Source organism: Rhinoderma darwinii, chromosome 2 (genome assembly GCF_050947455.1).
Source record: "Rhinoderma darwinii isolate aRhiDar2 chromosome 2, aRhiDar2.hap1, whole genome shotgun sequence".
In the NCBI taxonomy this organism is placed as follows: domain Eukaryota; kingdom Metazoa; phylum Chordata; class Amphibia; order Anura; family Rhinodermatidae; genus Rhinoderma; species Rhinoderma darwinii.
In genome coordinates, this window is record NC_134688.1 from 84,010,191 (window position 1) to 84,082,279 (window position 72,089).

Genomic DNA, 72,089 nt, shown 5'->3' on the forward strand with positions numbered 1-72,089 from the left:
GAATATAATGGGGAAAATACAGGAACAAAAAAGTGCAATGATTCTGCAGCATAAATTGACATGCTGCATATTTAAAAAAAAAATTAAAATGCACCGCTGGTCAATTTATGAACATTTTCTCAGCTGATTTTTTTTCTGGGATTGGTTTGAATCTGATCCACTTTGCTTATACTGTAAATTGTATGCAGTGCTTATGCTATGTGGTTACCCAGCCTTATATTGGGGGGAAAAAAAAATATATATATTGTGATAGGTTGGTATGGGCAGCACATCCATGTCAGCACTTGCATTTTCAGCAACCCCTCCCATATGGCTTTTACATTCATTAAATGTATATAAGGGGGGATTCACACAAACGTGTATTCGGTCCGTGCGGGCCGCGTGGTTTTCACGCGCCACGCACAGACCAATACAAGTCTATGGGGCAGTACAGACAGTCCGTGCTTTTTGAGCAGCGTTTGTCAGCTGCGCAAAAAAACGCGACATGTCCAATATCTCCGCGTATTTCGCGCATCACGCACCCATTGAAGTCAATGGGTGCGTGAAAACCACGCAGGTCGCACGGAAGCACTTCCGTGCGAACCGACTGAAACAGCGCACCAGCTGTCAAAAGGATGAATGTAAACAGAAAAGCACCACGTGCTTTTCTGTTTCCAAACATCCAAACGGAGTGTCTTTTTAGATGAGCGAACCCGGACAACCGAACCAAACTTCACCGGGTTCGGCCGAACTCGGAAAAAAAATTTCCGGTACGCGACGTCAGGAGATAGTCACTGTCCAGGGTGCAGAAAGAGTTAAACTGTTTCTGGACCATGGACAGTGACTACCGATCCCAATATACATGAACCTGTAAAAAAAAAAAAATGAAGTTCTGACTTACCGATAACTCCCGGCTTCTTCCTCCAGTCTGACCTCCCGGGATGACAATTCAGTCCAAGTGACAGCTCCAGCCAATCACAGGCTGCAGCGGTCACATGGACTGCCGCGTCATCCAGGGAGGTGGGGCCCGATGTCAAGAGAGACGCGTCACCAAGGCAACGGCCGGGAGGGAAGTTCTCGGTAAGTACGAACTTTTTCTTTTTTTTTTTAACAGGTTGCTGTATATTGTGTTCGGCATTCACTGTCGAGGGTGCTGAAAGAGTTACTGCCGATCAGTTAGCTCTTTCAGCACCTTGGACAGTGACGGGCGTCGACTAGCCTCATCTCTATGATGGCGGCTGCGCGAAAATAACGCAGCCGCTCATCATACACGGATGACACACGCAGCTGTCAAATGTTTTTTTGCGCGTGCAAAACGCTGCGTTGTTTGCGCGCGCAAAAACGCAACGTTCGTCTGAATCTGCCCTAACTTTACATTAAATAAGGTGTATATCACACTGAGCAATACCAATTGAAAACATAAATTGCCAAAATATTGAGACACAAATTACCACAAAAGAAAAATAATTTTAATTAATTAAAATTCTAGGAAAATATATTTTATTTTTTAACATGGAAACAGAGAGGAGCTGTCTGTATATTAGTTTCCTCCCTGGCCAAGATGTCAGCAGGGATGAGGGCAAAGCAGATCAGTGTTCGTTTTCTGCTTTGTAGAGATGCTCCATAAGAATTATTGATCTCGATATAGGCCCATATTTTGGAACAGCAGCCCCCATCTGGAAATATCAAAGCTGCAAGTTTCTGTATCACTTTGGCTGCTACTAAAGTGCAGTTTCACAGCTTGTATGGGTAAGGCCCCCTTCACATTGCCGTAATAATGGCCGGCCGCGGACAGTCAACCGCATTATAAAGTATGGGCGCGTGGTCCGTAAAATAAAAAAATAGGACATGTACTATTTTTTGTGGAGCCTTTCTACAGCCGGAAACACCTTCCCGTAAATATATGGGAAGGTGTCCATGAGCAATAGAAATGGGTCTGTACTTTGATCCGCAATTACGGTCCATAACTGCGGATCAAAATTACGGCCGTGTGAATGGGGCCTCAGAGCATAAAACAACCAGATATAACAAATCCAATTCCATCATAACAGTATTCTAGAGAAATGACACCTACGATTCTGGATTTCATGTGCAGCAAGTATCTATGTATTAATTCACATAAATGCAAGATCTGGATATTTATTATAGGAGAACCTGAACAGTGTAGTGACGAATGGTTCTAATATAAATAGGATGTAGTTCGCGGAAACAATTCACGCCAAGTTTATGTCTCTGTGAAGAGTGACCGTATGGTGGTAGTGCTGCTGGTGTCTCCAGATACAATGGTGCCAGTCTCCGGTGTGAAGCGTGGAAACCGTGCATTCACGAAGTAGAAAGGAACATGGGAGAGGCGACCAGAACGCCATAGCTACAGAAGAAAAAAAGTCATGATGGTACAAAAAAAAGAAAAAAAAGAAAAAGGGAGGCATGAACAATGTAGTGAGTGGGCAAAATATACAGAGGAGCACGATTCGTTAAAGGGGTCTTACAAAATTAGAAAGGCAGGGCTGCTTTATTCCAGAAACAGCCCCACAGCACTCTATGGGTTGTGTCTAGTATTGCAGCTAAGCTCTATTGAAGTGAATTGGGCGGAGTGGCAATTCCAAAAATAAGTAGGTTTTTTTTTTTTACTGACAGATTTGAATGCACACAGAGGTACAGAATGGGCCCAAGGCACTTTCTATGGGTCGTATTAAAGATCTGTACAACACAAATTCATAATCTAGCTGGGGGCATGAAACCTAAAGGTCACATTTCAAGCAGCATCTTGTTGAATCTATAGGTTATGTAGTGCGGATCAACAAATACCTTCTAGTAAACTTTACTTTACAGTTTGACACCACTCACTGTCTGACCCCCTTATTATCAATAGTTTATGGCATCATTACAGTTCATGTAATGATCAGGTTAGACCGGTAAGATAGACTTGAATAGGACTGTTCGCTTGCTAAACCTCTGGAAGTCACACCAGTCTCATTTGAACAAATAAAATATGGACAATCCATCTGTTAAATCTTTGTGACCTGCAGCAGGGTTATACGTGTATATCCTACTCTAATAAGTCCCAATACATAGTAGGAAAAAAAACTTATACTTTACCACAGAAAGCAATGCCCCCTTCTGGAAACATGGTTGAAACTGAATGAGTTGTGGATCTTCTCCTGCTCTACTAGGAATGAAGCCACTAGAAAAAAAAAGACCGTTCCACATAGCGCCACTTATATTCCGACCTGACACTCTACACAGTCACTACAATATAGCAGAATAAACACAAGACCTAGAAACCTTGTAAATGCAATATAAGACCTACCAAGGTAGGAGCTCAAACTTCGGATTGTTCTTGGTGCGGTACACGGCAATCACTGCTTCACTCGTCTTATCATCCGGGTTCTCTAAAAATGGGGACATTGAACATTACAACAGAAACGTCTCAGCTGTGCGAGGAATAGTTGTGAAGTAGATCCGATCAAGACTTCATTAATACTCTACATTGCATTAAACCCTCTCATCACCCTCGGTTTTCACCTATAAACTCATTGCCCACTAATGGAATGTGGTCTATTTTGGAAGGAAATCCAGGCCTGCCCCCCCCACAAAACTCCCATATAGTTTAACACCCCCACTACCCTATTAATTTTAATTTGGTGCAGAGGGATATTCAGCAACTTGTGGGCTTAAATATTGTCCCGTGAACACTTTTTTCTGGCTCCTCTAGTTTGCCCTGGCTTGTGTCTCTACAGCAATGTATAATCTTCCAGGTCTGGGTTTTATAGGTATCTTCAGCTTAGGCATCCCCTATGGGCACACCGAGTCCCTAAAACCAGAGTAAGGCTGTATTCACATTACCATTCCTTTACGCTGAGGTGTTCCATCGGGTTACCCCCTCAACGGAAACCTAAGCTTCCATTTGCATCACCATTGATATCAATGGTGATGGAAATGTTGCTAAAGGTTTCCGTTTGTCACCGTTGTGACAGGGTTCTGTCGTTTTTGACGGAATCAATGGCGGTTGACTGCGCTATTGCATCTGTCAAAACGGAACCCTGCCAGAACAAGGACAAACGGAAACCTTTAGAAACTGTCCGTCACCATTGATATTAATGGTGTGGGAAACTGAAGCTTAGGTTTCTGTTTGCCTTTCCGTTGAGGGTTTAACCCGACGGAAACTTCCGATCAAACACCTCAGCGGAAGGGCAACGGTTATGTGAACAGGCCCATAACCAGTTCTAAACTGGAGAACCCGATTTGGCTAAACCTCTTACATTCAAGTGGCACTATACAAGGCCCTCTATTTATGGAGGGCAAATATCCCTGAAATTTCTTCAGAGGATTGGGAAGATGTAACAGACTCCTTCCCTTCCTACTGTTATTAGTGTCTGGGATCTGCGGATTCAAAATAAATTCCTACACAGTATATCTAGGTTTTTCTGACAGTGATTTATGTTTTAGACGTTGTCCGATCAGGGTACATCATTGCATGCAGTATGGTCCTGGGTTGTCACGATACCAGAATTTGGACTGTAGTATTGCGATACTCGATACCAAAACGATACTTTGCCAACGATAGTTAAATAATTCTTCCATTTTCTGATGTGAGGCACGTGGTGTGATGAGTTTTGAGCCTTCATGTGAGTCACATGGAGGTATAAAATTCATAATACCTTGTGCCTCACATTAATAAATGAAAGGTTTGTTTTATTTAACAGCGTAAACATCATAAATGACGCTATAAATCTGTTATTACGGTCACAACAATAACGAATGTGTGTATATTTTATGTATTGAGACTTTTATTTTAATGTTTATTGTAAAAAGTGTATTTTTTTTAAAACTTTTTTTTATCTTTTAGCTTTAATGTACTGACATATCTATATGCCAGTACGTTAGCCTGTGTACTTATAGGTATGTCCTAACAACTGCCTGTGAACTAAGTATGCCCTAACAACAGGAAATATGGTCAGACAGCCCTGGGGTCCTTCATTGAACCCGGGGCTGACTGCCCATATATGGTATGTCCCTCGATCGCATCACAGGCATTCCCTGCACAGCTTAGTATAGAAATACATGAATTAACGGTATCAAACCGTTTGAGGGTGCACGGCATCGAAATAGTATAAAAATTTTGATGCATCGTGCTCCATTTTATGAATACATACTTTGGTTCCCCTAGAATACGCTCTGTTCAGGTGTACCACTCGGGCAGCTTGGATAACTTTTATACCAAAAGTCAAGAATTACTGTTAATAGGTGTGTCCCCCTTGGTGCTGCAGCTAATCTGTGCTGCTAGAGGAGGGGCTCTGACCAGAGTCCGTCTCCTTCCCCCCCTGTAGGGAAAGTAAGAAGGGACTATACTGTTAACTGCCAGATAAGTAACATGGGATCCAGAGTAGTAGAGGTATATACGGTGTGACATCCATAGTATACACTTACTTAGAAACCAATGGAAATTTTATTAAATAAAACAAAGGCTGAGATGAAGAGGTCTCCTCAGCTATAGTGCCATGCTACTGCATGGGCTCTGCTCCTTCCCTGACAAGCAGGGCTATTTCTATTGGCTGCTCTGCAGCGAACAGAGAATCACTATACAGAGAACTGGTTGTGGGAGAGTGACTGAGCCTGCCTGTCCACCAGTACTTATATCATTAGGGAGACGTGCTCATTGCTATTCACTTTGAACACCAGGTGGCGCCACACTAAGTAAACGTCATAACTTCACTGGGTCGTGGTTTTTTTTTAACCCTTTCCCGCCGCAGCCCTTTTTCAGACTTTCATTTTCGTTTTTTCCTCCCCGCCTTCCAAAAGCCGTAATTTTTTTATTTTTTCATCAATCTAGTCCTATGAGGGCTTGATTTTTCCGGGACGAGTTGTAGTTTTTCATACCACCATTTATTGTGCCATATAATGTACTAGGAAATGGGAAAAAATGATTTGTGCCGTAGAAAATGAAAGAAACAGCGATACCGCCATAGTTTTTTGCGTGTCGTTTTTACGTAATTCACTGTGCAATTAAAACAACATGTTAACTTTATTCTGTGGGTCAATACGATTACGGCGATACCAAATATATATAGTTTTTTTCTATATTTTACTACTTTTACAAGTAAAAATCTAAGTGTAAAAAATAAAATGTATGTTGTGTCGCCAAATTCCGAGAGCCATAACGGTTTTATTTTTCCGTCAATTAAGTGGTATGAGGGCATATTTTTTTGCGATATAAGCTGTAGTTTTTAATAATACCATTTTGGTGTACATGCGACGGTTTGATCACGTTTTGTTTCATTTTTTGTGGGAGATTAGGTGACCAAAAAAATAGAGATTCTGGCATTTACAATTTTTTTTTATTTTAGAGCGTTCACCGTGTGGGTTAAATAATGATATATTGTAATAGTTCAGACTTTTACGGATGCAACGATACCAATTATGTTTATTATTATGCTCTAGGGGTAAAATGGGAAAAGGGTTTTTTTTTTAACTTTTAATTTAAAATTTTTCTTTTACATAAATAAAACAACTTTATTTTACACATTTTTTCTTTATTAGTCCCCCTAGGGGACTTCAATCAGCGATCGTTAGATTGCTTGCACTATATACTGCAATACTAATGTATTGCAGTATATCGTGATTCGGACAGGCTTAATAGGAGCACAAAGATGGCGGACCTGGGGGCCTTCATTAGGTCCCCAGGCAACCATCGCCACCCCGCGATTGCATTGCGGGGGGCGCGATGAGCTGTTAAAGGGTGTCGCCCTCCGCTCTCTAACGATTTAAATGCTGCGGCCCCTATTGACCGTGGCATTTAACGAGTTAAACGAGCGGCATTGCGCTCGAGCGCGATCCCGAACGTTACTCTGAAGTGTCGGCTGTAACATAGAGCCGACACCGGCATCGTTTGGAGCGGGTTCACTCCGTGAGCCCGTTCCATACTTTCCCTACCAGACTTTCGCGTACGGATAAGTCATATTTCGGAAAGGGCTTAAACGTGTAAATGGCAAACATTGTTCATTTCTCATGATCTATGTAATGAATATTTAATGGTGGAACAACCCCTTTAGGCCTCATTTACACGAGCGTATGCGTTTTGCGCGCGCAAAAAACGCTGCGTTTTGCGCGCGTATGCATGGCGTATGCACTGCGTATACGCAGCCTTGTTGCGTTTTAAACGCGCAAAAGGCATTTGACAGCTCCGTGTGTCATGATGCGCGGCTGCGTGATTTTCACGCAGCCGCCATCATAGAGATGAGGTAGTCGAGGCCCGTCACTGTCCAAGGTGCTGAAAGAGCTAACTTTATCGGCAGTAACTCTTTCAGCACCCTCGACAGTGAATGCCGATCACAATATACACCAACCTGTGAAAATAAAAAGACTTTCATACTTACCAAGAACTTCCTGCTTCCCCCATTCCGGGCTCCCGGCCGTTGCCTTGGTGACGCGTCCCTCTCTTGCCATCCGGCCCCACCTCCCAGGATGACGCCGCAGTCCATGAGACCGCTGCAGCCTGTGATTGGCTGCAGCCTGTGCTTGGCCTGTGATTGGCTGCAGCTGTCATTTGGACTGAACTGTCATCCCGGGAGGTCGGACCGGAGTTATCGGTAAGTCAGAACGTCTTTTTTTTTTTTACAGGTTCATGGATTTTCGGAGCGGAAGTCACTGTCCATGGTGCTGAACCAGTTTAACGCTTTCAGCACCGTGGACAGTGACTGTCTCCTGACGTCGCGTACCCGAACATTTTTTACCGGTTTCGGTCAAAACGAGTTTGGCCGAACCCGGTGAAGTTCGGTGCGCTCATCTCGAATTTGACACTCCGTTTGGATGTTTGTAACCAGAAAAGCACGTGGTGCTTTTCTGTTTACATTCATCCTTTTGACAGCTCTTGCGTGATTTTCGCGCATGCAACGCAGGACCGTCAGTGTGGCATGCGTTGTTTTCACGCACCCATTGAAGTCAATGGGTGCGTGTTGCGTGAAAAACGCAAGAATATAGAACATGTCGTGAGTTTTACGCAACGCACTCACGCAGCGCAAAATTCACGCATCGTCTAAACAGCCCCATAGACTATTATAGGTGCGTACGACACGCGTGAAAAGCACGCGCGTCGCACGCGCGTATAATACGCTCGTGTAAATGAGGCCTTAATCTAGGTAAAACCACTAAAAAAACACCCTCAGGTTTTTACTATTTTGTGCCAGTAAGGCAGTAGTCCACCAACTGTCCATCCACGTCTCAACGGTTGAAACGAGTTAATTCCTATATTGCGTACTACAAAGTTCTAGGAAGTGCCCGGTGAAAATGTTATAAAATATCTGCTTAGCTGAACACCCGGCCACCACATCTGATCAGGTTTAGAAATGCGACTTCTTAATCTTTTGATAAGGTCTCCACCTAGTGAGGAGTTTCTTTTGTCTAAAGGAGGGCAGGGTGTGTGTTGTATAGCGGTGTTGAAGGCGGCTTACCTTGAACAAGAGTTCTCTGTTCTTCCTATGTTATAAGTCTAATCATTTCTTTCATCACCTGGTAAGAGGGCATTACCTGTTTACACTGTGAACATTTCTCCTTTGTAATAAACGGAGAGCATTTCACCCGCTCAAGAACAGGATAGAGATCCGATAAGGTAATATATTCCACCTTTGTGATCTATCTGATCATATGTCCTTGTGGTCTCGTATGTGTTGGGCAAACTATACAGCAAAGCATAAATCAACCATACGATGTAGTATGAACTTAGTACCTGCACCCCATCACGTTCATGCAGTCCAACACAATTGCTTCAGTACAAAGGTGGGAAAGCATTCTGGACTCGTACATCTCAGACCCTTGAACGCCTGGGTCTTAACTGGGAATTAAGATTGAAGCTAAAATTGATCACTGGAAGTTGTGGTCTTTACGGTTGAGTTTTATTAAAGCGTTGATCTTAGGTTCATTTAGTTACAGGACTTTCTCTGATCTGTTCGAAGTGTAGTTTATAAGCATATCCTTATGATGTATACATTATATGCCCGGGTCATTAAGACATATTTTGCCATTCTATGACATTTGAGATATATGTATATTCCATGGAGGTATTAGAATTTCGATTTCTAATCTTCCTTGTAACGCTATTCATGGCTAAGTATTACGCAACGTTTCCTTTTCCTTCTGGATGTGCCAGAGGCACTCCATTACAAATTTACACAAGTATAGGACCTTATACCACTCCACTCTAAATACAATTGCAAGGATAAGTAAGTGAACCCTTTGAAATTACCTGGATTACTAATAAAATATGGTCTGATTGATATGCAAGTCACAATTCTAGATAAACACAATCTAACTAAACTAATAACACACAAACAGATGTACTGTTCATGTCTTTTATGGAGCACATTGTGTACCCATCAGCTATTGATGGCCTACCCTGAGGATCATCTATTTTTACTGGCTGGAAAACCCCACTTACTTTTTCTTCCTGCATGGTCGATGTTTACTTAAAGAGGCTCTGTCACCAGATTTTCAAACCCCTATCTCCTATTGCAGCAGATCGGCGCTGCAATGTAGATAACAGTAACGTTTTTTTTTCTTCAAAAACGAGCATTTTTAGCCAAGTTATGAGCATTTTTATATTTATGCAAATGAGCCTTTCTTAAGTACAACTGGGCGTGTTTAAAGTTATGTACAAGTGGGCGTGTATTATGTGCGTACATCTGGGCGTTTTTACTTGTTTTACTAGCTGGGCGTTATGAATGGAAGTGTATGATGCTGACGAATCAGCATCATCCACTTCTCTTCGTTACCACCCAGCTTCTGGCAGTGCACAGACACACAGCGTGTTCTCGCGAGATCACGCTGTGACGTCACTCACTTCCTGCCCCAGGTCCTGCATCGTGTCGGACGAGCGAGGACACATCGGCACCAGAGGCTACAGTTGATTCTGCAGCAGCATCGGCGTTTGCAGGTAAGTCGATGTAGCCTCTGTCACCTGGTGCCGATGTGTCCTCGCTCGTCCGACACGATGCAGGACCTGGGGCAGGAAGTGAGTGACGTCACAGCGTGATCTCTCGAGAACACGCTGTGTCTGTGCACTGCCAGAAGCTGGGTGGTAACGAAGAGAAGTGGATGATGCTGATTAGTCAGCATCATACACTTCTATACACAACGCCCAGCTAGTAAAAGAAGTAAAAACGCCCAGATGTAACACACATAATACACGCCCACTTGTACATAACTTTAAACACGCCCAGTTGTACTTAAGAAAGGCTCATTTGCATAAATATAAAAATGCTCATAACTTGGCCAAAAATGCTCGTTTTTGAAAAAAAAAAACCGTTACTGTAATCTACATTGCAGCGCCGATCTGCTGCAATACGAGATAGGGGTTTGAAAATCTGGTGACAGAGCCTCTTTAATGTTCTTAATAAAAGTACGACTGTTTGTGTGTTATTAGTTAAGATTGTGTTTGTATAACATTGTGACTTAACTAATAAAATGTGGACTGATTATTTATCAATACAGAAATCTTACTTTTTCTTGCAACTGTTGAGACACTCTGCCGCATTACCAGGTTGCCTGGACAGAGCGTGTGTGACATCTCTCCTACCCCTTGGCATGATGCTCCACGTAGCTTCTGACGAAGCTCAGTCCCGCCGCCTGACTTCCTGTTTGGAGGTTGGTATAACAACGGGCTGGGACGCACGTGTATTATGCTCTTTGGCAAGTAAACATCACTTAATACTAGTGAAAATTGTGTCCCTAAACGTTTATTTTAAAAGTTAGGAGCTTCTGTCTAAATATGCAAATGAGCCTTTATTAGACAAGTGAGAGGTAACAGCATAGATTCTCCTGAGGTGGAGCAACCCCACAGCCTCTGACGCTGTCCTATCAGCATGAAGCTGCTTCACACAGTGTGAGAGACTTAGGCCTCATGCACACGACCGTGTTCGGTCCGTGATATACGGTCCGCATGTCGGCCGCTTGTCCCGGACCGTACAAAGTACAGGGAGCCGGGCTCCTAGCATCATACTTATCTATGACGCTAGGTGTCACTGCCTATCCACGTAACTACTGTCACACACTAAAACATGATTACAGTACGGGACAGTAGTTCCGCGGACAGGCAGTGACCCCTATCGTCATAGATAAGTGTGATGCTAGGAGCCCGACTCCCTGCACTGTGTTCGGTCCGGGACATGCAGCCGACATGCGGACCGTATATCACGGACCGAACACGGTCGTGTGCATGGGGCCTGAGGCTGGAGGGAAGGGGCTCACTTAAAATAGACATATCTCTGGCTGTGGACCACCTAGAACAGCGCTTCTGGTGGCATATGAAAGATGAGATTCTAATCTTTCATATGACACCAGGATCGCAGTTCTAGCTGGAGACACAACCGGAGATATCGCCAGTTGACTACACAGTCGGGAATAGAAGCTGTATACTATATGATCACGCTGTGTTGCTGGGCAGGGAAGGGGGAGAAGCTGTATGCTGATTGGACAGCGTCATACAGAAAACATTACACCACCCAGAGTGAAAAGAAAGAGTCTATTTGGCTATTAGAGCCACATTATCATATTTAGAAAAATGTTCATAACTTTGCAAATAAACGGTTTTTTAAAAAAAACAAATCACACTGTAGTTAGCAGCAGCAAAGCGCCTATTAGATTAGTTAAGAGATTAATAAACTGGTGACAGAGCCTCATTATTATTGTTTTAAAAAAGGAAAAAAAAAAAGGAATTTACGAGCACGAGCGAATTCCATACAAAGCCCATGTTATTCAATACAGTTTTCCATGTACACAGCATATGCATGTAATGAATGGCCAAATATTGAGTGGAAAATAAGTAAAATCAATCCCACCTCTTAGAAGTACGGCCAACCTCTCTCCACTGGGGTCCCAAACCATAGCCTGTATTTCCCCTCCAACTCTGCAATATATAATGAGACAAACATTATAGCCTCTGGGATATGTGCACGTTACAAGGGTCTGTGATCCCATTTAAACTCACCTGACTTCCCCATCCTCTCTCTCAAAAACCATTTCGGACACATCAGCGACTGGTGTTGCACGTTCACTTCCACCAACACAAGCTTGTGCCTCCCCTATTTAATGTGGAACATAAAGAGAGAATTAACAAGTACAACTAATGGCTGTTCTGCAATGAATTGCTCCACTTTTCCTTGGCACTAGTTTAGCGGAATCTCCCCTATTGTCCCATGTGAAGTACAATATCCATCTGATTACTAATGCAGGCCGAGAGGGTATATAGCATGGCATGACTGATACCAAGCTTCTTTTTACCATCTTTGATGTCAGCACAGTGTTGATCCAAGTGTGACAGCGACTGCTAAGGGTACACTACCTAACAACCAGAGTTTATTTACTAGCAACCAGTCTACTTTGGGTCACTTAGATTTTCATCTCTCCAAGTTCCATAGTTTATCCACATGCTGCTTCAATGTTTGTCTCAAAGGGATATATGTATTATGGTCTCCCATATATACTGCCCCAATAACTTAGCTTATGGGCTAGTCAGGACAGTTCAGTGTAACATGGACCCCGGCCGGTTTCATTATATTTTTAATATACTGAGAAATAACACTATGCAGAATGTAAGTCTTGCTAGTTCAGTATATACCAGTATACACATCCCCCTGCATTGAACTTTCATGAAGTAGATAATCTGTTAAGACTACAGTTTGTATTATGTAGTATATTAGGAAGGTGTAAAACACTTACACTCTAAAACAGAGAATGATAAACTGTATATTACAGACTCCCCCTTCACAGCAAAAAGCAGACGGCTGCCATCTGGGCTCCAACATCCAGTCTGGGTGGCAAGACAAAAAAAAAATACACTTAGTCAAGGCATAAACAGAGATAACAGTAGATACAAATGTCAGGACTTCTATTAACAGACCTGACAGCGACCTCTGAGTGTTGGCCAGCGCTCGCAGGTCCACATCTGCGTCTCCCATACCCTGGAAGATACCAACATTGTAATAGTAATAATGAGAGCCACATCACATCACTAAGGTCATTTCAGCTTACCTGAACACAGCAGATGGGGTGGCAGACAGCACCTTGCTGCCATCTGGAGACCAGGACAGGAAAGTTACACCTCCCCCACCTACCCTCTGTAGTGGTATACAGCTCTCCGTAGAAACATCCCACACCTAATAATATACAACAGGGATTAACTGGTAATGTTAGGGAAGATAGATTTGTTCTTTTACTGGAACCATGCTAGAGTTTAGAATATAGAACACTACACGTCCAAAAGTATGTGGAAACTTGACCATCACACCTATATGAGCTTGTTGGACATCCCATTTCAGAACCATGGGTGTTAATATGAAGTTGCCCCCTTTGTGTGGCTATAACAGCTTCCATTCTTCAGGGAAGGCTTTCTACAAGATTTTGAATTGTTGCCCATTCATCCAGAAGAACATCTGTGAGGTCAGACACGGATGTTGGATGAGAGGGCCGGGCTCACATTCACCATTCTAGTTTATCCCAAAGATGTTTAATGGGGTTAAGGTCAGGGCTCTGTGCAGCCATTCGAATTCCTCTACACCAAATTCATCACACCATGTTTTTATGGACCTTGCTTTGTGCACTGGGACAGTCATGCTGGAAAAAAAAAAAAAGCCGCCTTCAAACTTTTCCTACAAAGTTGAAAGCATATGATTGGCTTTAAATGTCTATGTAAATGGCTATACAATGTATTTGTATACTGTAGAATTAACATTACCCTTCACTGGAACTAAGAACAAACAACCCCAGACTATTATCCCTCGCCACCAAATATTTAAGTAGGCACTATGCATTCCGGTAGGTGGTGCTCTCCTGGCATTCGCCAAACCTAGATTTGTCCATCATACTGGCAGATAGTGAAATGTGAATCATCAGTCCAGAGAACACATTTCCACTGCTCCAGAGTACAGCGGCGGCGCGCTTTACACCACTCCATCCATATATTAGTACTAAGATCTTATGCTTGTGTGCAGCAGCCTGACCAATCCATTACATGAAGCTCCGACACTCCGTTCTGTGCAGGTATCACTCTGTAATAGGTGATAAACTAGATGATAGGAGATTTGCACACATCACGCACTTCAGCACTCGGGGACCCCACTCTGAGTTTGCATTGTTTAGCTTCTTGGCCAAGCGGTTAGATGCTTCCAATTCATAATAATAGTATAATAATAGAATAATAGAGCTCTTCAGTACAACCCATACTACTACCAATGTTTTCTGTGGAGATGGTATGGCGGTGTGTTTGTTTTTTTATACCCGTTTGCAATGAATGTAGCCGAAACACCTAAACTCAAGAATTAGCAAGAATGTCCACAAACTTTTGACCATATAGTTTTGGTCTTTACCAAGAGAATAAAAAGCATGTCCAGCACTGACTGTAACAGTAAAACCCAATTACTCACCAACATAGCAGTGTCAACAGGGGATGCAGACAGCAACACCCCACCTTTAGGAGACCAAGCAACGCTAGTGACTGGACTGTGACCCGGATGTGTAAGAATCTGAGCGCAGCCTGAAGAAGGCCTGTCATCAAAAGGACAGACATGAAAATAACCACACTATTAATGGACAATAATGGGAGAAAGACTACATTTGGCATCACAAAACAGAAGTCATTACAAAGTGAGTGAATTCTTCATGTATCAAAGCAAACTTGTCCCCATTCACCACCAGTGGCCTCTGCAGAGAAAATGCGTGGCCAATTCCAATTTCCTCCTGCGGCATCATCTGAACACTGGGGGTGGTTTCCTTTTAAAATGAAGTTACCTTGTGGAGACAATACCTTTAAAAGCGGTATTCTCATTTTGGAAACATATGACATACCCGCAGGATATTCCATAAATGTCCAATAGATGCGGGTCTGACTTCTGTGACCCGCACCTATCCTTGTTCTACCTTGCTCCGCTGTCGCTGCTCTCCGGCACCTGAGTTCCAAGAAGGCCAGGAGTACGGAAATAGCCAAAACCGCTGAGCTACGCGGTCTGCTTAACTCCCATAGAAGTGAATAGGAGTTGCGGAAACAGCGTAGCTCAGCTATTTCAGTCCTCCCGGCACCTCGTAATTCAGTGGCCGGAGAGCAGCGTCAGCGGGACGAGGTAGGACAGGGGTCAGGGGTCTCCGTTCTAGAGATGGGTGCGGCACCTAGAGCTGGGAACCGCATCTATCAGACGTTTATGGCATATCCTGTGGATATTCAATAATTGTCCGGGATGAAAATACCCCTTCAAATGTATTCAGAAGGGCAGCACTTACCATTCGGATTAAGCCCATAAAGAGGTAGTGATGGGGATGAGAGGGCGAATACAAACATTAGCAGTCAGTATGATAAGAACTATATGGATCTATAATGTGCAGTGGAAGAACAGGTGTAATGATGATACGAAGAGAACAGGAAATGAAAGGTCCTCACTGTCCTCTTTACCAAAATATCTTAAACTAAACCTCCTCTAAATACTAAATGACCAACGATTCATACAGATATAAGAATTCTCAGTGTTACCTGGTGGACAGAGAGGTAGGGTCGATGTGCCACACTAGTACACAGCTCTGACATGCCACAGCCAAGATGGATGCACACAATGGCTTCCATGCCATACTTGCCACATCTTTCTGCAGGCGGTGCTTTAACGTGGGTATTGTTGGGCTACGAAATATAAAGTTGCAATAGAAATAATATTATACTGCATAATAGATGCCATACATACATGACATACATCTCTACAAGGGTCACATACTTCTGGGTAGTTTCCATGTTACTTATTTTCTGCAGTTCAGCCCTCAGTCTACGCAATGCTCTGTGACAAATACATCAGCAGTAGCCGTACAAATCTCTGGAGCCCAGGCTGCTTATCTCAGAGCATTGCCTAGACTGGATATAATTGTAGCCACGTCTTGAAGGTAGAACTAGGTATGTAGCGATGAATGTAAAAAAAGAATGTACTCATTCACTGACAGCAAACAAATGACTTGAAAATGGTGAGGAACTAAAACAAAGTCAATTAGAAAGTAGTAGAACTTTTCATTTATAGTCATTTATATAAACTGGAAAATCCCTTTAACTCCTTAATGACCAGCCTATTTTAGACCTTAATGACAAGCCATTTTTTACGTTTTTCCATCGTCTCATTCAAAGAGCTATAACCTTTTTATTTAAGCGTCGACATAGCTGTATAAGGTCTTGTTTTTTGCGGGACAAGTTGTAATTTTTATTAGCACCATTTTGGGGTACATAGATTTTATTGATTAACTTTCTTTTGATGGGGAATAGAAAAAAAAAATGCAATTTCGCCACACTTTTTTGCGTCCTAAATTTACACCATTTACCGTGTGGTATAAATAACATAACTTTATTCAGTGGGTTGTTGCGATTGCAACGATACCAAATGTACATAGATTTTGTATGTTTTACTACTTTTACACAGTGAAAACACTTTTTTTTCAAAATTATTTGTTTTTGCGTCTCAATATTGCAAGAGCCCTAACTTTTTTTATTGTTCCGCCGATGCAGTTGTATGAGGGCTTTTTTCTTGCGGGACTTGTAGTTTTTATCAGTACCATTTTGGAGTAGATGCGACTTTTTGATCGCTTTTTATCACATTTTTTTTTTTATAGGCTGGATTCAAAGAAAACTGCAATTTTTGCATGGCTTTTATTTTATTTTTTACGACGTTCACCGTGCAGGTTAAATGATGTAATATGTTTATAGTTGGGGTCGTTACAGACACGGCGATACCAAATATGTGTAACTTTTTAACTTTATTTATTTTTTTAATAATAAAGCAGTTTGTAAGGGGAAAAAGTGGGTTCTTCTTTTCTTTTTCACTTTTTATTAAAAAAATTTTTTTACTAGTCCCACTAGGGGACTTCAATATGCAATCTTACGATCGCATTTATAATAAAACGTACAGGCATCTGCTAGGTCATGCCAGAGGTCTAGCAGGCAATCACGACAGGCAGACCTGGGGGCCTTTATTAGGCCCCCGGCTGCCATCGTAGACAGACACTCGGCGATCTTATCGCTGAGTGTCAGTGGGATGAGAGGGGGCTCCCTCCCTCTCTCCAAAACCACTCAAATGCGGCGCTCGCTATTGAGCGCCGCATCTGAAGGGTTAAACGGGTGTGATCGATACCAATATCGATCTCACACGTTTGAGCAGGGACGTCCCCAGCCCTCAGCTACATCTGGTAGCTGAGAGCAGGGAGATTTAAAGGCTCCCTGCTCTGTTTATTTATTCCGATGCAGTGATGTAAAAGGCTATTGCATCAGAATTCGTGGCCGCCGTAAAAACACTATGGGGCAGTCATTAACGGGTTAAAGAAGCACTCCCAGAATTTTTTTTATCTCTGCTTCGGTTTGTAAAGTACATCAGGTAAAAGGAAGTGCAGGAAATTCTCTTACCGGAAGTGTAATTACTGAATTATAAGGTGTGTTACGGTCCGCCGTTATATATCGAGACCCGCATCTATCCTAACACTACAGCGTATTTTGTGTGGACCGGAAGTCAGTCTGTCTATTCATTGAGAAATGCAAGATGGGAGACAGTACTCCGTCCCAAAGAATAATGATAAGTAAATAAGTTCTGTATAATCCAACGTGCGACTTTTCTGCTTACATTAAGCCTTTTTCAAGCATGTAAGCTGAAAGGTTGTACATTCGATAAATCAGAACCTTTTCTATCATTCTTCGTCGCCGACTTTGCATTGGAACTTTTTGAATGTATGTGGGTGATTTGGATCAAACCCACCAGGTGACGTGCGCCAGAGAGTGATTCAAATAGGTGGTGCTTATAACGTGCTTCTTATTCTATGCATTGAGCCGCTCAATGCGAGTCTCATAGGAATACATGGAGAGACTGCATTCAGTTCTACACAGAGGTCACGTGATATAACGGCAGACCACAACGGAGCTGATAGTTTATCAATAAGGTGCCCGGTAAGAGAATTACCTGCACTACCTTTTACTTGATGTACTTTACAGAGGCAAAGATAAAAAAAATCCCGGAGTGCTTATATAACTGCATTACCTAATGGGACATCCATCTCACCGGAGGATCAGGATGCTGCGGTGTCCGTCCATCATGCTTTACACTACATGCCTGCTGTTCAGATTGGCTGCTGTGTAGAAGCACAAGCCTCTTAGAAGCAAAGCGGGAGGTAAATAAAAGAGTGGATTTGTCTTAAAGCAAGTTCAGAACGATAACTAAATAAGATCAGGAAACTGCCAAACGCTCCTCAGTTAAAGACTCTCTTTTTAGGTACTCTGCAGTCACATTCCCTTTATAAAAGAAAACCAATAACACTCCCCACACATCTTACCTTCCGGAGGTATATATTCGAATGGAGTCATCTACAAGTGCCAGTGCAAATTTGTTGGTGTGAGGGTGCCAAGCAAAGGCTCGGAGTGAACAGTCAGCCCTGATAGAGTACCACAAGAGAAGAGAGCAGCTTTAGTGACATCAAATTTGGTATTAGTAGACAAAACTTGAACAAACCGCTACTCACCAGTCACAAGCCTGAGAGAACTCCGCTGTGAGATCCTCGCTCTTCATCTGTGTAGAAAAATAGATTACATTTTATTAGATGTAGTGAAGCCAGATTAGAAGGTTTGACTAGTTAAACCATAAAACACCTTGATACCACTATAATATTCCATTCACTATAATGGCCAGTGACCATGCATACATGGCCAACTCTGAGCTGGGAACAGGGACCTTTGTTCTTGGGATCGGTGCGGGTCCCAGTAATCAGACTGACCCACTAATCAGACATTCATTGTATATTTCAATCAATAAGACTCTGCTGACATCTGCGACAGGGGCTCCAATGGACCCCATTATAAGTCAATAAGGTCCATTGGGCCCTGGTGATATCGGTCATTCGACAGATCCAGCACTGCAGTGTTGTTTCAATTGTACACAGAAACCATGAAGCATATGTTAATAGAGGCTAGCTGTTTCTAATGGGAAACCCTTTTAACACAGTGCCAACATATCTGCACTGCTCTATGCTTAGACCCTCAAAAACTCTCGTGGCTCAACTGTTCTCTGACAATAAAGCTGATTGATCACTATCGTTCAGGATAAAATTTGGTATCAGAATTCACTGCTAGTCCAAAAAAACGAGCCACACCTCTCTACAGGTTGTGTGTGGTATTGCAACTCAGCCCCATTCATTTTATACTAGCAGACAGGTGTGGTGCTGTTTCTGGAAGAAAGCAGCCATATTTACTAATCCTGGACAACCCGATTGAGCAAACATTGACACATACACTACAGGCAACTTACTAAAAGGTGTGGAAAAAGGGACCCATGGAAAGAAGAAACCCATCGACATGCAGCAAGAGAACAGCATGACACGCGACACAGTAAGGGGGGCACTGTAAGTAAGAATGGTCACAAATTAAACATTAACAAATAACTATATCTGAGGCCTGGAAAGTAAAACTTAGAGTGACTGCACTTTAATCAAACTTTTGATATTTCATAGTGACATATCCATAGTTTGGATTGGTGGAGGTCCGGGTGCGGAGATCCCCACCATTGCAGAAACAAAAGGTGCAGTAGTGCTCAGCCCTGCACCTTCAGCTGTGATCGGCGCTCCTTGTTAGGCTGAGGACGGCTCACATAGACGTTCTTCAGGTTTACAAAGAGCGCCGATCACAGCGAGAGGTGCAGAGAACTCAGCTGAGCGCGTCTGTACACCAGCAGGCGCATCCAAACTTTTGATATGTCTCTATGCCATATCAAAAGTTTCATAAAGGTGCAGTTATTCCTTAACCCCTTCCCGCTCCTTGACGTACTATTACGTCATGGCAGCTGTATCGTTCGCGCTCCATGCCGTAATAGTACGTCTCGGGAGTAACGGCCGTTTCGGCCGTCCTCCCGACACATACAGGAGCTGTGACGCTGCTGTCTTGTTCAGCAGCTGTCACAGCTCCTACAGCGGGGACCGATCGCTGTGTCCCCGCTGATTAACCCCTTAAAAGCCGCGTTCTATAGAGATCGCGGCTTTTTAGGGGTTAAGCTGCCATCGCCGGCCTGCTACGCGATAGCGGCCGGCGATGGTGACTATGGCAACCGGACACCAAACAATGGCGTCCGGCGATGCCATAGACGGAAGCCTAGTGGGTCCTGACAACGTCAGGACCCACTATGCTTGCTGTCAGTGAGTAGCTGACAGTTCTAATACACTGCACTACGCATGTAGTGCAGTGTATTAGAATAGCGATCAGGGCCTCCTGCCCTCATGTCCTCTAGTGGGACAAAGTAATAAAGTAAAAAAAAAGTTAAAAAAAGTTGTGTAAAAATAAGAAAATAAAAGATTTAAAAGTATTAAAAGTAAAAATCCCCCTTTTTCCCTTATCAGTCCTTTATTATTAATAAAAATATATAAACAAACAAATAAACTATACATAATTGGTATCGCCGCGTCCGTAACGGCCTGAACTACAAAATTATTTCATTATTTATCCCGCACGGTGAACGCCGTAAAAAAAATAAATAATAAACCGAACCACAATCACAATTCTTTGGTCACTTCACCTCCCAAAAAATGGAATAAAAAGAGATCAAAAAGTCGCATGTACCTAAAAATGGTACTGATCGAAACTACAGTTCGTTACGCAAAAAATAAGTCCTCGCACGGCTTTATTGATTGAAAAATAAAAACTTTATGGCTCTTAGAATAAGGTAACACAAAAAGTGAATGATTGTTTACAAAACGTATTTTATTGTGCAAACGCCATAAGACATAAAAAAAACCTATAAACATCTGGTATCGCCGTAATCGTATCGCCCCGCAGAATAAAGTGAATATGTCATTTATAGCGCACGGTGAACGCTGTAAAAAAAAATGAAAAAAAAAACAATCGTACAATTGCTGTTTTTTAGTCACCACGCCACCTAAAAATAGAATAAAAACTGATCAAAAAGCCGCATGCACCCCAAAAAAACTACAATGGATTCCTCAAGGGGTCTAGTTTCCAAATTGGGGTCACTTTTGGGGGGTTCCCAATGTTTTGGCACCACAAGACCTCTTCAAACCGGACATGGTGCCTAATAAAAAAGATGCTTCAAAATCCACTAGGTGCTCCTTTGCTTCGGAGGCCGATGCTTCAGTCCATTACCGCACTAGGGCCACATGTGGGATATTTCTCTAAACTGCAGATTCTGGGCAATACGTATTAAGTTGCGTTTCTCTGATAAATCCTTTTGTGTTATAAAAAAAATGGTATAAAGAGGATTTTCTGACAAAAAAAAAAAATGTAAATTTCACCTCTACTTTGCTCTAAATTCCCGTGAAACACCTAAAGGGTTCATAAACTTTCTAAATGCTGTTGTGGATACTTTGAGGGGTCTAGTTTCTAAAATGGGGTGTTTGATAGGGGTTTCTAATATATGGGCCCCTCAAAGCAACTTCAGAACTGAACTGGAACCTAAAAAAATAAATAAATGAGGCAATACTTCGCTTCTTACATTATACTGATAATGAGCCGTGCCCACCCCGAGATGACCCCAGTTTTGACCGTTTGTATAAACGGAGACCCCTATTAGACCGTTCCAGTGCCCGGTTTTCCCAAGCATACACCCCTGAGAAGTGTATTTCTATTGATGAGTCCCTGGTACATTTTAAAGGGAGGGTTCAATTCCGCGAGCACCTGCCGGGTAAGAGGGCAAGGTATGGCGTGAAGATGTATACGCTATGTTAGAGTGCATCAGGGTATACCTACAGGTTTAGGAAAAATGAAGGAAAGGCCACCCCCAAACCAGACTGCATCCTGGACTACAATAGGTACATGGGAGGGATGGAATTGTAAGATCAAGCCCTGAAGCCCTACAGCGCTATGCGGTGTGGTATAAGAAGCATCATACAGATGGCTTTGTACAATGCGTACGTGCTACGTCGATGTGCAGGCCAGACGGGAACTTTCCTGGAATTTCAAGAGGTGATTATCAAGAACCTAATCTTTAGGGACCAAGAAGGGGGGGGCACCCAGTACTTCTGGAAGCGAGCCCACACGCATCGTACCAGGGCAACACTTTCCAGGAGAAGTTCCCCAAACTGGCAAGAAGGGAAAAAGTCAAAAGAGGTGCAAAGTCTGCTATAAGAGGGGGATAAGGGAGGACACAATATATCAATGTGACACGTGTCCCGAATAACCAGAGCTCTGTATGAAAGTGTTTTAAAATTTATCATACATCCCTTGGTTTATAATTTACCCCAATTTTACTTACCCTGATGAACTCCACACAGCTTATCCCCCCTCGTCTTTCCCCTCTGATCCCTGCTGTGTGTCCAGGCAGCTGATAACAGCCACATGTAGGGTATTGCCATACCCGGGAGAACCCACATTACAGTTTATGGGGTGTAGGTCTCCGGTCAAAATGCTCACTACACATGTAGATGAATGCCTTAAGGGTGTAGTTTTTAAAACGGGGTCACTTCTTGGGGGTTTCAACTGTTCTGGTACCTCAGGGGCTTCTGCATACATGACTTCGCACTAGAAAATCCCCAGTAGGCCAAATGGTGGTCCTTTCCTTCTGAGCCCTCCCATGGGCCCAAACGGCAGTTTATCACCACAAATGGGGTATTGCCGCACTCAGGACAAATTGGGCAACAGAATGGAGTATTTTATTTCTTGTGAAAATAAGAATTTTTGAGCTAAAATGACATATTATTGGAAAAAATATATATTTTTTTAATTCCCAGCCCAATTCAAATTAGTTCTGTGAAGAAACTATGGAGTCTAAATGGTCACATTACCCATAAATGAATTCCTTGAGGGGTGTAGTTTCCAAAATGGGGTCACTTTTGGTGGGTTTCCATTGCTTTGATACCTCTGAGGCTCTGCAAATGCGACATGGCACCCGAAAACCAATCCAACAAAATCTGGACTCCAACAAACATATAGCGCTCCTTTCCTTCTGAGCCCTCCCATGGGCCCAAACGGCAGTTTATCACCACAAATGGGGTATTGCCACACTAAGGACAAATTGGGCAACAAAATGGGGTATTTTGTTCCTTGTGAAAATAAGAAATTTTGATCACAAATGACATTTTATTGGAAAAAATGACATTTTTTTCATTTCAGAGCCCAATTCAAATACGTGCTGTGAAAAAACTGTGCGGTCAAAATGGTAACAACAACCCTAAATGAATTCCTTGAGGGGTGTAGTTTCCAAAATGGGGTCACTATTGGGGGATTCCTACTGTTTTGACACCTCAACACCTCTTCAAACCTGGCATGCTGCCTAAAATATATTCTAATAAAAAAGGGGCCTCAAAATGCACTAGGTGCTTCTTTGCTTCTAGGGCTTGTGTTTTAGTCCACGAGCGCAGTAGGGCCACATGTGGGACATTTCTAAAAACTTCAGAATCTGGAGAATACATATTTAGTAGTGTTTCTCTGGTAAAACCTTCTGTGTTACAGAAAAAAAAATGAATAAAATTGAAATTCAGCAAGAAAAATGAAATTTGCAAATTTCACCTCCACTTTGCTTTAATTCCTGTGAAATGCCTGAAGGGTTAAAAAACTTTCTAACTGCTGTTTTGAATACTTTGAGGGGTCTAGTTTTTAAAATGGGGTGTTTTATCAGGGTTTCTAATACATAGGCCCCACAAAGCCACTTCAGAACTCAAGAGGTACCTTAAAAAAAAGGCTTTTGAAATTTTCTTAAAAATATGAGAAATTGCTGTTTATGTTCTAAGCCTTGTAACGTCCAAGAAAAATAAAAAAATTTTCAAAAAACGATGCCAATCTAAAGTAGACATATGGGAAATGTGAACTAGTAACTATTTTGGGTGGTATAACCGTCTGTTTTACAAGCAGATGCATTTAAATTCAGAAAAATGCAATTTTTTCAAAATTTTCTCTACATTTTGCAATTTTTCACCAATAAACACTGAATATATCGACCAAATTTTACCACGAACATGAAGCCCAATGTGTCACGAGAAAACAATCTCAGAATCGCTTGGGTAGGTTTAAGCATTCCGACGTTATTACCACATAAAGTGAAATATGTCAGATTTGAAAAATGGGCTCTGAGCCTTAAGGCCAAAACTAGGCTGCGTCCTTAAGGGGTTAAGGAAACATCCACTTTTTCATCAATGTCAATTAATGACTAGCTTTAGCACCCCCAACCACTTGGCATTGAGACATTACCTTCTTCCTCTGAGTTGGATATCTCTTCCAGCAGACCAGCAAGTCCCATTAGGTGCCTAAAAAGGAAAACAGTGGTTCTATTCCATCCATGAAGATCACCCTGTGAATATTACCCACATGTAACAAGTACCACCAGAATCATAAGACTGGCACAGGATAAAGAATGAGGGCACACGCACCATGCGTTTAAACACCGTTTCCAGACGGTCTCCTTGTGATGTATAAATGCTGCTTTACTGCTCAGCTCCATCCTCCCTGGAGCCTTCAAGGCATCTAGAGGAATCAGAAGTTCAGGAACGTTGACCATCTGTAGGGGTATAAAGGCTGTTTGGACAAACGTACGGCAAACATTTGACAGAATCAGAGCAAAATGCTGCTTGATTTGGTTCACTTGTTGCAATGCCTATGTCTGTATTATTATAACCTTATAATACCTGCCAACCAAGTTTACAGTGAATATACTCTACCTACACAAAACCATTGACCGTAATGTACTGGTATGTCCGTTTATCTGAAAGCTACACAAGGATTTCCGATCTACTTTGAGTCCTATGTTTCATAAGACCAATTGTGGACTGTTGTCGTAGAGACATTGACCACTCATGTTATAGGCCACATACAGGTAACAAGATTCTGTATTCTACGCCCAGCCATGATATTTAGTAGGAGTTGTCTGGTTCCTCATATGTTCTATTAGGACATGTATCCGACATTGGGATTTGTGGATCTTGGTTATTGAGCATCAGCGGCGTCCACCGAACAACCAATACCAATATCAGCCCTGTGGAGCTCCCAGTATAATCTGCAGAAGAAGAGAGATAACGCCGAACCCATTCCAAGAGCCCAACTTTATTATTTCAAGTAGTTTTCCAATCATCACCCAATTCATTCTAGTAAAGATCTTACCGAAGTGTGGAATGAGGGAGGTGGGCTTTCATTAGCCACCCAGGGAACCATTGTATTGTTGAATTCATACAGCGTGACATCGCCACGGGGCAGGGGTGGAGGGAACAGGTCCAAGGAGCACATCCTGATCTGTGTATGACAGTGGGCGACACATCGTAACGCGTAGGGCTCAGCGTACTGCTGCCTTGAATACGGCACTTAATACATAACACATGGATAATTTAACACCAGATATTCTTAATTCAGTCCAATTAAACAGGCACAGCTAACCAGTCTCGAGCATGGCAGTTGTAGCGTATTACTGTTAACCTATCTCCTGTCTTTATCCACAAGTGCTGGGAAGAAGCAGGTGGGCATACTCACCTATAGATATCATCAGAGCCTGCCCCTATTTCTTTTATAATGTACCCCAAGTCTGGAGGGCAACTTTTAGACTATAATTTTTTTATTTTTAACAGTGGGAACAGTAATCCACGCCAAGAGTATTGCCCTAAATAAATGCCTGTGGGGTATTTTAATGCTGGCAGAACTAATGCTTTGCTATACTTATTGGTTAAAACCCCAGCTAATGGTTCAGTGATTATTGCCATTGACCTCTATGCAGTATGGAGGACATTAGTTAAGGCACCATTATCATGGGAAAGTGGCACTTTATGGGCATAGACTTAAAACAGCATAAGCAAAGCAGAGTCCAGGCTGCGTTACTCGCCACTCCTGCAGTTTTTCAGAGTAGGACTTGCCGGCAGCACTTCATGAGAAAGGGGCTAACCTCCTGCGCATCATTTTCAGAACTGCGGCCCTCCGTATCTCCTGAGTTCACGGTTTGAGCCCTATATGGGCAAATTACAGATGAGTTATTTTAAGGGGTATTCACATCTTCTGTAAAGTGATGGCATATAGCTAGGATATGCCATCACTATATGATAGGTGGGGGTTCTGCAGCGCTGATTTAGATTAGAGCTGCATCCGCCCCTTAGGCTGGATTGACACACGGCTGTTGAAACAAGGCCGTGTGAACAGCCACATTGAAGTATATAGGTCTGTGTGACGGCCGTTTAACACATTAGTCTGAATAAGTACTTAATCTTTTTTCCTGAACAGCGTGGAAAAACGTAGAAGGGTACGCAGCGCTAAAGCAACACTGTGGCTTCTTCGTTCTCAGGATCGGTGGAGGCCCCAGGGGTCAGAGCCCCACCTATCATAAAGTGATGACATATCTGAGCGATAAGATGGGAGTTACCCTTTACAGCACCACTATCTCTCGATCAGTGTTGAAACGTCAGATGGCATACGTATGTTTTTATATCAACTAAAACCAACTTTAATCGCATGTCAATAATTTGTGGTGACCTCGCCCCATGTTTTTGGGATCAGGGGTTCCCACAACTGCACCCCACTGATGACACTTAAGGCATATTTAATTAAACTTGCCATAAAAGTTGTAGGATGGAAATCCCACTTAATAAAACCTGAAATGGCAGCGAACACCGGACCATTAAAGTGCTAAACATACAAAAGACAACAGCAAACCAAATTACAAGACTGTTGCCATGTTGCTGCTCCCAAGGCATTGTGGAACCACAAACTCCAGCATGCCCTGTCAAGCAGCGCTGACAGGATCAGCCACTTCTTGCAGTTCAGCATTATCTGGAGATCGGTTACCTGTCACGCATCGGCTGTAAACACACACCTAGTACATAATAATGATGATATAATATAACAGCAGCGCGTCATTCTGCACCGACCTGAGGAACTATTCTGAAATCCGCGCCGCCGGATTGACGAATCAGACCTGGGAGAGCAGCGTCCGGGAACTGAGACGCGCGTTGATGACGCCAATAACGTGTGAGTGGCGCAAAGATGACGTTACTCTGTCATGTGACAAAAGTTCGGCGAGACTGCCGGCAATATACATATCACGTGTATATCGTCTATATAATAATACACTATAAAGTCGCACATTTATATCTGCGCTGCTGTTCTGTACGTAGTCGTGCGGCATTTATCCAAAACTGCAGACCGATACCGGGCCTTTGTGATCTCAATTCACCATCCGCCTGGTTACCTTATCTTTTTTTTTTAATAGCATAAACCCCGCCCTCAATTACTTTTTCCACTTCATGGCAATATTTCATACGTGAGGCATTGCAACATCACGTGATACGTACGATGCCGAGGTTTAACCCCTTCAGTACTGAGGCTGTTTTGAGCTTGTGGACACAGATGATTTTTTTCTAATCTGACATGTGTCACTTTATGCGGTAATAACTTGGGAATGCTTTTACCTATCCAAGCGATTCTGAGATTGTTTTCTTGTGACGTATTGTACTTTATGTTAGCGAAGATCGATAAATTCAATAGTTATTTGTGAAAAACACCAACACTTTGATAAAACTAGCATTTTTCAAAATTTAAAGGGTAACTAAACGTTTGACAAACTTCTGACATGTCAGAAGTTTGGATTGGTGGGGGTCCGACCACTGAGACCCCACCAATCGCTAAAACAAAGCAGCTGAAGCGCTTGTGTGAGTGCTCAGCCGCTTAGTTTCTGTTCGGCTTTTTTTCCGGAAAAAGCAGAACAGAAACTAAGTGGCTGAGCGCTCACATGAGCACTTCTGCTGCTTTGTTTTAGTGATTGGTGGGGTCTCAGTGGTCGGACCCCCACCAATCCAAACTTCTGACATGTCACTATGACGTCAGAAGTTTGTCGAACGTTTAGTTACCCTTTAAATGTATCTGCTTGTAAAACAGATGGTTATACCACACAAAATATTTACTAGTTTACATCCCCCATATGTCTACTTTATGTTTGCATCGTGTTTTTCACGTCCTTTTATTTTTCTAGGACGTTACAAGGCTTAGAACTTTAGCAGCAATTTCTCACATTTCTGAAGAAAATTTCAAAAGGCTATTTTTTCAGGGACGAGTTCAGTTGTGAAGTGGCTTTGTTTGGCCCATACAATACAATCCCCCATAAGTCACCCCATTTTAAAAACTGCACCCCTCAAAGTATTCAAAACAGCATTTAGAAAGTTTCTTAACCCTTTAGGTGTTTCACAGGAATGAAAGCAAAATAGAGGTGAAATTTACAGATTTCATTTTTTCTTGCCAAAATTCATTTGTAATAAAAAAAATTCTGTAACACGGAAGGTTTTACCAGAGAAATGCAACTCAATATTTATTGCCCAGATTCTGCAGTTTTTAGAAATATCCCACATGTGGCGCTAGTGCGCTTATGGACTGAAGCACCGACCTCCGAAGCAAAGGAGCACCCAGTGGATTTTGGGGTCTCCTTTTTATTAGAATATATTTTAGGCACCATGTCTGGTTTCAAGAGGTCTTGTGGTGCCAAAACAGTGGAAACCCCCCAAAAGTGACCCCATTTGGGAAACTTCACCCCTCAAGGAATTTTTCTAGGCATATAGTTAGAATTTTGACCCCACAGGTTTTTTGCAGAATTGCTTAGAATTAGGCTGGTAAAATGAATATCAACATTTTTTCCACTAAAATGTTGAATTTTTTAATTTTTACAAGAGATAAAGCACAACATTTGTAAAGCAATTTCTCCTGAGTACGGCAATACCCCACATGTGATCATAAATATTTTTTTTGTCATCAGAAATTCATTAACACTTTCAGGACTGATCCATTTTTCGCTTTTTCATGTTAGTTTTTTCACTCGCCGCCTTCCAAGAGCCATAACTTTTTTATTTTTCCATCAATGGAGTGGTGTGGGGGATTATTTTTGCAGGAAGAGTTGTAGTTCCTATTAACACCATGTAAAGTACCATATAATGTACTGGGAAACAGAAAATAAAATTATTTCCGGCTGAAATTGGAAAAAACTGCGATTCCTCCATTGTTTTTTGTGTTTCATGTTTATGTCTTTCACCGTGCAGTAAAAACGACAACTTAACTTTATTCTGCGGCTCAATACGATTACGGTGATATCAAATTTATATTGTTTTTTTTATATTTTACTTTTACAAAGAAAAAAAAAATTTGTTAGAAAAAAATAATTGTTTTGTTTCACCACATTCTGAGAGCCGTAACTTTTTTATATTTTGGTCGATTGAGCGGTGTGTGGACTTATTTTTGTCGGGACAAGCTGTAGTTTTTATTGGTACCGTTTGTTGGTACATACAGCTTTTTGATCACTTTTTATTTAAATATTCTTCTGTTTTCGCTGATCCCTCGATAGACAAGTCTATGGGGATCCGTGAAACCGAGACCCGCACAGGTGCAACTCGGACGTGAAAAACATATTAAATTCATTCGTGTGAATCGGCCTAAGACAGGAAACGGCATATAACAAAACTTCAACCCCCCCCATAATTATATATTGCAGCTTCTAGTTGGAGTGTTTTGAGCTGTGAGCCCGTCTTAATTGTCTGGGGCCTCTAGCAGTGCAGGATTGCCTGAAGGGTTTGTTCACCGCTGATATCACATGGCAGGGATAAAAGTCATGGTGATGTCACAGTGCAGAGATTTTGCACATAGCTATAGTACACTGCAGAAATGAGTACACCTCTTCTGAACATATATATTTCTAAATTATCACTATTAAAATTTATTGAAGGATGACAAAACGGCAATTTATTAAGCCTATACCTAATAACAGCATAGAAAGCTACTCTATATGGCCAAGAGGACACCCATGTATTTTAATCATACCCATTGCAAACAGGTGCAATATTCAAGCACACAGCCATGCCATCTCCATAGACAAACATTGGTAGTAGTATGGGTCGTATTGAAGAGCTCAGGAACTTCAAATGTGGCGCTTGTGAAAACACTGCGGCACTCCATGTATAGATCAAGTAAATGGGAGAAGACGAATACTGTAAACGGCCGCTGTGTTGGTGTTTCACAGTACGGAGCACTGACATAAATGAAGGGGAAGCAGCGTTCGCACGAGCGCCGTGGCACCTTCCAAACAACTGTTTGGCCGAGAGTTGGATCCCTACCGATCAGATATCCTACGGATAGGCTATTATCGCTGGAAGACCCCTGTAAAACTCATAGATGTTAAAACACATGTTCAAGTAAAGTAAAGATTTACATTTGATCTATATAAAAAGTTATACAATTTTCCAATATATTTTCTGCATTAATTCCTCACAATTTTCAAGATCTTCTTGTTTTTATTCAGTAGGAACCTTCATTGTTTACCTTTACATTGGATAAAATTATTTCCATGGTCATGTGATGGACACAGGTTCTGCGATGGTTAGAAGTCACAGCTCTGATATACATAATATAATGAGTCGTGCACCTGTGGGTCCATCACATGACCATGGACAGACGTTTATCCACTGGAAGTAAACAATGAAGGTTCCTAATGAATGACAACAAGCAGAGATCTTGACAACCATGGGAAAATTCTGTACATTTTAATTATACAAAAAATATCATTAATTTGCTGAAACCAGACAACCCCTTTAAGGTCTGATGTTTTCTTATTAGATATTGTCGTGGAAATCCATCGCTCAAAATATATTAGACTGAAATTTATACGAGTCCCAACAGACTCTCAAGGCCAGACTCCATTAGTCAGAATCCTAATTAGGATATTTCACCGATATATATCGAGAGACGAGAAGAAAACACACAGACACGCTGAAATGTTCAAAATTCTCATCTGAAGGATTTATTACCAAACTCAAACTGTTAAACTGAAATTCAGAAGGGGTGTAGGCTTGAGGTAAACCAATCAGAGACAATGTAACAATATTTGTTATTCAGTAAAAAGCATACAATAAAATACATCATTATAATTCTTCACACATTATGTTTACAGGTTTCTTATCTCTCTTTTGGACAGAATGTCCTCGTGGAGATGGGGGGAGACCTTCCCTCACGCATACTTGCCATCCCCCCATCTCACTCCCATCTCACTCCCTGTCCATCTTCGCATGGGAACCAAGGTCAAAGATAAAACATACGAAATCAACATTACTTGTATTAAAGGAACAATGACTTTTCTATTCACTACAATAAAACCAAGATGGAAACTCCAGACAAGATGGCTGCTGCACGAAACTAAATCATTTACACATTATCATCACTTTCACATAATACATATCTTAGTAATTCGGCCTCCTGCTTGATAATTCACAATGTAATTTCATACAGAGAATATAAGCAAATAAATCATCCTTCACAAACCTCCCTTTTTCTCATATTAAATTACAGAAATTATATATTATGATTATGAAACTCAAACAATATATCAATAGGGCCACAACTAATATGATGCCATCACCAATGTCCGGTTAGGGTATGGGGTCCCACCAGTGTATCGACAAGTCATGTACATCATCGTCCTCTTCTCCTGTCTTCTGATTAAAACACTTGATACTGCTGACGGATTCACTCAGGTCTTTGGTCTTTACTTGGAATTTTGCTGATGTCATCACGACTTGATTTGGTCCTTTTCATCTGTCAGACACCGTCTCTTTTAGTTTACGTCACCGGGCTATACACAACACCTCATGCTGTGAGCCTGGTGTGAGATCCCACGTAGGCGGATTAGTGGGGTGTTATTGTGACCCCACAAACCCTCCGCTCATCTGTCTTCTTACTTGTCTGGGCGGCTGCTTGGAATTGTGACACTGCCGTCAGTTCATGACAAACGCGTTGTACTGGCTCCGGCTGCTCCTGCCGCACCTCAGTAATGGAGTTCATCGTATTAAAAATCTTTTAGTTCATGTTTACTGCCACTTGCTCGAGGACCCCAACCCTTGTCAATTGTTACTAATCTGGTGATAACATCTACGTAACAATGTCAGGCCCTTAAACTAAATCAAACAAACACCTTTTATATAAGAAAAACTTCTCTGTTCCAATGGACAGGGCACCTAGAAGATGTGTAATTATTGGGTACATTTCATTTGCACTTAGTGTCACGCTTTCCAGCAGGATTTGTACCTTGATCTGATCTGATTGCCTGGAACATTTCCAGCTCACCAAAATATACACAGATTCCACATGATTCCACATGTTTATCTGACAAATGTCACAAACCAATTTTTCTTACTTTAATTTGTATTGCATGGGGAGGCCTCTCAAGGTCTATTCTCTTTGTGGGAGGCGGGTATGATAAGGTTGGCACCGGTCTGCCAGGACTGTTCTGTAGGCAAATCAAACAGCTCTAACAGAATTTAGCAGCAACAGCTGTAAAGCCTGGGACATACCAATTAGATCTTACCAAATCGATCCTTGCAGTCTTGGGGCATATGTGAGGTCATACACCATCAATACAAATGCTATCAAGAGTGCCTTGGGTCTTACCGGTTCACGTTCCCTTATCCGTCCACATTCTGTTAGAATCTGGTTCTCACGCCTTCCGCTCCCAGTTGGACTCTTCCTGTTTTCATTGTATAAACATTAATTGATCTTAATCAAATAATTAATTTGAAGAAAAACATTAACAAATAACATCTTTACATCAAACGTTCACATTGAGCAATAACTAGAAATGATACATGCAAACTCATTTTTCTTCTTTATATATATATATATATATATATATATATATATATATATATATACACACACACACACACACACACAAACACTGCACAGAATTTTCCTTTCACAATAACAACGACAAAAAACAAATAACTAAAAATATTTTCAAATGGGAATATTCCACTTCTGTACCTTTTATCTGACGCATGACTCTAATAGTCCAATGCTAAGGCTGATCCAGAACTTTACATAAAACTTAACTTCAGTATTTAATATTCCCACAACACTTCTTAAATACAATTATTAAACAAACTAACTTTGGAATAACATCTGGAGAACTGCTGACATCTTATTGTACAAACATCAGGTCAATACTTGGGAGAACACTATTCCCCTGTCACTTACACACAACGTCTGCAGTGGGGAAAATACAGGCCGGGCTTCAGCCCCCCCTGAGAACAGGTCTACACACACGAGCACCGCGTCATACACTTCTACCTCGGGTAGTTGTATGTTCTGCAGTCGCTGGGACTGTTAATCTGGCCGGGCTGCACTTTTCACAGGTACCTTTGCTGTTTTACCTATGTCATGCCATGTGCACATCATGCAGGCTGCTACAAACCTAGTGCTTGCATTATTGTATCCAGGGACAAGCCAATTTACTGACACCTGGCTGCATATACCCTTGTTGTCAGTTCTGTTTTCTCTTGCTCTCTCAATTGGCTTACCCAATGATCCAATAAAGTTCCTACTACCAATGGGCCCATAATTGTGGGCGATGCCAAAAGCGTACCTAGAGTCAGTGTAAATGTCGGCCGTCTTACCTTCTGCCAGGTTACAGCCTCAGCGAGCACCTCCAACTCCGCTCCTTGAGATGAACAAGAAGGTGAGAGTGGTTTCTGGGTAATTTACCTGGTGCCTCGTATCCTGTTCTACACATGCTGTATATGATAAAGTATGTCTTCATTACAAATTTACATTGGAAACCCATGTCACATATAGATAGAACATTTCAAAAGGGTGGAGTTTTATTGTTCCACATTTATCTGATGATCCAGAACACTTGTAAATCCCACCCACCAGGTCCTGTAAATACCTGATTAATACAAAAACAAACAAAATATGTTACTGAAATCTGGCATAAAAGAAACAATATTCAAACAATTTTTTTTTTTGTTTTGCCTTCTCCCCATCTAAATCTGTAAAGACTCATCTGTGAGTGACGTCACCTCACCTCCTGTGTAAATTGGCTGGAGGGGGATCTGGAACCATCTACACAGAAAAACCTCAAAATATAAGTTACTGTCATACACATTTAATCTGGGTTACTCCTTGAAACTCATACACATTTTGTAGATCTCCTAGAACCAAATTCATTAATTCAAAACAAAATAAAACACAAAACAAAACTACCTGATCAGTCCCTTCACCATTCCCTCCTATTTGGACTCTGCGAAAGTAATGTAGCAGGGTTCAAAACTACATATTAACATAATGAGATTAGGCACTCTATCGGGGGAGCACTAGTTTAACCCCCTGTAATACACAACAGCCTGGAACAAAAAAAGATGACTTTCTCCTGACAAAAATACATTTTATCTTTAAAATGACCTGCAACCATTTACCTGTAAAACATCTCACATTTTTAAAAAATAACATTTAGGCAGCACCATAGCACGTGCCTCATGTGTGAAAACAAAAACAAAACAATTGTAATTAGTTATTCAATAACACAGAAAATAATATATCTGGTAATATTAATTACTGCAAACCAATAAGCTGTACATAAGAATAGGGAACAGAGGGGGCACATACATGTTCAAGACCCCGTGTCTCACAATATCTGTAGTTTAATACATTTGAATCAACATCAAAACATTCCAACAATAAATCTTATCACATTATAACACATTAATCTGCAGTGTAGCTTTTATCTTTCTACAAACAGATCCAGCCGGCTGTAATATTTTTCTCGCTTGGTGTAGTTACAGACGACTGCGCTGCGCGAAAATAAAACACGTTCCATAAAAAAATGAAAAAAAAAGTAGAACTGATTTTAACCCCATACACAAAACACTAACATTTTTAGACATTACTGCTGTTAAAAATAGGAAACATACAATATAGTTCTGCTTTTATTGTGGCCATTAGTTTCAAACTTCAGACATGTTACATTACACACATCACACAGATGTCTCATCACATCACACATGTTACATTGCACACATCACACAGATGTCTCAGTACATCACACATGTTACATTGCACACATCACACAGATGTCTCATCACATCACACATTACACTCCCCCCGTTCTGACCCACGTTATTCACTGCAATGTACCTGGCTGCTCCGTTTTCTTCACTCTTCCAATGAAAATTTACACCTGTATTTAAATTGTTCTTTCTCACATGCAAACATCCTTCTTACGGCTGCCAGCCTTTTCAACAATTTTTTTCAGTGTGTTATTTTGCCTTCACATACTTTATAATTAAAGCCCCAGCTCCTTTTGCTCATTCTAATGTTGGCCGGGACCAGTGCCCCAAAGCATCTTTGTCCAACTTCCTCCTGATCCCATGGTCGGAGAGCAGTAGGGTGATTTCCGGTAAATCCCCCACCTCCAGGCAAACAGGCCACGTTTGCCGACAGATATCTCAGACCAGTCTATCTCCTAGACTGTCTTACCAATACGATATCACAAGTCGTTCCTCCAGACATTCTAGCAGTAGGATCCTCTGATCCCTCACTGGATTGAACATCAAGAACAGACAAAATGCTGCCAATCAACAATTACAAGAGCAAATTCTTCAACACAATCGACATTCATGAATCTCCATTGATTCAAGCAGGAGTTGGTCACTTCACTTATGCAGAACACTTGCTGCCGGGGTGTGTCTTTCAGTTCATAGAGCCCATGATGTAACATATATCCCAAACTCTTTCCTCTAGCACTTTGCAATGGTTTCACATGCAAATTATATTTGGTAACATATATATATTATCCTCCCCGCTCAGCCGTTCACTCTGTGGGTTGTAGTTTAGGGGGTTGTCATCTATGTTGGTGATAATTTCTTTACGGGCTATGGGTCTGAGCCAATACCAATGTTCTTCACTGTAATTACTACTACAACACAGGTGGCACCTGGGATAAGTGTCAGGGTCATTCAATGAATACAGGATGTTATATTACAACGGTATTCAATCCAGCGGTCTGATGTTATACTACTACAGACTTAATTACTTGGATGTTATTTTACATCAAAGTGTATATGCCGGATTATCATGTGCTAGAAATCAGTCTGTACTGATTCCCACCTTATGCCAGTCTGGCAATGCATACAACTGGTTTATGGACCCTTACACACAATATCACTGGCTGGCAATGAGCCAGGAAAATATAAATGATTTTCTAATACAGTATTCAAAGTTTTTCCTGTTGCACTGGGTAATGGTATTGAGTGCAAATTCAATATAGACACAATTGCTTCTCCTTGCACTGGATTCTACATTATCAGGACTTAACCATTGAAGCCCCTGTGGTACTACAGGATATTACTCACAACTATCTCACCTACAAACAGTCAGTACCTCCCAACTATAATCCCAGACAAACGGGTAACAGAACAACTATTAATCCTCAACAATTTTACACAACTAAATAACAAATAACGCTACAACAAAGCAGCAAGCAGAAGTTTTGTTTTTTCCTCACAGTCCAAAACAACTATCTTTGCATTTCAAATACTTCACATGTGAGTTACGACTTCTCTCTGCCATGCGCTACGTCACTGCATTCCAAACACTTCTCACAATTGTTAACTATTTATTTGCTGGCAAAAATTCTCTCATGTCTTTCATATCAACAGTTTAAGATCACGTACACACCTGCAATCCTTCATCACACAAAAAGCTTCAACATACCTTTTTGGATCCATCTTGCAACCCACTGACTAAGGAGTCTCGTCCATAGAAGTGACGTTCTGACAGCTGGATTCCAAGGCTTACGCAATACATGTGTGAATGGTGTAAGAATAAGCTCCTTACCTACCGCGGTTTTTGTAATTCACAGATGCAAAGCCAGACCTCTCCAGTGACAGCTTATCAGACGTGCAATCTTCCCGGGTTTCGGCACCATTACTGTCGTGGAAATCCATCGCTCAAAATATATTAGACTGAAATTTATACGAGTCCCAACAGACTCTCAAGGCCAGACTCCATTAGTCAGAATCCTAATTAGGATATTTCACCGATATATATCGAGAGACGAGAAGAAAACACACAGACACGCTGAAATGTTCAAAATTCTCATCTGAAGGATTTATTACCAAACTCAAACTGTTAAACTGAAATTCAGAAGGGGTGTAGGCTTGAGGTAAACCAATCAGAGACAATGTAACAATATTTGTTATTCAGTAAAAAGCATACAATAAAATACATCATTATAATTCTTCACACATTATGTTTACAGGTTTCTTATCTCTCTTTTGGACAGAATGTCCTCGTGGAGATGGGGGGAGACCTTCCCTCACGCATACTTGCCATCCCCCCATCTCACTCCCATCTCACTCCCTGTCCATCTTCGCATGGGAACCAAGGTCAAAGATAAAACATACGAAATCAACATTACTTGTATTAAAGGAACAATGACTTTTCTATTCACTACAATAAAACCAAGATGGAAACTCCAGACAAGATGGCTGCTGCACGAAACTAAATCATTTACACATTATCATCACTTTCACATAATACATATCTTAGTAATTCGGCCTCCTGCTTGATAATTCACAATGTAATTTCATACAGAGAATATAAGCAAATAAATCATCCTTCACAATATGTTAGTGTGATTTAGGGCCAGTTTTTTTTACACTGATTTTGTTGCGGAAACCGTGTTGGCATCAGCCCCAAAAACCATCTGAAATCGCCGCCATTGATTTCAATGGAAGGCGGAGGCTTTTTTCCAGGGCGACTTTCAATCGCTCGTGGGAAAAAAAAGCGGCATGTCCTTTCTTGCCACGGTTCCACATCTGACCTCACATTGAAATCAATAGGAGACAGAAAAAGCATTTTTCGCTTTGTTTTTTGCCCGCGGTCCTCAATGGCCGCTGGTGAAAAACACTGCGAAAAACGTGGCAAAAAAGCGCAGGAGGGTCAAAGTCCTTCTCAAAATTCCTGTAGGGTTTTGTTGCGTTTTTGCAGTAATTTTTGTAATTGCTGCCAATCCGCAGCTGGTTTTTTTAAAAAAAAAAGAAGAGTAGTTTTGCCACAATGATGAAAATCGTTGCAAAAAAAGCATTGAAAACCATGACCGATTCTACTACAGAATTATATATTTATAAATGACATATTTCATGCATACAATACCCTGTGTAAAACAAGTTGAACTAAAAGCCAATAAGCAGGAATACGTGTATTGTTTGCAAAGCACAAAATCTGGATAAGAGCAAGAACAAGAAATTAGGATCTATAACAATAGTCAGACGTTTTCTTTTTTTGTAATTGATCGCACATTAGCAGATTCCCATAAGGAAATACGTGAGGTCAATTCAAAAAGAAACACTAGAGGTCCCTAAAGTACGTACACATTGTAAGATACAGGAAGAATAGGAAACATTGAAAGCAATAATAAGTACTATAGTATATTACATACAATAAATGAATAAAGACAATGAACAGTCACTTTAGTAGTGTCATTATCATACTGTGCTTTTTGTGGATCCTAATCCCCATACATATAGATATTTATTTAATAGCATTCATTTGAATATAGACAGAGATGTTTTCCAAGCCTGTGATCACCAATGTTACCTATTTGTCTACCTAACTGGAGAACTTCCAGTAAGCACCAGCATGATCTGACAGCTATATATTGCCAGCATCCAATGCTGACAGTTGTCATTCCAGAATAGCCCCAACATGCAAACTGATCGCTGACGCATGCCTGTGTAATGTTTCTGCTCCCACTTTTGGACATCTGAGTACCAATCTCAGGCTGCCGCACCACTGCTCCCTCTTGGTACCCTCGTTTAAAACTCAGGAGGGTGAAAATAATTAGAAAGATAAATAAAAAAATGGATTACTCTTTTTATATAGTATATTGTGACATCAATGTTTACAGCATTCCTATACTGTGACATCAAGGTGTACAGTGTCCTAGAACTGTGACAACATTGAGTGCAATATTCCGGTACAATGACATTACATCATTTCTATGTTATGACATCACTGTTCATTATCCCTGTGCTGTGGCATCACTATGTGCTTATTTCCATACTGTGACATCTCTATGTGCATTAACCTCATACTGTGACATCATTATTCCTGTACTGTGACATCACTATGTGCATTATCCTCGTACTGTGACATTGTGTTCAGTATTCCTGTACTGTGACATCACAATCTGCATTATTTTACCCTGCTAATTTCTTAGAGACCTAAAGAAATTGCAGCGTATTATTAGTTTATATCAATTGTCTGGAACTTTGGCTCTCCCACTGGGCATTTAGAGTGACAACAACTAGAGAGTCACAGGAAAATAATAGATATAATGCTTACTTAACCCCTTCCCTCTTTGGGCACTTTTGATCTTCCTGACAGAGCCTCATTTTTCAAATCTGACATGTTTCACTTTATGTGGTAATAACTCCGCAATGCTTTTACCTATCCAAGCGATTCTGAGATGCTTTTTTTTCTCGTGACACATTGGACTTTATGTTACTGGCAAAATTTGCCCGATACATTCAGTATTTAATTGTGAAAAACACCAAAATTTAGCGAAAAATTGCAAAAATTAGCATTTTTCTCAATTTAAATGTATCTGCTTGTAAGACAGGCAGTTATACCACACAAAAATTTTGCTAATTAACATCCCTATATGTCTACTTTAGTTTAGCAGCGTTTTTTTTTTTGTTTTTTTTTAAACTTTTTTTATTAAATTTTCCATATTTTAACATACATATATAATGTCTCAACAGAATAAAAGAAAAAAGAGAAACAATTAACAATAGACAATGCATTGCAATGTTAATACCCTGAAACTAGTATATCTATGATACATATTCTTTCTTTCATTGATAAGTCCAAACTTTTTTTTATTTTTTAGATTGTAAATCTATTGCAACTGTGATGACAGGTTATACTAGAGAACCTAGCAACATTTAACACCGTAACTATGGTAGCCTACCTAATATCTTCTTATTTGTCTCCTCCCCTGTTTCCCTTAATGTCTTGTGTTCAATGTGTTCCTCATTGATCGTTTGATTTTGTAGTTTTTAATTTCCCTAATGTCCCTTTGATATCCTCGATAAGATACCATTTAGTTTGCCTGAAGCCCTCCATCGTTTTTGCTATCTCCGAGTCTTGCATTTGTACTATGAATGGCTTCCATTTTTTGAAAAATTTCTCCGTCCCCCGTTCCTTGTGCCTCAATGCCTCAGTTCTATCTGAATGTAGATACTTATGTAGTTGCTGGACTAAATGTTCCAAATTCGGGGTGTTAGTTTCCAGCCAATTTTTCAGAATGCACCTTTTGGCTACAAGTATTATTATGTGTGCTAACGGCGGTATGTGTTGCAATATTCCCTCTGCTTCAGTATCTAGTAACGCTATTGAGTGAAATAATAGCAGCGTCGGGTTCAATGGAATAGTTTTACCCCATAACTTCTTGATATATGCCAATACTTCCGTCCAGTATCCCTGAGTAGCCGTACACAACCAGATACCATGATATAAGTCTGTGTGCGGCTGAGCACATTTTGGGCAGGAGTGTATCCTATTTGGATTCCCATCTGTGGGCGGTATATTAAAAGCATAAATGGCTGCATGCATCAGTCTAAATTGTGTCTCCCTCCACACTTCATTAATCACATGCTTTCTCACTGTTTGCCATCCCTCCAGTAGTTGTTCATTTATATCCGGTGTTTTGAGAATACGTCTCCAATATGGAAATTGATTTTTATTTTCTAATCGTACATACATAACTTTCATTGCCCGGTACAATTCCGATAGGGACTTCCTATGTGAATCTTCTCCCACCAACGCATCGAAGGGGTTATCTATTATTTCTTTTTCTAAATTCCCCACCAGCTTCGTACAAAAAGCTTTAATTTGCAGGTATTGCAGAAAATGAGTTTGCTGGATCCCATATTCGTTCCCCAGTTCTGGTAGCGTCTTTAATCTCGGTTCCGTCGCATGCAATACATGCTCTACTGTGTCTATCCCTTTGTTTTTCCATGTCTTAAATAGACTGCTAGACATCCCTGCCTGGAACCGGATATCAGTCCATAGGGGCAAATATTTGGACAATTGAAACGAAAGGCCCTGCTTTTTCCTCACTTCCTTCCAACACATTATTGTGTCACGTAGTATGACTGAGGACTTGACCTTTTGGGGTAGGTGTCCTAGCTTAGTGTGTAGCAAGGCCCTTAAATCATATTCTTCCGCCAGAGCCGACTCCAGATCTCTATTTGAGTAGTGACTAGTTTTATGTATCCAATCTAGAACATGGCGGAAGAGGCTAGCTATGTTATACCCTCTTAAGTGCGGTATGTTCACTCCCCCTTGCCAATGATATCCCTGTAATTTTAGCAATGACACTCTGGGGTGCTTATTCATCCATATGAATTTCGTTATAGCCGAGTTAAAGGCATTTACATCTCTATGCTTCAGCAACAGAGGCAGTGTTTGCAGCGGATATAGTAATCTCGCAAAGGAAATCATTTTGACCAAATGGCATCTCCCAAACATGGACAGTGGTAAGGCCATCCATCTTTGTAGTTCTAATTTTATTTTGCGGAAAATGGGTTCGTAATTCAGTTGGTATAGTGTTCCTGTGGTCCGCCCTATTTGTATTCCCAGATATCTTATCTGCGATTTTGCTATTTTAATTCCCAACCGTTGGAGGTTAACGTCTGCTGTGTGGTTATGATGCGTTAAACCTAAAAGTTCGCTCTTAATTGTGTTAATTTTAAGTCCCGCTTGTTTTCCATATTCTTGAATCACCTCAAATACTCTAGGCAGATGTCTGGACGGGTGGGAGAGAAATAACAGAATATCATCTGCAAAAACCGCTGTTTTGACTTCTACTTCACCCACCCGGATCCCTGAATATATCTGCCCTCGCTCCAGGACCTGTATCAGAGGCTCCAAAGCCAGATCAAACAGAAGTGGTGATAAGGGGCACCCCTGTCGCGTGCCCTTTGACAATTTAAACATGTTCGATCTAACGCCCGGAGTGCAGACTGCTGCCGTAGGATTATTGTACAGTGCTTTCAGATATATTCTAAATGCCCCTTGTATATTAAATTTATCCAGGACCATGTCTAACCACCTCCACTCGACGTTATCAAATGCTTTTTCAGCATCTAATAACACTATTGCTGCCTGATTATGTGACTCTATCTCGGCCCTTATCCCGTCCATGACTCCCAATACCTTTCTAATGTTTGTGACTGCCGATCTGCCTTTTATAAACCCCACTTGTGAAGGACCCACCAATAGTGGCATTATCTGAGCCAATCTGGTCGCCATTATCTTCGAGATTAGCTTAAGATCCTGATTAATTAAAGATATGGGTCTATAGGAGCCCTGCAGTAACAAATCTTTACCCTCCTTGGGCAACACTTTTATATAAGCCATGTTCGCTGCTGCAGGAATACCTTCTCCCATTAACAATGAATTGAAGTATGCTAGTAGCGGCGGGGTTATTTGCTCTTGTAGTATTTTGTAGAATTCCGCCGGGTAACCATCCGGTCCCGGCGCCTTTCCATTTGACAATGTCTTAATCGTCTGCTGTAATTCTTCCTGCGTTATTGGTGCATTCAACTCCCCTAATTGTTCCTGATTAAGTGTGGGCATGGGGAGATTGGCTAAAAACTGGTTATCCTGTATCTCCTCAGGTCCCGCTGTGGACGTGTACAGCTGTTGGTAGAATTCTTCCAGAACAGCATTTATTTTTTTAGGCTCTGAATGAATTTGACCCCTCTGGTCTTTCATTGTAGTGATGTGCGTCTGCGGCCGAAACCCTCTAGATAATCCTGCTAGCATCTTTCCGGCTTTGTTGCCGAACCTAAAAAGCTTGGCTTCATAAAGGTGATCTCCCGAACCTTTCTTTGTTTTCCAACCAAGTTTCGAAATGTCTTCTGGCCTCTATCCATTTGAGTTTTTTACTTGTTATAGGGTCAGCTAGAAAAGTAGAGTATGCCGCTCTAAGTTTGTCACTGCATTCCCTAAATTTTTGCTGCGTTTGTTTTTTCCTAAACGCTGCATACGATATGAGCCTCCCTCTTAATACCGCCTTCGCCGCTTCCCAATAAAGCGCCTGTTCAGTGACATGCTCTGCATTATCTATCGAGTACTCCATCCACCATCCTTTTAACTTCTGTTGGAACTCTTCCTCTTCTGCCAGGTGAGTTGGAAATCTCCACTGCGTGAACTCCCCCCTAGGGTGTTTATCTATCAGTACCAGCCTCACTGGCGCATGATCCGATATGATCATGTCAGTGATGTCTATTTGATCCACATACTGCAGTAACTGTTGGCTCAGGAATATGTAATCTATTCTAGACCAGGATTTATGGTAAGGTGAATAATAGGTGTATTCCCTATCCTCTGGATGCCTATATCTCCACCCATCCGTTACTTGTGTTGTTTGCGCGAATTCTGCTAAAATACCATCCGTGCCTAGTGTCGATGCTTGAGTACTTCTCTTCCTATCTTCGGTTGCACACTGTACTGAGTTGAAATCTCCTCCCACTAACTTCATTACACAAGTGTCTGCTAGTAATGTCGTTTGCAGGGTCTGGAAGTAGGTGCGGTTATTTGTGTTAGGTGCATAAATATTATAGACACTGATCTCTCCCAATTGCGTATCCAACAATAAATTCATCATGCGTCCCTCTGAATCTACCTCTTTTGAGCGCATCGTTGCAGCAAGATTTTTATTTATTAAAATCAGGACCCCGTTTTTTTTTTTAACTGCCGGAGAGCCGAATACCTGTCCCACCCAAAATTTTCGCATCCTGAAGAAATCTTTTTCTTCCAGGTGTGTTTCCTGGAGTAGGGCCAAATCTACCTTCATTTTACCGAGATGCCTCAGAATCATCGATCTTTTGTGTGGGGACAAAAGCCCCTTAACATTCCATGTTACTACTTTCATATAGGGTTCTTATGATATGTGTCTGTGTTTGCATGTGATGTAACTTCGTCTCTTAGGAGGAACCATTTTTCAACATTCCCTTCAATATGGCTACCATTCCGCCTTAAACTCCAACTAAAAACAAACAATTTAAATCTTTTTGTTGCCTTCTGACAACCCCACTTCCCCCTTCTTTTATTACTTTTGACTTCACTTTTTTCTGCCATGTGATCTTCTTTCACCTACTCTTTAACCTGTCCTAAGCAGCCTATCTTCCTTCATCACATATTAGATTAACATTTATAACATATCTCCCGGGTTTACAGATATATATTTATACATCCCACCTTGACATCCCTTTTTTTTTTTTTTAAAGCTTCCCCTCTACTACCCCAGAGAGAGTTCCCGCCAACAAAATATATCTGAAGCTAAACATCTGCATTACTCACTACTCCCATAAATCGGACAGTCCACCATCATCTGGCTATTTGTCAAGATTATCCATGTCTCGGTGTCTGCGTCATTCTTTTCTCTTTTGGCGGTTGTCCTTTCTGGTGCGGTGTATCCTGCTGTGTGCCATTTCTTGCAGGGTTGTTCTCTGCCGCAGTAGGCCCTGGAGCTTTGAGTATGTCCTTGTATACTGCTTCCGCTTCCCGATGATCCGTGTAGACTTGTGGTGTGCCATTTGGCGTTTTTACTTTTAAAATCGCCGGATACTGAAGTTGAAATTTCATGCCTCGATGATGAAACGCTGTGCAAATTCTGCTAAACAATTTCCTTTTCTTCGAGACTTCCGCTGAGTAGTCTCCAAATAGCATGACTGTGACTCCATTCAATTTTACCGGTCCTCTTCTGGTCTTGTATTGACGTAGCAGCGCTTCCTTGTCAGAATAATCCAGGTAGCGAACTATGACTTGTCTTGCCCTCTGTATCTGGCCTTGTGGCTGTGTCATCTTTTGTCTGTCTGGGCCCACCCTGTGCGCTCTTTCTACTTTGCACGGGCCTTCCATATTCAACATCTTTGGGAGGTCATATTCACAGATACTTTTTAAATGCGTTGCCGGCACTGTTTCTGGTATTCCCACCACCCGGACGTTATTCCGTCGTGATCTGTTCTCTAGATCATCTATTTTGGCCAGCATCTTTTCCTTTTCTGCTACCAGCTCTTGCAGGGTGCCATGTGCCTCTGCTGCTTCATCCTCCAGCATCGAGATTCGCTGTTCCACCTCGTCTAGTCGTGTACCATGTTGCATAATATCCGCCTGCATCTCTTTCAAGGAGTCTGATATGGTACTGGCTAGGGTGTCCTGTATATCAGGCGTAATGCGCTTAGCCACTTCTATGGCCAGTCTTTTGTAGTCTATCTTCATCGAGGTCGAGGGTTCCCCTCCCCCTTCCCCGTCCGACATTTCGTCCTCCTGTTCTGACGATGGGCGACTCACTGTCTGCCTGTCTTTCCTGGTGACCGGCGGCATCACGATAAGTGCTTCACTATGGATGCCTCTGTGCCAACTTCTACGTCTATTCAAGGTAAGTCAGCGTGTTTCTCGTTGTCAAAGTCCTGTCTGTGTGTGAGTGGTCCCTTCCACACAAACCTGCAAAATGGCGTGTCCTCTCTCCTCTGTGCTGTTCCGGGAGTTTTGGCGCCAAAATGTGTAATCCGCGGTGTCCCGATAACTTTATTGCTCCCCTTGCCGTGCCCTTCTGGTTTCCGTGCCTCTCCTCAGCCTCTCCTCGGCTGATACCGTTTGGGGTATGGGGCCTTTAATGGCGTCCGTGCCGTCTCACAGCGAAGGTACCTCGGGAGTTGTTATGGCTGCAGCGATGCTGTCGGGACTCTCCCTCCACATTCAGCGTAGTCTGCCGGTGAGATGTCTATCGTTCCCCGATCGATACACTAATTGTGCTGGCTATGTCAGTCGATTTGGGTATCGTAGGTCTGGAGAGCTCTTTTTCACTCTCCTCGCATGGCAGCGCCGGAACCGGAAGTCTCAGCAGCGTTTTTTGAACATCATTTTATTTTTCTAGGACGTTACAAGGCTTAGAACTTTAGCAGCAATTTCTCACATTTTCAAGAAAATTTCAAAATGCTATTTTTACAGGGGCCAGGTCAGTTGTGAAGTGGCTTTGGGGGCCTTATATATTAGAAACCCCCAATAAGTCACCCCATTTTAAAAACTGCACCCCTCAAAGTATTCAAAACAGCATTTAGAAAGTTTCTTAACCCTTTAAACATTCCGCAGGAATTAAAGCAAAGTAGAGGTGATATTTACAAATTTCATTTTTTTTTTTTTTGCAGAAATTCATTTTTAATCCCTTTTTTTTTGTAACACAGAAGGTTTTACACGCAATTCAATATTTGTTGCCCAGGTTCTGCAGATTTAGGAAATATCCCACATGTGGCCCTGGTGTGCTTATGGACTGAAGCACAGGCCTCAGAAGTAAAGGAGCACCTAGTGGATTTTGGGGCCTCCTTTTTATTAGAATATATTTTAGGCACCATGTCACGTTTGAAGGGCCCTTGCGGTGCCAAAACAGTGGAAACCCCCACAAGTGGCACTATTTTGGAAACTACACCCTTTGAGGAAATTATCTAGGGGTATAGTGAGCATTTTGACCCCACTGGTTATTTGCTGACATTTTTGGAAGTAGGCAGTGAACATGAAAATCTACATTTTTTCAAAGAAAATGTAGGTTTAGCTTATTTTTTCTCATTTCTACGAGGACTAAAGGAGAAAAAGCTCCACCAAATTTGTAAAGCAATTTCTCCCGAGTAAAACGATACCCCACATGTGGTCATCAACGGCTGTTTGGACACACGGCAGGGCTCAGAAGGGAAAGAGCGCCATTTGGCTTTTGGAGCTCAAATTTAGCAGGAATAGTTAGCAGAGGCCATGTCGCATATGCTAAGCCCCTGAGGGGCCAAAACAGTGGAAACCCCCCACAAGTGACCCCATTTTGGAAACTACACCCCTTGAGGAAATTATCTAGGGGTATAGTGAGCATTTTGACCCCACAGATCTTTTGCAGAAATTTTTGGAAGTAGGCCGTGAAAATGAAAATCTACATTTTTTCAAAGAAAATGCAGGTTTAGCTAATTTTTTCTCATTTCTACGAGGACTAAAGAAGAAAAAGCTCCACCAAATTTGAAAAGCAATTTCTCCCGAGTAAAACAATACCCCACATGTGGTCATAAACGGCTGTTTGGACACACAGCAGGGCTCAGAAGGGAAAGAGCGCCATTTGGCTTTTGGAGCTCAAATTTAGCAGGAATAGTTAGCAGAGGCCATGTCGCAGATGCAAAGCCCCTGAGGGGCCAAAACAGTGGAAACCCCCCACAAGTGACCCCATTTTGGAAACTACACCCCTTGAGGAAATTATCTAGGGGTATAGTGAGCATTTTGACCCCACAGATCTTTTCAGAAATTTTTGGAAGTAGGCAGTGAACATGAAAATCTAAATTTTTTCAAAGAAAATGTAGGTTTAGCTTATTTTTTCTCATTTCTACGAGGACTAAAGGAGAAAAAGCTCCACCAAATTTGTAAAGCAATTTGTCCTGAGTAAAACAATACCCCACATGTGGTCATAAACGGCTGTTTGGACACACAGCAGGGCTCAGAAGGGAAAGAGCACCATTTTGCTTTTGGAGCTCAAATTTAGCAGGAATAGTTAGCAGAGGCCATGTCGCATATGCAAAGCCCCTGAGGGGCCAAAACAGTGGAAACCCCCCACAAGTGACCCCATTTTGGAAACTACACCCCTTGAGGAAATTATCTAGGGGTATAGTGAGCATTTTGACCCCACAGATCTTTTGCAGACATTTCTGGAAGTAGGCAGTGAAAATGAAAATCTAAATTTTTTCAAAGAAAATGCAGGTTTAGCTAATTTTTTCTCATTTTCACGAGGACTAAAGGAGAAAAAGCTCCACAACATTTGTAAAGCAATTTCTCCCGAGTAAAACAGTACCCCACATGTGGTCATAAACGGCTGTTTGGACACACGGCAGGGCTCAGAAGAGAAAGAGCGCCATTTGGAGCTCAAATTTGACAGGGATGGTTTTGGGAGGCCATGTCACATGTGCAAAGAACCTGAGGGGCCAAAACAGTGGAAACCCCCCACAAGTGAACCCATTTTGGAAACTACACCCCTTGAGGAAATTATCTAGGGGTATAGTGAGCATTTTGACCCCACAGATCTTTTGCAGAAATTTTTGGAAGTAGGCCGTGAAAATGAAAATCTACATTTTTTCAAAGAAAATGCAGGTTTAGCTAATTTTTTCTCAATTCCTCGATGACTAAAAGAGAAAAAGCTCCACCAAATTTGTAAAGCAATTTCTCCCGAGTAAAACAATACCCCACATGTGGTCATAAACGGCTGTTTGGACACACAGCAGGGCTCAGAAGGGAAAGAGCGCCATTTGGCTTTTGGAGCTCAAATTTAGCAGGAATAGTTAGCAGAGGCCATGTCGCATATGCAAAGCCCTTGAGGGGCCAAAACAGTGGAAACCCCCCACAATTGACCCCATTTTGGAAACTACACCCCTTGAGGAAATTATCTAGGGGTATAGTGAGCATTTTGACCCCACAGATCTTTTCAGAAATTTTTGGAAGTAGGCAGTGAACATGAAAATCTACATTTTTTCAAAGAAAATGTAGGTTTAGCTTATTTTTTCTCATTTCTACGAGGACTAAAGGAGAAAAAGCTCCACCAAATTTGTAAAGCAATTTCTCCCGAGTAAAACAATACCCCACATGTGGTCATAAACGGCTGTTTGGACACACAGCAGGGCTCAGAAGGGAAAGAGCACCATTTTGCTTTTGGAGCTCAAATTTAGCAGGAATAGTTAGCAGAGGCCATGTCGCATATGCAAAGCCCCTGAGGGGCCAAAACAGTGGAAACCCCCCACAAGTGACCCCATTTTGGAAACTACACCCCTTGAGGAAATTATCTAGGGGTATAGTGAGCATTTTGACCCCACAGATCTTTTGCAGAAACAATTGGAAGTAGGCAGTGAACATGAAAATCTAAATTTTTTCAAAGAAAATGTAGGTTTAGCTTATTTTTTCTCATTTCTACGAGGACTAAAGGAGAAAAAGCTCCACCAAGTTTGTAAAGCAATTTCTCCCGACTAAAACGATACCCCACATGTGGTCATAAACGGCTGTTTGGACACACGGCAGGGCTCAGAAGGGAAAGAGCGCCATTTGGCTTTTGGAGCTCAAATTTAGCAGGAATAGTTAGCAGAGGCCATGTCGCATATGCAAAGCCCCTGAGGGGCCAAAACAGTGGAAACCCCCCACAAGTGACCCCATTTTGGAAACTACACCCCTTGAGGAAATTATCTAGGGGTATAGTGAGCATTTTGACCCCACAGATCTTTTTCAGAAATTTTTGGAAGTAGGCCGTGAAAATGAAAATCTACATTTTTTCAAAGAAAATGCAGGTTTAGCTAATTTTTTCTCAATTCCTCGATGACTAAAAGAGAAAAAGCTCCACCAAATTTGTAAAGCAATTTCTCCCGAGTAAAACAATACCCCACATGTGGTCATAAACGGCTGTTTGGACACACAGCAGGGCTCAGAAGGGAAAGAGCGCCATTTGGCTTTTGGAGCTCAAATTTAGCAGGAATAGTTAGCAGAGGCCATGTCGCATATGCAAAGCCCTTGAGGGGCCAAAACAGTGGAAACCCCCTACAAGTGACCCCATTTTGGAAACTACACCCCTTGAGGAAATTATCTAGGGGTATAGTGAGCATTTTGACCCCACAGATCTTTTCAGAAATTTTTGGAAGTAGGCAGTGAACATGAAAATCTACATTTTTTCAAAGAAAATGTAGGTTTAGCTTATTTTTTCTCATTTCTACGAGGACTAAAGGAGAAAAAGCTCCACCAAATTTGTAAAGCAATTTGTCCCGAGTAAAACAATACCCCACATGTGGTCATAAACGGCTGTTTGGACACACAGCAGGGCTCAGAAGGGAAAGAGCACCATTTTGCTTTTGGAGCTCAAATTTAGCAGGAATAGTTAGCAGAGGCCATGTCGCATATGCAAAGCCCCTGAGGGGCCAAAACAGTGGAAACCCCCCACAAGTGACCCCATTTTGGAAACTACACCCCTTGAGGAAATTATCTAGGGGTATAGTGAGCATTTTGACCCCACAGATCTTTTGCAGACATTTCTGGAAGTAGGCAGTGAAAATGAAAATCTAAATTTTTTCAAAGAAAATGCAGGTTTAGCTAATTTTTTCTCATTTTCACGAGGACTAAAGGAAAAAAAGCTCCACAACATTTGTAAAGCAATTTCTCCCGAGTAAAACAGTACCCCACATGTGGTCATAAACGGCTGTTTGGACACACGGCAGGGCTCAGAAGAGAAAGAGCGCCATTTGGAGCTCAAATTTGACAGCGATGGTTTTGGGAGGCCATGTCACATGTGCAAAGAACCTGAGGGGCCAAAACAGTGGAAACCCCCCACAAGTGACCCCATTTTGGAAACTTCACCCCTTGAGGAAATTATCTAGGGGTATAGTGAGCATTTTGACCCCACAGATCTTTTGCAGAAATTTTTGGAAGTAGGCCGTGAAAATGAAAATCTACATTTTTTCAAAGAAAATGCAGGTTTAGCTAATTTTTTCTCAATTCCTCGATGACTAAAAGAGAAAAAGCTCCACCAAATTTGTAAAGCAATTTCTCCCGAGTAAAACAATACCCCACATGTGGTCATAAACGGCTGTTTGGACACACAGCAGGGCTCAGAAGGGAAAGAGCGCCATTTGGCTTTTGGAGCTCAAATTTAGCAGGAATAGTTAGCAGAGGCCATGTCGCAGATGCAAAGCCCCTGAGGGGCCAAAACAGTGGAAACCCCCCACAAGTGACCCCATTTTGGAAACTACACCCCTTGAGGAAATTATCTAGGGGGTATAGTGAGCATTTTGACCCCACAGATCTTTTGCAGAAACAATTGGAAGTAGGCAGTGAAAATGAAAATCTAAATTTTTTCAAAGAAAATGTAAGTTTAGCTTATTTTTTCTCATTTCTACGAGGACTAAAGGAGAAAAAGCTCCACCAAATTTGTAAAGCAATTTCTCCCGAGTAAAACGATACCCCACATGTGGTCATCAACGGCTGTTTGGACACACGGCAGGGCTCAGAAGGGAAAGAGCGCCATTTGGCTTTTGGAGCTCAAATTTAGCAGGAATAGTTAGCAGAGGCCATGTCGCATATGCTAAGCCCCTGAGGGGCCAAAACAGTGGAAACCCCCCACAAGTGACCCCATTTTGGAAACTACACCCCTTGAGGAAATTATCTAGGGGTATAGTGAGCATTTTGACCCCACAGATCTTTTGCAGAAATTTTTGGAAGTAGGCCGTGAAAATGAAAATCTAAATTTTTTCAAAGAAAATGCAGGTTTAGCTAATTTTTTCTCAATTCCTCGATGACTAAAAGAGAAAAAGCTCCACCAAATTTGTAAAGCAATTTCTCCCGAGTAAAACAATACCCCACATGTGGTCATAAACGGCTGTTTGGACACACAGCAGGGCTCAGAAGGGAAAGAGCGCCATTTGGCTTTTGGAGCTCAAATTTAGCAGGAATAGTTAGCAGAGGCCATGTCGCATATGCAAAGCCCTTGAGGGGCCAAAACAGTGGAAACCCCCCACAAGTGACCCCATTTTGGAAACTACACCCCTTGAGGAAATTATCTAGGGGTATAGTGAGCATTTTGACCCCACAGATCTTTTCAGAAATTTTTGGAAGTAGGCAGTGAACATGAAAATCTACATTTTTTCAAAGAAAATGTAGGTTTAGCTTATTTTTTCTCATTTCTACGAGGACTAAAGGAGAAAAAGCTCCACCAAATTTGTAAAGAAATTTGTCCCGAGTAAAACAATACCCCACATGTGGTCATAAACGGCTGTTTGGACACACAGCAGGGCTCAGAAGGGAAAGAGCACCATTTTGCTTTTGGAGCTCAAATTTAGCAGGAATAGTTAGCAGAGGCCATGTCGCATATGCAAAGCCCCTGAGGGGCCAAAACAGTGGAAACCCCCCACAAGTGACCCCATTTTGGAAACTACACCCCTTGAGGAAATTATCTAGGGGTATAGTGAGCATTTTGACCCCACAGATCTTTTGCAGACATTTCTGGAAGTAGGCAGTGAAAATGAAAATCTAAATTTTTTCAAAGAAAATGCAGGTTTAGCTAATTTTTTCTCATTTTCACGAGGACTAAAGGAGAAAAAGCTCCACAACATTTGTAAAGCAATTTCTCCCGAGTAAAACAGTACCCCACATGTGGTCATAAACGGCTGTTTGGACACACGGCAGGGCTCAGAAGAGAAAGAGCGCCATTTGGAGCTCAAATTTGACAGGGATGGTTTTGGGAGGCCATGTCACATGTGCAAAGAACCTGAGGGGCCAAAACAGTAGAAACCCCCCACAAGTGACCCCATTTTAGAAACTGCACCCCTTGAGGAAATTATCTAGTGGTATAGTGAGCATTTTGACCCCACAGTTTTTTTGCAGAAAATTCTGGAAGTAGGCAGTGAAAATGAAAATCTACATTTTTTCAAAGAAAATGTAGGTTTACCTAATTTTTTCTCATTTCCACGAGGAATAAAGGAGAAAAAGCTCCACAACATTTGTAAAGCAATTTCTCCCGAGTAAAACAGTACCCCACATGTGGTCATAAACAGCTGTTTGGACACACGGCAGGTCTCAGAAGGGAAAGAGCGCCACTTGGCTTTTGGAGCTCAAATTTAGCAGGAATAGTTAGCAGAGGCCATGTCGCATATGCTAAGCCCCTGAGGGGCCAAAACAGTGGAAACCCCCCACAAGTGACCCCATTTTGGAAACTACACCCCTTGAGGAAATTATCTAGGGGTATAGTGAGCATTTTGACCCCACAGATCTTTTGCAGACATTTTTGGAAGTAGGCCGTGAAAATGAAAATCTACATTTTTTCAAAGAAAATGCAGGTTTAGCTAATTTTTTCTCATTTCTACGAGGACTAAAGAAGAAAAAGCTCCACCAAATTTGTAAAGCAATTTCTCCCGAGTAAAATAATACCCCACATGTGGTCATAAACGGCTGTTTGGACACACAGCAGGGCTCAGAAGGGAAAGAGCGCCATTTGGCTTTTGGAGCTCAAATTTAGCAGGAATAGTTAGCAGAGGCCATGTCGCATATGCAAAGCCCTTGAGGGCCCAAAACAGTGGAAACCCCCCACAAGTGACCCCATTTTGGAAACTACACCCCTTGAGGAAATTATCTAGGGGTATAGTGAGCATTTTGACCCCACAGATCTTTTCAGAAATTTTTGGAAGTAGGCAGTGAACATGAAAATCTACATTTTTTCAAAGAAAATGTAGGTTTAGCTTATTTTTTCTCATTTCTACGAGGACTAAAGGAGAAAAAGTTCCACCAAATTTGTAAAGCAATTTGTCCCGAGTAAAACAATACCCCACATGTGGTCATAAACGGCTGTTTGGACACACAGCAGGGCTCAGAAGGGAAAGAGCACCATTTTGCATTTGGAGCTCAAATTTAGCAGGAATAGTTAGCAGAGGCCATGTCGCATATGCAAAGCCCCTGAGGGGCCAAAACAGTGGAAACCCCCACAAGTGACCCCATTTTGGAAACTACACCCCTTGAGGAAATTATCTAGTGGTATAGTGAGCATTTTGACCCCACAGATCTTTTGCAGATATTTCTGGAAGTAGGCAGTGAAAATGAAAATCTAAATTTTTTCAAAGAAAATGCAGGTTTAGCTAATTTTTTCTCATTTTCACGAGGACTAAAGGAGAAAAAGCTCCACAACATTTGTAAAGCAATTTCTCCCGAGTAAAACAGTACCCCACATGTGGTCATAAACGGCTGTTTGGACACACGGCAGGGCTCAGAAGAGAAAGAGCGCCATTTGGAGCTCAAATTTGACAGGGATGGTTTTGGGAGGCCATGTCACATGCGCAAAGAACCTGAGGGGCCAAAACAGTGGAAACCCCCCACAAGTGACCCCATTTTGGAAACTACACCCCTTGAGGAAATTATCTAGGGGTATAGTGAGCATTTTGACCCCACAGATCTTTTGCAGAAATTTTTGGAAGTAGGCCGTGAAAATGAAAATCTACATTTTTTCAAAGAAAATGCAGGTTTAGCTAATTTTTTCTCAATTCCTCGATGACTAAAAGAGAAAAAGCTCCACCAAATTTGTAAAGCAATTTCTCCCGAGTAAAACAATACCCCACATGTGGTCATAAACGGCTGTTTGGACACACAGCAGGGCTCAGAAGGGAAAGAGCGCCATTTGGCTTTTGGAGCTCAAATTTAGCAGGAATAGTTAGCAGAGGCCATGTCGCAGATGCAAAGCCCCTGAGGGGCCAAAACAGTGGAAACCCCCCACAAGTGACCCCATTTTGGAAACTACACCCCTTGAGGAAATTATCTAGGGGTATAGTGAGCATTTTGACCCCACAGATCTTTTCAGAAATTTTTGGAAGTAGGCAGTGAACATGAAAATCTAAATTTTTTCAAAGAAAATGTAGGTTTAGCTTATTTTTTCTCATTTCTACGAGGACTAAAGGAGAAAAAGCTCCACCAAATTTGTAAAGCAATTTGTCCTGAGTAAAACAATACCCCACATGTGGTCATAAACGGCTGTTTGGACACACAGCAGGGCTCAGAAGGGAAAGAGCACCATTTTGCTTTTGGAGCTCAAATTTAGCAGGAATAGTTAGCAGAGGCCATGTCGCATATGCAAAGCCCCTGAGGGGCCAAAACAGTGGAAACCCCCCACAAGTGACCCCATTTTGGAAACTACACCCCTTGAGGAAATTATCTAGGGGTATAGTGAGCATTTTGACCCCACAGATCTTTTGCAGACATTTCTGGAAGTAGGCAGTGAAAATGAAAATCTAAATTTTTTCAAAGAAAATGCAGGTTTAGCTAATTTTTTCTCATTTTCACGAGGACTAAAGGAGAAAAAGCTCCACAACATTTGTAAAGCAATTTCTCCCGAGTAAAACAGTACCCCACATGTGGTCATAAACGGCTGTTTGGACACACGGCAGGGCTCAGAAGAGAAAGAGCGCCATTTGGAGCTCAAATTTGACAGGGATGGTTTTGGGAGGCCATGTCACATGTGCAAAGAACCTGAGGGGCCAAAACAGTGGAAACCCCCCACAAGTGAACCCATTTTGGAAACTACACCCCTTGAGGAAATTATCTAGGGGTATAGTGAGCATTTTGACCCCACAGATCTTTTGCAGAAATTTTTGGAAGTAGGCCGTGAAAATGAAAATCTACATTTTTTCAAAGAAAATGCAGGTTTAGCTAATTTTTTCTCAATTCCTCGATGACTAAAAGAGAAAAAGCTCCACCAAATTTGTAAAGCAATTTCTCCCGAGTAAAACAATACCCCACATGTGGTCATAAACGGCTGTTTGGACACACAGCAGGGCTCAGAAGGGAAAGAGCGCCATTTGGCTTTTGGAGCTCAAATTTAGCAGGAATAGTTAGCAGAGGCCATGTCGCATATGCAAAGCCCTTGAGGGGCCAAAACAGTGGAAACCCCCCACAATTGACCCCATTTTGGAAACTACACCCCTTGAGGAAATTATCTAGGGGTATAGTGAGCATTTTGACCCCACAGATCTTTTCAGAAATTTTTGGAAGTAGGCAGTGAACATGAAAATCTACATTTTTTCAAAGAAAATGTAGGTTTAGCTTATTTTTTCTCATTTCTACGAGGACTAAAGGAGAAAAAGCTCCACCAAATTTGTAAAGCAATTTCTCCCGAGTAAAACAATACCCCACATGTGGTCATAAACGGCTGTTTGGACACACAGCAGGGCTCAGAAGGGAAAGAGCACCATTTTGCTTTTGGAGCTCAAATTTAGCAGGAATAGTTAGCAGAGGCCATGTCGCATATGCAAAGCCCCTGAGGGGCCAAAACAGTGGAAACCCCCCACAAGTGACCCCATTTTGGAAACTACACCCCTTGAGGAAATTATCTAGGGGTATAGTGAGCATTTTGACCCCACAGATCTTTTGCAGAAACAATTGGAAGTAGGCAGTGAACATGAAAATCTAAATTTTTTCAAAGAAAATGTAGGTTTAGCTTATTTTTTCTCATTTCTACGAGGACTAAAGGAGAAAAAGCTCCACCAAGTTTGTAAAGCAATTTCTCCCGACTAAAACGATACCCCACATGTGGTCATAAACGGCTGTTTGGACACACGGCAGGGCTCAGAAGGGAAAGAGCGCCATTTGGCTTTTGGAGCTCAAATTTAGCAGGAATAGTTAGCAGAGGCCATGTCGCATATGCAAAGCCCCTGAGGGGCCAAAACAGTGGAAACCCCCCACAAGTGACCCCATTTTGGAAACTACACCCCTTGAGGAAATTATCTAGGGGTATAGTGAGCATTTTGACCCCACAGATCTTTTTCAGAAATTTTTGGAAGTAGGCCGTGAAAATGAAAATCTACATTTTTTCAAAGAAAATGCAGGTTTAGCTAATTTTTTCTCAATTCCTCGATGACTAAAAGAGAAAAAGCTCCACCAAATTTGTAAAGCAATTTCTCCCGAGTAAAACAATACCCCACATGTGGTCATAAACGGCTGTTTGGACACACAGCAGGGCTCAGAAGGGAAAGAGCGCCATTTGGCTTTTGGAGCTCAAATTTAGCAGGAATAGTTAGCAGAGGCCATGTCGCATATGCAAAGCCCTTGAGGGGCCAAAACAGTGGAAACCCCCTACAAGTGACCCCATTTTGGAAACTACACCCCTTGAGGAAATTATCTAGGGGTATAGTGAGCATTTTGACCCCACAGATCTTTTCAGAAATTTTTGGAAGTAGGCAGTGAACATGAAAATCTACATTTTTTCAAAGAAAATGTAGGTTTAGCTTATTTTTTCTCATTTCTACGAGGACTAAAGGAGAAAAAGCTCCACCAAATTTGTAAAGCAATTTGTCCCGAGTAAAACAATACCCCACATGTGGTCCTAAACGGCTGTTTGGACACACAGCAGGGCTCAGAAGGGAAAGAGCACCATTTTGCTTTTGGAGCTCAAATTTAGCAGGAATAGTTAGCAGAGGCCATGTCGCATATGCAAAGCCCCTGAGGGGCCAAAACAGTGGAAACCCCCCACAAGTGACCCCATTTTGGAAACTACACCCCTTGAGGAAATTATCTAGGGGTATAGTGAGCATTTTGACCCCACAGATCTTTTGCAGACATTTCTGGAAGTAGGCAGTGAAAATGAAAATCTAAATTTTTTCAAAGAAAATGCAGGTTTAGCTAATTTTTTCTAATTTTCACGAGGACTAAAGGAAAAAAAGCTCCACAACATTTGTAAAGCAATTTCTCCCGAGTAAAACAGTACCCCACATGTGGTCATAAACGGCTGTTTGGACACACGGCAGGGCTCAGAAGAGAAAGAGCGCCATTTGGAGCTCAAATTTGACAGCGATGGTTTTGGGAGGCCATGTCACATGTGCAAAGAACCTGAGGGGCCAAAACAGTGGAAACCCCCCACAAGTGACCCCATTTTGGAAACTTCACCCCTTGAGGAAATTATCTAGGGGTATAGTGAGCATTTTGACCCCACAGATCTTTTGCAGAAATTTTTGGAAGTAGGCCGTGAAAATGAAAATCTACATTTTTTCAAAGAAAATGCAGGTTTAGCTAATTTTTTCTCAATTCCTCGATGACTAAAAGAGAAAAAGCTCCACCAAATTTGTAAAGCAATTTCTCCCGAGTAAAACAATACCCCACATGTGGTCATAAACGGCTGTTTGGACACACAGCAGGGCTCAGAAGGGAAAGAGCGCCATTTGGCTTTTGGAGCTCAAATTTAGCAGGAATAGTTAGCAGAGGCCATGTCGCAGATGCAAAGCCCCTGAGGGGCCAAAACAGTGGAAACCCCCCACAAGTGACCCCATTTTGGAAACTACACCCCTTGAGGAAATTATCTAGGGGGTATAGTGAGCATTTTGACCCCACAGATCTTTTGCAGAAACAATTGGAAGTAGGCAGTGAAAATGAAAATCTAAATTTTTTCAAAGAAAATGTAAGTTTAGCTTATTTTTTCTCATTTCTACGAGGACTAAAGGAGAAAAAGCTCCACCAAATTTGTAAAGCAATTTCTCCCGAGTAAAACGATACCCCACATGTGGTCATCAACGGCTGTTTGGACACACGGCAGGGCTCAGAAGGGAAAGAGCGCCATTTGGCTTTTGGAGCTCAAATTTAGCAGGAATAGTTAGCAGAGGCCATGTCGCATATGCTAAGCCCCTGAGGGGCCAAAACAGTGGAAACCCCCCACAAGTGACCCCATTTTGGAAACTACACCCCTTGAGGAAATTATCTAGGGGTATAGTGAGCATTTTGACCCCACAGATCTTTTGCAGAAATTTTTGGAAGTAGGCCGTGAAAATGAAAATCTAAATTTTTTCAAAGAAAATGCAGGTTTAGCTAATTTTTTCTCAATTCCTCGATGACTAAAAGAGAAAAAGCTCCACCAAATTTGTAAAGCAATTTCTCCCGAGTAAAACAATACCCCACATGTGGTCATAAACGGCTGTTTGGACACACAGCAGGGCTCAGAAGGGAAAGAGCGCCATTTGGCTTTTGGAGCTCAAATTTAGCAGGAATAGTTAGCAGAGGCCATGTCGCATATGCAAAGCCCTTGAGGGGCCAAAACAGTGGAAACCCCCCACAAGTGACCCCATTTTGGAAACTACACCCCTTGAGGAAATTATCTAGGGGTATAGTGAGCATTTTGACCCCACAGATCTTTTCAGAAATTTTTGGAAGTAGGCAGTGAACATGAAAATCTACATTTTTTCAAAGAAAATGTAGGTTTAGCTTATTTTTTCTCATTTCTACGAGGACTAAAGGAGAAAAAGCTCCACCAAATTTGTAAAGAAATTTGTCCCGAGTAAAACAATACCCCACATGTGGTCATAAACGGCTGTTTGGACACACAGCAGGGCTCAGAAGGGAAAGAGCACCATTTTGCTTTTGGAGCTCAAATTTAGCAGGAATAGTTAGCAGAGGCCATGTCGCATATGCAAAGCCCCTGAGGGGCCAAAACAGTGGAAACCCCCCACAAGTGACCCCATTTTGGAAACTACACCCCTTGAGGAAATTATCTAGGGGTATAGTGAGCATTTTGACCCCACAGATCTTTTGCAGACATTTCTGGAAGTAGGCAGTGAAAATGAAAATCTAAATTTTTTCAAAGAAAATGCAGGTTTAGCTAATTTTTTCTCATTTTCACGAGGACTAAAGGAGAAAAAGCTCCACAACATTTGTAAAGCAATTTCTCCCGAGTAAAACAGTACCCCACATGTGGTCATAAACGGCTGTTTGGACACACGGCAGGGCTCAGAAGAGAAAGAGCGCCATTTGGAGCTCAAATTTGACAGGGATGGTTTTGGGAGGCCATGTCACATGTGCAAAGAACCTGAGGGGCCAAAACAGTAGAAACCCCCCACAAGTGACCCCATTTTAGAAACTGCACCCCTTGAGGAAATTATCTAGTGGTATAGTGAGCATTTTGACCCCACAGTTTTTTTGCAGAAAATTCTGGAAGTAGGCAGTGAAAATGAAAATCTACATTTTTTCAAAGAAAATGTAGGTTTACCTAATTTTTTCTCATTTCCACGAGGAATAAAGGAGAAAAAGCTCCACAACATTTGTAAAGCAATTTCTCCCGAGTAAAACAGTACCCCACATGTGGTCATAAACAGCTGTTTGGACACACGGCAGGTCTCAGAAGGGAAAGAGCGCCACTTGGCTTTTGGAGCTCAAATTTAGCAGGAATAGTTAGCAGAGGCCATGTCGCATATGCTAAGCCCCTGAGGGGCCAAAACAGTGGAAACCCCCCACAAGTGACCCCATTTTGGAAACTACACCCCTTGAGGAAATTATCTAGGGGTATAGTGAGCATTTTGACCCCACAGATCTTTTGCAGACATTTTTGGAAGTAGGCCGTGAAAATGAAAATCTACATTTTTTCAAAGAAAATGCAGGTTTAGCTAATTTTTTCTCATTTCTACGAGGACTAAAGAAGAAAAAGCTCCACCAAATTTGTAAAGCAATTTCTCCCGAGTAAAATAATACCCCACATGTGGTCATAAACGGCTGTTTGGACACACAGCAGGGCTCAGAAGGGAAAGAGCGCCATTTGGCTTTTGGAGCTCAAATTTAGCAGGAATAGTTAGCAGAGGCCATGTCGCATATGCAAAGCCCTTGAGGGCCCAAAACAGTGGAAACCCCCCACAAGTGACCCCATTTTGGAAACTACACCCCTTGAGGAAATTATCTAGGGGTATAGTGAGCATTTTGACCCCACAGATCTTTTCAGAAATTTTTGGAAGTAGGCAGTGAACATGAAAATCTACATTTTTTCAAAGAAAATGTAGGTTTAGCTTATTTTTTCTCATTTCTACGAGGACTAAAGGAGAAAAAGCTCCACCAAATTTGTAAAGCAATTTGTCCCGAGTAAAACAATACCCCACATGTGGTCATAAACGGCTGTTTGGACACACAGCAGGGCTCAGAAGGGAAAGAGCACCATTTTGCATTTGGAGCTCAAATTTAGCAGGAATAGTTAGCAGAGGCCATGTCGCATATGCAAAGCCCCTGAGGGGCCAAAACAGTGGAAACCCCCACAAGTGACCCCATTTTGGAAACTACACCCCTTGAGGAAATTATCTAGTGGTATAGTGAGCATTTTGACCCCACAGATCTTTTGCAGATATTTCTGGAAGTAGGCAGTGAAAATGAAAATCTAAATTTTTTCAAAGAAAATGCAGGTTTAGCTAATTTTTTCTCATTTTCACGAGGACTAAAGGAGAAAAAGCTCCACAACATTTGTAAAGCAATTTCTCCCGAGTAAAACAGTACCCCACATGTGGTCATAAACGGCTGTTTGGACACACGGCAGGGCTCAGAAGAGAAAGAGCGCCATTTGGAGCTCAAATTTGACAGGGATGGTTTTGGGAGGCCATGTCACATGCGCAAAGAACCTGAGGGGCCAAAACAGTGGAAACCCCCCACAAGTGACCCCATTTTGGAAACTACACCCCTTGAGGAAATTATCTAGGGGTATAGTGAGCATTTTGACCCCACAGATCTTTTGCAGAAATTTTTGGAAGTAGGCCGTGAAAATGAAAATCTACATTTTTTCAAAGAAAATGCAGGTTTAGCTAATTTTTTCTCAATTCCTCGATGACTAAAAGAGAAAAAGCTCCACCAAATTTGTAAAGCAATTTCTCCCGAGTAAAACAATACCCCACATGTGGTCATAAACGGCTGTTTGGACACACAGCAGGGCTCAGAAGGGAAAGAGCGCCATTTGGATTTTGGAGCTCAAATTTAGCAGGAATAGTTAGCAGAGGCCATGTCGCATATGCAAAGCCCTTGAGGGGCCAAAACAGTGGAAACCCCCCACAAGTGACCCCATTTTGGAAACTACACCCCTTGAGGAAATTATCTAGGGGTATAGTGAGCATTTTGACCCCACAGATCTTTTGCAGAAATTTTTGGAAGTAGGCCGTGAAAATGAAAATCTACATTTTTTCAAAGAAAATGCAGGTTTAGCTAATTTTTTCTCAATTCCTCGATGACTAAAAGAGAAAAAGCTCCACCAAATTTGTAAAGCAATTTGTCCCGAGTAAAACAATACCCCATATGTGGTCATAAACGGCTGTTTGGACACACAGCAGGGCTCAGAAGGGAAAGAGCACCATTTTGCTTTTGGAGCTCAAATTTAGCAGGAATAGTTAGCAGAGGCCATGTCGCATATGCAAAGCCCCTGAGGGGCCAAAACAGTGGAAACCCCCCACAAGTGACCCCATTTTGGAAACTACACCCCTTGAGGAAATTATCTAGGGGTATAGTGAGCATTTTGACCCCACAGATCTTTTGCAGACATTTCTGGAAGTAGGCAGTGAAAATGAAAATCTAAATTTTTTCAAAGAAAATGCAGGTTTAGCTAATTTTTTCTCATTTTCACGAGGACTAAAGGAGAAAAAGCTCCACAACATTTGTAAAGCAATTTCTCCCGAGTAAAACAGTACCCCACATGTGGTCATAAACGGCTGTTTGGACACACGGCAGGGCTCAGAAGAGAAAGAGCGCCATTTGGAGCTCAAATTTGACAGGGATGGTTTTGGGAGGCCATGTCACATGTGCAAAGAACCTGAGGGGCCAAAACAGTGGAAACCCCCCACAAGTGACCCCATTTTAGAAACTGCACCCCTTGAGGAAATTATCTAGTGGTATAGTGAGCATTTTGACCCCACAGTTTTTTTGCAGAAAATTCTGGAAGTAGGCAGTGAAAATGAAAATCTAAATTTTTTCAAAGAAAATGTAGGTTTACCTAATTTTTTCTCATTTCCACGAGGAATAAAGGAGAAAAAGCTCCACAACATTTGTAAAGCAATTTCTCCGGAATAAAACAGTACCCCACATGTGGTCATAAACAGCTGTTTGGACACACGGCAGGGCTCAGAAGGGAAAGAGCGCCATTTGGCTTTTGGAGCTCAAATTTAGCAGGAATAGTTAGCAGAGGCCATGTCGCATATGCTAAGCCCCTGAGGGGCCAAAACAGTGGAAACCCCCCACAAGTGACCCCATTTTGGAAACTACACCCCTTGAGGAAATTATCTAGTGGTATAGTGAGCATTTTGACCCCACAGATCTTTTGCAGAAATTTTTGGAAGTAGGCCGTGAAAATGAAAATCTTCATTTTTTCAAAGAAAATGCAGGTTTAGCTAATTTTTTCTCAATTCCTCGATGACTAAAAGAGAAAAAGCTCCACCAAATTTGTAAAGCAATTTGTCCCGAGTAAAACAATACCCCATATGTGGTCATAAACGGCTGTTTGGACACACAGCAGGGCTCAGAAGGGAAAGAGCACCATTTTGCTTTTGGAGCTCAAATTTAGCAGGAATAGTTAGCAGAGGCCATGTCGCATATGCAAAGCCCCTGAGGGGCCAAAACAGTGGAAACCACCCACAAGTGACCCCATTTTGGAAACTACACCCCTTGAGGAAATTATCTAGGGGTATAGTGAGCATTTTGACCCCACAGATCTTTTGCAGACATTTCTGGAAGTAGGCAGTGAAAATGAAAATCTAAATTTTTTCAAAGAAAATGCAGGTTTAGCTAATTTTTTCTCATTTTCACGAGGACTAAAGGAGAAAAAGCTCCACAACATTTGTAAAGCAATTTCTCCCGAGTAAAACAGTACCCCACATGTGGTCATAAACGGCTGTTTGGACACACGGCAGGGCTCAGAAGAGAAAGAGCGCCATTTGGAGCTCAAATTTGACAGGGATGGTTTTGGGAGGCCATGTCACATGTGCAAAGAACCTGAGGGGCCAAAACAGTGGAAACCCCCCACAAGTGACCCCATTTTAGAAACTGCACCCCTTGAGGAAATTATCTAGTGGTATAGTGAGCATTTTGACCCCACAGTTTTTTTGCAGAAAATTCTGGAAGTAGGCAGTGAAAATGAAAATCTAAATTTTTTCAAAGAAAATGTAGGTTTACCTAATTTTTTCTCATTTCCACGAGGAATAAAGGAGAAAAAGCTCCACAACATTTGTAAAGCAATTTCTCCCGAATAAAACAGTACCCCACATGTGGTCATAAACAGCTGTTTGGACACACGGCAGGGCTCAGAAGGGAAAGAGCGCCATTTGGCTTTTGGAGCTCAAATTTAGCAGGAATAGTTAGCAGAGGCCATGTCGCATATGCTAAGCCCCTGAGGGGCCAAAACAGTGGAAACCCCCCACAAGTGACCCCATTTTGGAAACTACACCCCTTGAGGAAATTATCTAGTGGTATAGTGAGCATTTTGACACCACAGATCTTTTGCAGAAATTTTTGGAAGTAGGCCGTGAAAATGAAAATCTTCATTTTTTCAAAGAAAATGCAGGTTTAGCTAATTTTTTCTCAATTCCTCGATGACTAAAAGAGAAAAAGCTCCACCAAATTTGTAAAGCAATTTCTCCCGAGTAAAACAATACCCCACATGTGGTCATAAACGGCTGTTTGGACACACAGCAGGGCTCAGAAGGGAAAGAGCGCCATTTGGCTTTTGGAGCTCAAATTTAGCAGGAATAGTTAGCAGAGGCCATGTCGCATATGCAAAGCCCTTGAGGGGCCAAAACAGTGGAAACCCCCACAAGTGACCCCATTTTGGAAACTACACCCCTTGAGGAAATTATCTAGTGGTATAGTGAGCATTTTGACCCCACAGATCTTTTGCAGAAATATTTGGAAGTAGGCCGTGAAAATGAAAATCTACATTTTTTCAAAGAAAATGCAGGGTTAGCTAATTTTTTCTCAATTCCTCGATGACTAAAAGAGAAAAAGCTCCACCAAATTTGTAAAGCAATTTGTCCCGAGTAAAACAATACCCCATATGTGGTCATAAACGGCTGTTTGGACACACAGCAGGGCTCAGAAGGGAAAGAGCACCATTTTGCTTTTGGAGCTCAAATTTAGCAGGAATAGTTAGCAGAGGCCATGTCGCATATGCAAAGCCCCTGAGGGGCCAAAACAGTGGAAACCCCCCACAAGTGACCCCATTTTGGAAACTACACCCCTTGAGGAAATTATCTAGGGGTATAGTGAGCATTTTGACCCCACAGATCTTTTGCAGACATTTCTGGAAGTAGGCAGTGAAAATGAAAATCTAAATTTTTTCAAAGAAAATGCAGGTTTAGCTAATTTTTTCTCATTTTCACGAGGACTAAAGGAGAAAAAGCTCCACAACATTTGTAAAGCAATTTCTCCCGAGTAAAACAGTACCCCACATGTGGTCATAAACGGCTGTTTGGACACACGGCAGGGCTCAGAAGAGAAAGAGCGCCATTTGGAGCTCAAATTTGACAGGGATGGTTTTGGGAGGCCATGTCACATGTGCAAAGAACCTGAGGGGCCAAAACAGTGGAAACCCCCCACAAGTGACCCCATTTTAGAAACTGCACCCCTTGAGGAAATTATCTAGTGGTATAGTGAGCATTTTGACCCCACAGTTTTTTTGCAGAAAATTCTGGAAGTAGGCAGTGAAAATGAAAATCTAAATTTTTTCAAAGAAAATGTAGGTTTACCTAATTTTTTCTCATTTCCACGAGGAATAAAGGAGAAAAAGCTCCACAACATTTGTAAAGCAATTTCTCCCGAATAAAACAGTACCCCACATGTGGTCATAAACAGCTGTTTGGACACACGGCAGGGCTCAGAAGGGAAAGAGCGCCATTTGGCTTTTGGAGCTCAAATTTAGTAGGAATAGTTAGCTGAGGCCATGTCGCATATGCTAAGCCCCTGAGGGGCCAAAACAGTGGAAACCCCCCACAAGTGACCCCATTTTGGAAACTACACCCCTTGAGGAAATTATCTAGTGGTATAGTGAGCATTTTGACCCCACAGATCTTTTGCAGAAATTTTTGGAAGTAGGCCGTGAAAATGAAAATCTTCATTTTTTCAAAGAAAATGCAGGTTTAGCTAATTTTTTCTCAATTCCTCGATGACTAAAAGAGAAAAAGCTCCACCAAATTTGTAAAGCAATTTCTCCCGAGTAAAACAATACCCCACATGTGGTCATAAACGGCTGTTTGGACACACAGCAGGGCTCAGAAGGGAAAGAGCGCCATTTGGCTTTTGGAGCTCAAATTTAGCAGGAATAGTTAGCAGAGGCCATGTCGCATATGCAAAGCCCTTGAGGGGCCAAAACAGTGGAAACCCCCCACAAGTGACCCCATTTTGGAAACTACACCCCTTGAGGAAATTATCTAGGGGTATAGTGAGCATTTTGACCCCACAGATCTTTTCAGAAATTTCTGGAAGTAGGCAGTGAAAATGAAAATCTAAATTTTTTCAAAGAAAATGCAGGTTTAGCTAATTTTTTCTCATTTTCACGAGGACTAAAGGAGAAAAAGCTCCACAACATTTGTAAAGCAATTTCTCCCGAGTAAAACAGTACCCCACATGTGGTCATAAACAGCTGTTTGGACACACGGCAGGGCTCAGAAGGGAAAGAGCGCCATTTGGCTTTTGGAGCTCAAATTTAGCAGGAATAGTTAGCAGAGGCCATGTCGCATATGCTAAGCCCCTGAGGGGCCAAAACAGTGGAAACCCCCCGCAAGTGACCCCATTTTGGAAACTACACCCCTTGAGGAAATTATCTAGGGGTATAGTGAGCATTTTGACCCCACAGATCTTTTGCAGAAATTTTTGGAAGTAGGCCGTGAAAATGAAAATCTACATTTTTTCAAAGAAAATGCAGGTTTAGCTAATTTTTTCTCAATTCCTCGATGACTAAAAGAGAAAAAGCTCCACCAAATTTGTAAAGCAATTTCTCCCGAGTAAAACAATACCCCACATGTGGTCATAAACGGCTGTTTGGACACACAGCAGGGCTCAGAAGGGAAAGAGCGCCATTTGGCTTTTGGAGCTCAAATTTAGCAGGAATAGTTAGCAGAGGCCATGTCGCATATGCAAAGCCCTTGAGGGGCCAAAACAGTGGAAACCCCCCACAAGTGACCCCATTTTGGAAACTACACCCCTTGAGGAAATTATCTAGGGGTATAGTGAGCATTTTGACCCCACAGATCTTTTCAGAAATTTCTGGAAGTAGGCAGTGAAAATGAAAATCTAAATTTTTTCAAAGAAAATGCAGGTTTAGCTAATTTTTTCTCATTTTCACGAGGACTAAAGGAGAAAAAGCTCCACAACATTTGTAAAGCAATTTCTCCCGAGTAAAACAGTACCCCACATGTGGTCATAAACGGCTGTTTGGACACACGGCAGGGCTCAGAAGAGAAAGAGCGCCATTTGGAGCTCAAATTTGACAGGGATGGTTTTGGGAGGCCATGTCACATGTGCAAAGAACCTGAGGGGCCAAAACAGTGGAAACCCCCCACAAGTGACCCCATTTTAGAAACTGCACCCCTTGAGGAAATTATCTAGTGGTATAGTGAGCATTTTGACCCCACAGTTTTTTTGCAGAAAATTCTGGAAGTAGGCAGTGAAAATGAAAATCTACATTTTTTCAAAGAAAATGTAGGTTTACCTAATTTTTTCTCATTTCCACGAGGAATAAAGGAGAAAAAGCTCCACAACATTTGTAAAGCAATTTCTCCCGAGTAAAACAGTACCCCACATGTGGTCATAAACAGCTGTTTGGACACACTGCAGGGCTCAGAAGCGCCATTTGACTTTTGGAACTAGGATTTAGCTGGATATGTGTGTGGACACAATGTTGCTTTTGGCATAATAAAGGGGTTAATGATTTATGAAATTACTAATTTATGGATGTATGGTACTCTTTGAAGCAATCCTTGATACACAGGCCTGGTTTTTCGGGGCAGGTTTCGCAGTGGTAAATAGTGTCTTTTCTTATTCCCCTTTTGAAACACACTCTGCACCTTTTTTGTGTCCTTCTCTTCTTCGAAATTTGGGGCACTTCATTGGGGAAATGTTGCCCTGGTACAATGCGTGGAGTATCGCTGCCAGCAGATGTGCTTGGGCCCTCCCCTGCCTGGTTCCTAAATAGAAGTGCCTTGATCACCACCTCTTGGAAGTTAAGGAATGTCCCTGTCCGGCCTTCAGATCGGGATAGTACGTAAGCATTATACATTGCCATCTGTACATTGTGCTCGGCCAGCTTTTTGTACCATGTCTTTGTTTTCCGAAGGGCACTATAAGGCTTCAGTACCCAGGATGCAATTTGGCTTCTGGGTCACTGTGGTGGTACCTCGTTCAGGGACAGGGGTGCTGCCGCTGCCATCAATTGTGGTCAATATAAGGACATCCCTCTTGTCCTTATATTTGACGAACAGCATGTTCTCGCTGCATAGTTCCCTGCTCTCACCCCTTCTGAGGCTTTGGCTAAGCAGTGTTTTAGGGAGGCCTCTCTGATTTTTGCGCACAGTACCGCATGCTACAGTACTTCTGGCAGAAAGGCACTTAAATAGTGGGATGCTGGTGTAGAAGTTATCGACGTAAAGGTGATAACCCTTGTCCAGCAATGGGTGCATCAAATCCCACACTATTTTCCCACTAACTCCCAGGACGGGGGGGGGGGGGGCATTCTGGGGATTCAATAATAGAGTCCTTCCCTTCGTAAACCCTAAACCTGTGTGTATACCCAGATGTCCTCTCACACATTTTGTACAATTTAATTCCATACCTTGCCCTCTTATTGGGCAGGTATTGGCGGAATTTAAGCCTCCCCTTAAAATGAACAAGGGACTCGTCTATGGAAATATATTTATCGGGGGTGTACACTTGTGAAAATTTGGTGGAGAAATGATCAATGAGTGGCCTGATTTTAAAAAGACGGTCAAATGTGGGGTCGTTCTGGGGCGGGCACTGTGCATTATCATTATAATGCAAAAATTTTAAAATGGCTTCAAAGCGAGTCCGGATCATGGCCATGCGGTAAATTGGGGTGCTGTACAAAATATCCGCACTCCAGTATTGCCTAAGCTCTGGCTTCCTCACTAGTCCCATATGCAGCACAAGGCCCCAAAATGTCATCATCTCCGCTGCATCTACTGTGGTCCACCTAACAAATGATGAAGTGGGGTTTTGGGTTAAAAATTGTTGGGCGTACAGATTCGTCTGGGCCACCATTAAATTAACAAACTCCTCAGAGAAAAAGACCTTGAAAAAGTCCATTTCTGTGAGGCCTTCAGTCTCAGGGTATGTTCACACGGCCTATTTACGGACGTAATTCGGGCGTTTTTGCCCCGAAATACGTCTGAAAATAGCGCCTCAATAGCGCTGACAAACATCTGCCCATTGAAAGCAATGGGCAGACGTTTGTCTGTTCACACGAGGCGTATATTTACGCGCCGCTGTCAAATGACGGCGCGTAAATAGACGCCCGCGTCAAAGAAGTGACCTGTCACTTCTTTGGCCATAATTGGAGCCGTTATTCATTGACTCCAATGAATAGCAGCGCTAATTACGACCGTAATGGACGCGGCGTTCAAGCGCCTGCACATGCCTGTACGGCTGAAATTACGGGGATGTTTTCAGGCTGAAACATCCCCGTAATTTCAGCCGTAACGGACGCCCTCGTGTGAACATACCCTTAAACTGAATTCCTGAGCTGCCTATAAAATCAGGAATTTGAGGCTCATAATTTTCGGGGAGTGGAGTCCATATCAATCATTGGGGTTGGCTCAGCTGCTCTCCTGGGTCGCCTTTGGGGGGGTTCCTCATCACTGGAGGAGAAAGAGAAGGAAACTAAAAGGAGTGGGGCATATTCTTCCTCTCCCTCGCTGGCCGACTCAGTGTCAGAGGCAATGATGGCGTATGCCTCCTCGACTGAATACATCCTTCTGGACGATTGAGACATTTTGATTTATTACAGGGGGTTGTGTGGTGTTTTTACACGTGTAATCAACTTTTATTTTTACACAGGGGGGTGTGTGTATGTGTGGTGTTTTTACACGTGTATAGTGAACAGAAATTAGAAGATAAGAAAGAAGAGAAGAAAAAAAAAATATATAGAATTTACTGTACGATCGTCAGTTAGAAAAAAACAACTGAACGTCCGTCAGTAACTGACGCTATCTGTTACTAAAAAAAACCTGTAGTCTAACTAACTTGCTACAGGAAAACTAGGTTCTAAAAATTTACTGGACGAACGTGAGTAAAAAAACAACTGAACGTCCGTCAGTAACTGACGCTATCTATTACTAAAAAAAACCTGTAGTCTAACTAACTTGCTACGCACACTATGGAAAGCTGCGGGTGAAAAAAAGACCTAAAAAAACCTGCGTAAAAAAATTACCACAGATGCTGATAACTAATCAGCAGTCTGTAGCCGCAGGGTGCACACAGATAGATGGTGCAAATTTCTAATTGGAAAAATATGACAAAAATAAAAAATTCCTGGACCAAAAGTTGAGCACAAATGCCGATCAGTGATGGCGGTCACTGATCAGCGCTCAGCGGTCACAGGACCCACACAGGTAATTGGTGTGGGTGAAAAAAAGGCACAAAGAAAGAACCTGCGGGAAAAAAAAAAACACGGATGCTGATCAGTGATGGCGGTCACTAATCAGCACTTCGTGGCCGCAGGGCGCACGCAGGGAGATGGTGCAAATGAAAAATAAATAAATCCTGCGCCAAAAATTGAGCACAGATGCTGATCAGTGATGGTGGTCACTGATCAGCGCTCAGTGGGCACAGGACTCGGACAGGGAGGGGGTGGGGTGGGGTAGATTGGGACAGGGAGGGGGTGGATTGGGACAGGGACAGGCCCAAGGGCAGGGACAGGCCCAAGGGCAGGGACAGGGCCAAAAAAATCTGTCTGATCACAAAAAAATAAAATAAAAAGGTGATCAGACAGAAGCAGCAAAAGGGCTTTCTTATTTTTCACACAGTAGTGCAGGATGCACTACAAATTCCAGGAAATCCGCAGCAGACACTCTCTCAACCGCTCTGCACGCTGCCTCAAACTGGAATGGCGGCGTGCAGAGCAGTGTCGATGTACACAACACTGCCTGGTGCACTGATTGGTCGGTCGTTACAGACCGACCAATCAGATCGCTCCTAGAGGTGGCATCACTGCCACCTCCCTAGGTGACGTTGGTGGCGATGGGTGTTGTCTTAGACAGCACCAATCGCCACTGTCTAACTGTGTCCTGTGACTCCAGGGCGCAGTTTTAACAAAAATCCCTGCTATTGGCCGGTCAGAATTGACTGGCCAATAGCAGCGATCGCCGATGCGGGGGGCCAAAACGGCACCCTGGGCGAGTAGTAGAGATGGCCTGCTGTCATGGACAGCAGCCATCTTTACTTTGTCACGGTGCAATTAGCACCGATGACCGTTTCCCGTTGCGCCGTACATATACGGCGCTTTGCGGGAAGCACCTCCCGACAGCGCCGTATATATACGGCGGATGTCGGGAAGGGGTTAAAGAGGCTCTGTCACCACATTATAAGTGCCCTATCTCCTAAATAATCTGATCGGTGCTAGATAACAACAGTGGTTTTTATTTTGAAAAACTATAATTTTTGAGCAAGTTATGAGCAATTTTAGATTTATGCTAATTAGTTTCTTAATAGACAACTGGGCGTTTTTGAACTTTTTACCAACTGGGCGTTGTAAAGAGAAGTGTATGACGCTGACCAATCAGTGACCAATCAGCGTCATACACTTCTCATCGTTCCAGCCAAGCTTCTTTTACTGCACACACAGCATGATCTCGCTGTGAATGACAGCACAGCATGATCTCGCGAGATCACGCTGTGCTGTCACTTACTCACACATTAACTTTATCAAAGTGTCTTGATAGTGAATAGACATCGCCTCCAGCCAGGATGCGATGTCAATTCACACTTCCGACACTTCGGTAAAGTTTCTGTTGGACTTACTCACGCAGCACAGCGTGATCTTAAGAGATAATGCTGTGTGTGCAGTGAAAGAAGCTGGGCTGAAACGATGAAAAGTGTATGACGCTGATTGGTCAGCATCATACACTCCTCTGTACAATGCCCAGTTGGTAAAAAGTAAAAAAATAAAAAGTAAAAAAATAGTTGCCTATTAAGAAACTAATTAGCATAAATCAAACCAAAACCACTGTTGTTATCTTCATTACAGTGCCGATCCGATTATGTAGGAGATAGGGCACTTATAATCTGGTGACAGAAACTCTTTAAATCATCAATGTTAGCCATCGTTTTATAATAGGACTTACACTGTGCCATTAAGCCGTACGGAATGTTTTTCTACAACAACATTTACTCAAATTGAGTTGCAATTTGAAAAGTCATGTATGTGCCCAAAAGTAGGCTCCTTGTCTGAGTCCACATTCATTATAACACAGCAATGTGGAGAATAGCTACCTATAGCGGACAATTTACGTGGAGAGGAGAGAGGCAAAGGATCAGTGTTTTTTTCCTAAGAGAAACATCTAAACTGATCCACGTGCCACAATTAGGCTAGGGCTCCATGACGATATAGGTCACCCACCTGTTACATTAGAATTGCAGCTTTACCATGACTTACGCCGAAAATACATTTTTTTCCTATTGGAGAAAAAAATCACTAGCCACTTTGCAACTTTTTTCCCCCCTAGAATTTAAAATTGAATTAAATCATTAGTCGCTGTAAAGGCGTGATTTTACCACAACATGCGGGCAATATCTTGTCGTTGTCAAGCCCTATCCTTATGAGTTATTCTGCTTCCGTCTAATGGGGTCTAATCACTATTTTGCACCCAAAATAAAACAACCACGAATGGACCACCAATGCAGCCACGTAGTCACTATGGATCCATAATGCCTCCATGATTGTCATGATTTTTCTGTGTGTAAAATTGGAGGTTCATGGTGGTATAGCATGGGCCCATAATACTATGGGCACCATATTATGGAACCATAT

At 42.1% G+C, this 72,089-nt stretch overlaps 1 protein-coding gene across 3 annotated transcripts; it reads right to left on the bottom strand.

The window, feature by feature from the left end:
• Positions 1–1,426: 1,426 nt before the first annotated feature.
• Positions 1,427–27,111, bottom strand: AAAS (aladin WD repeat nucleoporin). Of its 3 annotated transcripts, none has more exons than XM_075851843.1 (17): positions 26,806–27,111; positions 25,061–25,189; positions 24,334–24,461; positions 24,155–24,210; positions 19,275–19,366; positions 18,493–18,539; positions 18,307–18,405; positions 15,491–15,634; positions 14,394–14,514; positions 13,003–13,127; positions 12,872–12,932; positions 12,691–12,781; positions 11,960–12,053; positions 11,811–11,878; positions 3,290–3,371; positions 3,079–3,163; positions 1,427–2,347 (listed from the first exon to the last, which is right to left on the bottom strand). In XM_075851843.1, exons 2-17 carry the CDS (start codon positions 25,181–25,183, stop codon positions 2,204–2,206), a joined length of 1,560 nt encoding a protein of 519 aa, XP_075707958.1. In that variant the 5' UTR covers positions 25,184–25,189; positions 26,806–27,111; the 3' UTR covers positions 1,427–2,203. The 3 variants fall into 3 exon arrangements, with proteins under 3 accessions (XP_075707958.1, XP_075707959.1, XP_075707960.1); XM_075851844.1 differs by having other exon boundaries at positions 26,751–27,111; XM_075851845.1 differs by lacking the exon at positions 26,806–27,111 and adding an exon at positions 26,723–26,772.
• Positions 27,112–72,089: the final 44,978 nt, after the last annotated feature.

Coding starts and splice junctions, on each gene's coding strand:
- AAAS (XM_075851843.1), bottom strand. CDS start 25,183: ATGTGCTCCTTGGACCTGTTCCCTCCACCCCTGCCCCGTGGCGATGTC. Junction 14,515..15,490: donor CCTACCTCTCTGTCCACCAG/GTAACACTGAGA, acceptor TTTTGATGACAG/GCCTTCTTCAGGCTGCGCTC. Junction 11,879..11,959: donor AGAGAGGATGGGGAAGTCAG/GTGAGTTTAAAT, acceptor TATATATTGCAG/AGTTGGAGGGGAAATACAGG.